This window comes from Gavia stellata, chromosome 20 (assembly GCF_030936135.1).
Source record: "Gavia stellata isolate bGavSte3 chromosome 20, bGavSte3.hap2, whole genome shotgun sequence".
In the NCBI taxonomy this organism is placed as follows: domain Eukaryota; kingdom Metazoa; phylum Chordata; class Aves; order Gaviiformes; family Gaviidae; genus Gavia; species Gavia stellata.
Genome location: NC_082613.1, coordinates 12,570,800 through 12,642,888, shown reverse-complemented (window position 1 = coordinate 12,642,888; position 72,089 = coordinate 12,570,800).

The window sequence follows — 72,089 nt, the reverse complement described above, 5'->3', positions numbered from 1 at the left end:
TTTATACCACAACGAAGCAGCATGTTTGGAGCAAGGCTCTTCTCTCCTTTGTCTTGGGGAATGCAATTTTTTTACTCACTGGAGAGTTTTTTCTTCTTTCTCACCTTTATGGAGAGCCATGGAAGAAGGACAATGTGATTGTGGTGTGTAATACAGAGAAAAGGTCCTATATTGAGTGTGTGGTCTCTGCAGTCTTTTCTTAGGGGTTGCCCTGCACAGATCTCAAGGATATGGAGTTGGACAGAACAATGATGTTATGCTATAGCCTGGTCTTGTTCTGAGGTCAAAGGGATCTGTCTTCCTTTTTTAAGTGTAAGGACATAAGATGCCATAAATTTATTACAGAAGAGTCCTAAAATGTTTTTGTTACTGTGTTTGTGATTAGACGAGTTTGAAATTTACTGTCACGTCTGCAGTCTGGGATCTGTGTCCCTTCTCTGAGTTGTGGGCTTGTCCTGAAGGCCATGGGAGTCATGTGCAGTTTTTCTGCTGAATTTGGTGGGCCCTGATTAAGATTTTACTTCTTTCTTTATATTTTGTCTTCACAGTCCCCATCTCTCTCTTTCTGAGGTTTTAGTGCTTCCAGGATCTCAGCTGAGGGATCTCCACAGATGCCAAGAGCTGGGGCATTTCCTTTTCCTTTCCTTTCTCGGTCTAAACCAGAAACTGGTCTTCAAGGAGGCAAAGACCATCAAAGAGCATAAGAATAAATAGTAATTCATAACAGTCTTTGCTAATACGCTTAATTTAGAGCTCTGGAGTCCAAGTCCTAGCCACATCTCCGCTGTATTCCACTTTTCATGAAGCACTTGACCTATTTACTCACTTTTTGACCTAGCAGACTAAGAAATATAAGATGGAAAAGACATGACCAAAATGAGAGGTTTAAATAAACAGCTTTTAGTGTGGGAGAAGGCCAAATTCATGGTAACTGTAAACATGTTTTTTTGACATAAGCCAAATCAGAGCACCCTTATACTTTGGGCAAATTTGAGTCAATCTGAGCTTCACATCTAGTCTGTGTCTCAGTCCTGTGCCAAATGAAAACTTGAACTGGAACTTGGAAAGCCGATATTTTAGCTCAATTGGTTCAGATAATCATCCTCCGAACTAAACCTCCCAAGCTTGCCCTATTGGGAGTTATAGTTAATTAAATTAAGATTTCAGTCTTCTTCACCGATATCTTCATCTCTGGGTAGCAGCCTTGGGCGAGGTTGAAAGTGAAACTTGCTTCCTTTGCTTCAAGGCAGCTTTGTCTAAAATCGACTCCAGAATCAAAAGCACCATGTGCAGCTATTAAAACACTCGCACTACAAGCTGCTCTGCCAGCATTTCTGAACACCCGGTTCCTACAGGTAACCCGGCACGCTTTCATCTTGTGTGAATTGTAAAAGAAGGCATCAGGGTTTATTAAAAAGTTTGTGTTGCTAGTGTGTCATACATCATGCCATTAATTAAGAGAAATTCCGTTTTCCCCAGTTGGGTGGCTACATAATGCTGCCAGCATGTATATATTATCCGTGTCTCCCCACCCTGGCCTAACCCAAATGCTGCCTGACTGATTGTACCTCAGAGAAGCTCCAGCCTCTTCAGGTAATTCGATTGCTGAGTCTCCAAAACCAAGGAATTAAAGAAACCTCTGCACTGGGCTCTGCTCCCCTTGTAATTAGTACCAGAGCGAGCAGAGCGAAGTGGGGTGCGGCATATACATGTGTTCCCAATCACAGCCCACACAATGAAAATGTTTTCTTTCTGGGACAATCTGAAGAAACCTCACAGGGATCTGGGGCTTTTATATATATATGTGTATGTAATAATAATAATTATCCTCATTAGAAAGTTAACTGCAAAGCTCTGCAACGTGCTTTAAAAATTGGTGGGAGAGCTTGGATGATGCGCCAAAGAATCCCAGCCCACGCATGACCTCTCGCATCGCCCCGGGCGTTCGGGGCAGCTGAGCAGCGGGGCAGTGCTCGGACCTGGGCCAGCCTGTGCCTCGGGCGCTGCTGTGTGCAGCACAAGGCTGACATTCGCCTGCTTTCAGCTGGGGCCGGACAGTTAAGATGGGTGAGTCCTTTGTCCGTCTGTTTTCCCACTGTGTGCAGCCCATGGAAACCGGCTGCTTTTGTAAGATTTTTCCACCCAGCTTTGATCCCCCAGCAGTCACGGAGGGTTTTATTTATCCAGGGTGGTCAAAAGAGCAGCACGCGCTCACCTAAGAGCCCCCAAATTTCTGTGCTTCTCACCAACACTCCCCCTCCAAGTTCCTGAGGATCAGGGCCACATAATGAGATGCTGGACGTTATTTTACAGAGGGTAACAAAATTCTCCCTCAGACTGAGCTGTAGGGTATAATTAGAGCTGTTCAGGAATTTTGTCATTAAAAGTCTTTTGGTTGGAAAATGCCAATTCTTTGAAACAAACTTTTTGGAGTAAAGGGGAAGGGTTTTTGTGTCAAAGAGGGACAAACTCTGGAATAACCACTAGCCCTGGGTAAAAGAGACCTGTGTTCAAGTCCCAGCTACAGTGAAAGTGCAAGTTACTTGTATAAAAAAAAAAGGCACTGTAAAATAGCAAGGCTTTCAAAAAGCTCTTCCCTGTCTGAGCAGGGATTCTTGATTATTTCCTATTTCTCAGGAAGCATAACCAAGTTTAAGGACTTGTGTGGCTCTCAAAAATGGGAGCATGCCTTTAAAAGGTAATATTGGTAACCTGGGCAGGGAGGGATAACCTTCAGAGGTAGTCTTGTTGAAGCGACCACACTGCTGGCGAGTGCAGGGTGGTTGTTAGGGGGAGACTTGAAGGTCTCCAGTCACAGACCTGGATACCAAAACCATCCTGCAAGCGATTAATTAACAGCTTGGCCCTATCATTGCATTACTAATTCAATTAGTAATGACATTAACACAAATCCCACTAACTAACACCACTAACTAACAATAACAATTCACTCCATCATGAAGATAAAACTGCTCTGTTGGAGGTGGGATGCCTGACCTAATAAGCCATTAGCCTACATCCCACAAATAATAGCTCGCGGGTGAGCATCACTTTGGTACCCAGCACGCATTGCAATTATCTAATCCTGCCTGAATAGGGCACTCCCAGAAGTAACTCCAGCATGCCGGTCAATCCCATTGCCAGGAACGGCAGAGCTGCAGATCTCCTACAGAAGTATTACTCTCTAGGTCACAATATGTCCCAGGCTGGATGGGGAAGGAAGGTGCTGGGAAAGCTGTTTGGAAGGCAAGTCAGGTTTCCAATCTCCGTGTGTTATAGGATGTAACAAATTAACCAGGGTAGACAACCATGCTACATACTTCATTACGTTTGCTAAGTTCACCTCCTGATCTGTATATGGAAAAAAAAGTCTTTTTTATAAAGAATTTTGCCTCTGCTCAAGGACTTTGGTTTATTACATGGCTGCTGCTTCAGTGAAAGCTACCCAATTCTGTGGGAAAGGCTGGTATGACAGAGACTCAGATTTGAAGGAATTCTCGAAGAAATTACCAAAGTGGGACTTTTCAAAATTTTCATAAAGAAATCTTTGTTTCTCATTTGAAAGTGATGTTATGACTTGAAATTTGAATAGTGGGGTTTTTTGGATAGGAAATAGTCAGATTCTGAAATAGCAATGTTCAGAATTTTTCAATATCTTTATTGACCTGATATCATTATGTTATGTGTCATTTACAGTCACTATAGCAAAAGGAAAATATTTGAGATAATTCCTTTTAAAAAAAAATTCTGTTGAGAGAAGTTATTCAGAAATTTCAAGAAGACTTAAATGCAGGAAAATCTTTTCCTTCCTCTTTCAAATACCATTTGCTTGAATGCCATTTAATGTTGGTTTTACATTTGGCTAAGTTTCCCCTGTTTTAAAGATTTTTAGTTTGCATTAAAAAAAAAAAAAAAAAGCTTGGAAATCCATGTGGTGGCCACTGAGGACTTGTGCTACTGGCAAACTTTGCTAGGAGCTGCAGATCCAAGAAATCAAACACAGGAAATCTGCTCCTAGAAATCCAGTTTCAAGGGAAATGCAGAAATTGGGAAAGAGTCACTACTGCTGGGGCCTGGGCACTTGGTGTCAAGGGGGATGGAAAATTAATGTCGGGGTTTAGGGGCACTGTAGCAGAGAAAGCAGCCACTAGGGATTAGAAGGATGAGTGTACCAGGACAGAGAGAAGAAAGAAACAACAAGAAGCGTGGTTCTTTTATTGATTTGAGTTTGTGTTGGTGCTGTATTTCCAAGGGGACTGGGAGGCTGGGCTAACCCACCATGACATCAAACAGCAATGCCTGCTTTAATGCTTTTTTTCCCCCAAAAGTCTGTTTATTAGGCACTCATTTAAAATAGTGAAATACGGGATGTCAGTTTTTTCAGGCTAAATTTTAGCATAGACTTCTGTGTATGGGGAGCATTGCTTCTGAGCTAAAATCACGTATGAACTCCGCAAACCCTTTGGCTCTCTTTGTAAACTTTCCTCGATAAAAATGGTTTCATTTTTAGGAACGGCCTCTTCTTTCTCTGTTTCATTTTCAGGTACTCTTTGCGATCTGTTGCCAGACCATCAGTTCATTAGTGTGGAAGTTTCCTTATGATGTTTAGGAAGCAGAGGACAGAAAAGACGCCAATAAGCACCCCAATTCCCCACACTTCAGCTTTTAGGAAAGTTTTCACACTAAGCCTCTTTTGACTCACGTAGATTTTTGCTTTAGATTTTAGTCAGAAACAGAACTCAGTAAACTTGAGTTTAGCCTGAAATGAACATCTGAAGCAACAGACAGGTTCTGACTCTGAATCTCAGTCTGCAGCTGATACTTGCGGCTGTGTCCACCATATCTCAAGACCAAATTGTAATTCATACCTGAATACCCTCTTAGTGTGCACAGAGCTAGTATGAACTTTTTGCAATAAACCCTCAATGCTTGGTTTAGTCTGATATTTTTAAACTTGGAAACAAAATCATCTGAGTTGCATTTTCACAGACATAAAAAAAATGAGGCATTTCATACATGCAACTATATTTTCTGAAGCGTTTGTGTATTTGACCACCCTATTTTGTGAGGACTTTTGCAGGGAGGACTGTGCAGATGGCCAGGTCTGCAATGCATAGACACTTTGAGAACGTATTAACTGCTATTGAGCATGTGGATTAGGTGCACTTTTTGTGTGCGCAATTAACCACTCCAAAATTTTGACGACAAAGGAATCATTATGTTCCCGAAAATGTTTATTATATAAATATTGTCCTTTCTGGTTCAGTAGTGTATTATTCTCATTCCTTTTGTACAGCCATAAAACTATCCCTGCTCTTGCTTTTCCGAACTGGTGTAACTGGCATGTGGAATGCAACAGCTGGTTAACTCTGCAATGATCCAAGAGCAGCAGAAGACAAGGAGTGCAGAGGGGGCTGCCTTCTTCTGCCAAGTGTAGAACTAAGCAGCTGCTTTGTATTTTCACATGAACAAAAATATTTTGTTAACTGCTTCGCTGCCGAGGTACAAGGTATGTATAACAGGGTATGGTTGCTGACCTGCAGGGTTACTCAGCTTCAAGAGGCTTAGTGATTCTCCTTTTATTCCAAGTAGTGGCTGAGAGCATCTAGGACAAATGAACCCGTCACAGGAGGAATGGTTGTAGGACAGTATTCAAACAACTTTATTTTCTTTATTTTATTGCATTAAGCATGCACATATGTGCAAAAATCTCCCCTTAAAATAACATTCTTAAGATTGCAAATGCTTAAAAGCTGGGAAATGCCAATGAAGAAATACGCTTTTTGATCATCTTTAATTGTATCAAATTATAGACTTATAAAAGGATGGGGTGGAAGAGACCTTCAGATGTCATCTAGTTCTCCCTGACTCAAGGCAGGATTGGCTCAATCATCTAACATTTGTCAAACCTGTTCCTTAATGTCTCAGGTTCTCCTGATTTTTTCAAAAGAAGTGTGGCTTTTTGGGATCCTAGGGAGGTTGCATTAAACCTGTCCAGAACTGAAGATCTGCATCTTATTATGAAGATGGGAAGGCGAATGAGGAAACTACTGTTAATTAAAAGAAAAGAGAGATTCCTCTGTTTAGAGTAAGAATATCAGAAGTGATACTGAGAAGAGAGAATTTTGCTCTTCAAAGGAAATACAGCCTGGAGAAACTGAGATAAGAATTACAAGGGCAGAAGTTGAACCCTATGTAGTATATTTGCATCCAATGTTGCTCCTGCTTTGCTGGTGCATGGATGCTGTGGCAAGGGTAATTAGGAAGAGGCTAATCAAGAGTCTTAAGATGTTGTGTCTGATGTGTACTCATGTACAAATAAGAGACAGTGTAGGGGAGGTGTAGTTGCAATCTCAAAAAAAGGGTCTGGAGGAAGTGGAAAAGATGCACTGCAAATATTCATGCTCCAGGCTCCAACTAGAAAAGGAACAAAGTTCATGAGACTGTGGTGTGCCAGAAACCAGCCCACGGGTAAGGTGCCGGAGAGCCAGCCTGTGTGGCCTGTGGGTGTGGTAGAAATGCTGACCTATTGGCAACTCTCCTCAGCAGCTGGGAAAGCTGGGACATGAGTCCCTGATGGGACACAGCACTGAAGCCTTGAATAGTGTGGAGCACAAGCCCATGGTCACTGTACTCATGAAAATGAATGGTAAATTAAATGGGTCTAACTGGGCTGTGAAATATGCTGTGTGTACCTTAGGGTGTCTGTGAGGTTGGGTGCTGACAGCAAGCTCTACAAAGTCAGAAGACTGCAGATGGGAAGGAAACATTTGCTTACAACATGAAGTGAGGAAATGGGACAGCCTTCACCCCCATGGGCATGCAGGGAATCCTGAAACACCGGGTTTCAAGCTGAGCATTTGCATTTATCTCCCAAACTTTGCCGTGTGTACTCTGATATGCAAGGCAAGACCTGCTAGATTCTAGACAAAGACGAGGCAATTAGAGAGTGATCCAATTGCAATGCTGAATGCCTGTGCTTTGTCTTCTGCTTATTCATAACCTTCTGTTTAAAGTCATCTTTGAGTTTAACTTGCTAAACAAACCTTTCTCATTCATAAATCTTGCTGTTTTGAAGGATGGAGGGGGATTGAAACAAGGTGAGACTGACAAACAGGGTGAACTGTTTTTGGGAAGACAGTGACTCTTTACAGAGATAGCAGCTTCTTGAGGGATATGGACCCAGGAATATGTTTAGGGAAACCAGGGAATGGAGAACATTTGCAGCCAGACTGGAATGGGTCAGCTAGCACGACCAAGTGCCAAATATGGGAAATGTTACCTTCCATTAGGCACACACCAGAAGAAAAGAAAGCAGATAGTAGGAATGTTCTGAGTGGACCAAAGCTTCACATCAGTGCCCAGTGAGTAGACTGCAGGTAAAAGCATTGCCAAGAGCAGCAGGGAGGACAAAGCTGTGGGACCCCAGGCTCCCCTGCTTTGTTAAGGTTGCAAAGCAATTAGTAAATGAAGCCTTGAACTGCAGGAGGTGGGAAGTGGGTCTCCAGGGGGAGGTAGTGGGATGCACTCCTGGACCTGCTCCTGCCATGGGGCAGGGCTGGTCACAGCTTTCCCATGGCATCAGGCACTGTGGACTCCTAGTCTTCTGCAGGTCTAATGGGTTTGCTATGGTCTGTGTCACAGGGATGCTGGGCCCTCACCTGCCTGGAGGTGTTGGAGCAGGGCCTTGAACCTAAGAACCGCCACATAACTTCAGCTCTGAAAACAATTCGTCTCCATTACCTCGTCTCGGCCACACCAAACTCATGGTGACTTATCCTAGTCTTCATGCCTCAGGACCTCATCTTTTCCGATCCTCATCAGACTGCTCTGAAGAAACATCCACGGGTATTTGAGAAGCGCTTGGATGCTGTCATGATGAGCCTATTGAAAAATCCATAAGGAGAGCAATAATTCTGTACTTGATGAAGGTTTTGAAAGGTGTGCCGTATATAGTGCATGGGGCCCTCTGTTTAGGCATGGAAAACATAGAATATGGAGTAGATGCTCCTTCAGAGAGCAGCGTCTGACCTATATCCTGGAAAAGTTGAGAGGGCTTTGGAGAAAACCAGCATGTGACCAGCTAATGAAGGCTGTGTGACAGCATGCGTCCACCAGTGGCACAGGGTGCTGCTTTCCCCCGATCTGCTGTGGTCAGCCAGAACCACTCCTCTGCCTCCTCTTTACCTGTGACACCAAGGATTTAGAGACAGGAGCAGCCTGTGTCTAGTCAAAGGGATTACTGGCAGAGTAAAAGCTGAGACAACCTTGCCTTGATCAGGAAAAAGAAAATTCAGAAGGAAGTAATTTTATTTTCATAACATTAAGTAAAACATCCTAGTGGAGGGTCTGCTTGCTCTCTCATATTCTTTTCTTGCTCTGTCTTAGATGTAGAGATGTAACTCCAGAAGAGCCTGATCTTACAAACATTCAGAAATCCTGGGTAATGTGATTTCCAGAAGGTGGTGTGAGGGTTTGAAAACTGCAAGAGCTGCGTGTTCAAACATACCAGTTCTGGATCATTCAGTTCTCACAGCTCCGTTATGCTCTGAGGAACAAAAATCTTTGGTTTTATAGAATGCTGAGAAGTTGAACTGCTTTCTCATCTCCTGACACACCAAAATTGCTGTCGAAGTAGTACTCAGAGTGTCACCATTTTCAGAAAAATGGTAAAGTATGTGGTTAGCTTTACGTATACTGAGAAGCTTCTCTGAGGAGTTCACTGCCATGTGCTTAAGGTTAAGCGCAAACTGAGCATCGCCAAACAAGGGGAGTCAACATGGGTTTAGGTGAACTTAAACAATTAGCTTTGAAGCTTTGGTGAATCTTCAGATGTCTGTTTGTTAGAACTTGGCCCTCAAATTAAATGGCAGCTCCAAGCATCCCCCACACTAGGGAGGTCTTACCACATCCAGATCAGGTCCTGACTCAAAGATGGTATAGAGCATATATTTTCAAAATCTGATGGGTGGATGAACTAGCGTTTTAGACAGAGTTTTGGATACTCAGTGCAAATGAGTCTCAGTTACATATCACTAACTTATATTATGACATGGCTTCAGGAAAAAGAGGGGGGAAAATGTACTTGAAACATCATACGTTTTTTAAAACAAATTTTAGTTTTAAGAAAACCTAGATAAATTATGAGTCGATTCTCCTTCAGCCATTATTTACTAGACATTTTTAGAGATTATCTATTTATTTATTGCCCTCTGAGACCACTAGAGAGGAAGGAAAATGCAGTTAGTCCATCACTTCCCCGGATAAAGAGAGATGCAAGCTCTTAATAAAGTATCGATGGCACCCCAAGGGGACAAAAAGAGATTTGCATCCCAGTGGCCCAGCTGACAGACCACATAAGTTACTGCAGCAGCAGCGAGGTCCTGTCAGAGAAAGGAGGATGATGAGAGAAGAGGGAGCAAAACGTGATTTGTACTGGCATGCAGTGAACAAGCTAAGCTGTGTAAAAATGAATACATGAAATTAAAAGGATTAACGGGACAAGTTAGTGCAGGGTAGCAGGGAAAGTCCCCTGCCTAGGCACTTCTGCCAGGTTCCACCCAGACAGGTTATTTTTTTTAAACCTTCTTTCTTTTGTAAGTGAAATTTCATCTGGAGAGTGCCTCATGAACAAAATTCAATTCCTCCCCCGCCCCCCCCCCCCCCCCCCCCCCCGATCCACCTGGATAAGCCCTTTGAGCTTTTAAAATTTGCTTTTATTTAAAAAAAATCATGGTGGATTTCACAAAAGCCTGAAATGTTGGCTTGGTATGAGGAAGGCTAATGGCATGTTAGCCATCAGAAATCATCCGGTGAGTTCATTTGCATCGAATGCTCCTCTTAACCTCATGTTGTAAATCACTTCTAAATAGCCGTGCCGCTCCACCCCAGGGCTGGCCGCAGTTCAGGACTGAGCAGAATAGTTTCTGCTTGTGCTGTGAAGGCCTTTGAAATCGTTTGTGATAAAGATGTATAGATGTAAGTTTTTTGCTATTTAAATCACAAAGCAGGGCCTAAATATTTTTCTACAGTAACATTTTGCTATGGAGCACAGCCTGTTCTTTCCGAGCCTACCCACTACCACCTCTGAAGTTAATCAAAGCTATGTGTATATATGCAGCATTTGCCCCATTAGGTGGTTGGGGTTTGGTTTTTTTTTTAGTACTATACCTGGTTTTCATCTTGCAAAAGGCAATTACAATATTCACAAGATGACAGTCATTTCATGCAACAGAAGGCTGGCTAATTGAGGGAAAGGGATGATATTTGGGAATGAAAAACAAAGCTGTGACATGTAAAATTACATATAAAGTGATCTCCCCCCCCCCCCCCCCCCCCCATAAAATTCTCAACAAGTGAACTCCAGATGTCAGCATTTAAACACTGACAGGTATTGCTTGTATTAGTGTAGCATCTATAGACCCACAGGGAAATCACAGGTGTTGCACACTTCTAACCTGAGGGGCACGGTGTGCATTGGAGAGCTTATGGCTTTAGGTAGACAAGTCAGAAGAAGTGAAGACCAGGAAATGTTGGCACCATTTTGGTTCAGTTTCTTTCTCCTTTAAAAATAACTGCAACAAGTTGCAGCTGGCTTCTTAGATAAATCAGAATTTAAGATGATGTAGATTTTGGTGCCATGGGAAAAAAAAAAGAAAACTGAAAATGACAAAAAAGAAACCTTGAAGCTTACAGGTACAGCGTCAATCCACTCATATTGACCCAGGCTTTCTATTGAGTAGGTAGATAGAGTCCAGAATAAGCCTCGGCAGCTACAGTGGTCAGCTGTTGTCATTGCTTCTTGGTAGACTGAAGCTACGTGGCGAGGTCTGCACCTCGGTACTGCTGCTCTCAAACTGGTGGCTTCTTGCAGGAGAAACACCATTGTCCTCCAGGTCACTTCGTCAATCATATCAGCCGTATTCGGTCCTCAATGAGTTGTTGCTGACTGTGTGTAATACTTGAGGTTACATCTCCTTGAAAGGTGAAGTGGCTCCTCTGCTTGTCTGGGGAAGAGGTGGGAAGAGGCAGTTTGAAGGTGTTGCTGCTATGTCAGTGCTGAGAGCATGTTTGATTTTTTTGTGGAATTTTTTTGCATCTGTTTTCCCTGGCTTATCATTTTCCTTGATCTAGAAGAAAACTTAAGTCAGGTTTGGAGGTTTTACTGCTCCTTGTGTCTTCAAAACAGACCAGTTTGTATCTGTTGAAGGAGATTTATTGAACAGCTGGAGGATTTGTAAGTCATTCCCCATATTCCTGGAGTCTCATCCCAGGAGGCATTAGCACGAAACCTTGGATGGATCCACTGGGAATGGTAGCTTTTTTCTACTTGATCTAACAAGGTTTTATTCAGTAATGCAAGGCCTTCCTCCCCTGCTCACCACTGCCCTTCTCCATGCCCATATGTCCTGGCAGGAGCACATACGAGCAAGGCCCTACACGTCACCACTGGAAAACAGCCAGCGCTAACCCCTCACATTTGTCAGAAGAGAACGCTTTGTCTGAATGCAAAAACATACCTGTAAGACCAGCAAGTTACCAAGCGCAGCAAATGCTAACACAAGAGCCTTGCTGGTAAGGAGAATTAAAGCTAAGTTGGACTTGGCCAAAAGGGTAATGAGAGTCAGAGCTGGAAGAAAAAAAGAAGTATACTTAAAAAATAATGTTTTGCTTAGATTGTTGAATTGTGGTCAAGGGTATGAAAAAGGGGACAGGGCTGTTGCTAGGCGTTTCGCTGCGACAGGGAATGTACGTCTAAGAACATCTGGTATGTTCGGTCCTAACACTCCAGGTCTTTTACCATATCCTGCCCAGCACTGCTGAAGTAAACCAGGTGTAAGTGGTTTCCATAGAACAGCCAAAACCACATCTTACTCTGGGAAATCGTGTCTTGAACATGAAGGCTTTGTTCTCTAGGGCCAGAGCTCCTCTATCCCCACTGGTAGTCCATGAAAGTGTTTACAGAGGCCAGCAGCCCAAAGGAATTGAATTCAGGATCTTGAAAGCTTCGGCCTTCGCAAAATAAACCTTCAAAGGAGATTCAGAACTATCAGCAACAAAATACTTTCTATTCTCATCCACGGCAGCCCCCTCCATTCCTGTCTCATGTTTATTTAACATTTTAAAAAATAAATCCATTGCTTTGAGCTCAGGGGATTGATATTTTTAAGGTCTGTGGGGTTTTTTTTTCCATGTACACTTCCCATAGTATTCTATATTTTCTTTTTCCTTTTGTTATTTTACTTTAGCCATCATTTGCTCTTGTTGGCAATTACAGCTCTTGCTTTTTCCTTATGTTGGTAACATGATAGGTGAGGTGAGGAAATGCTGATGACAAAAGCTCCTGTACTCTAACTTTACCTGAGTGGTACAAATTGATGCCTCTTTTCCACATGGGAGGTTTGGCTTAAAATAGATCCAAAAGGCCATATTTTCAAATATCAGCACTTAAGCTGTTTCTGCAGTATCTGCTCCCTGTGCCGTTAGCGCTGAATTCATGTGAGCCTCACAAAGAGCATAGTCAGGAGGATGTTTAAGTTTCATTAAAAAATAAATAAAACCCAGATCCCTGGGATCTACCTAATTGCCCCCAAAACTGGACAAACACCAGAGCTAATTTGAACTATTTGCTCCAAATTACTCTTGTGACTTTAGCTTCTTGCTTGCTTACTGGGTAGTTCAGAAATCAAACCAAATATATGGAGCAGACCTACAATTCTGGAAAAAATCAGGAGGATTTTTTGCTACATCCAAGCAGTTGGATTTGATTATTATTGTCTGATGAGACTGATTGCCAATATCACATTATGTTGTTTCTATTCCCTCCTTGGGTGGCTGAAGCATTTCAAATGGGGGGAAAAAATCAAAACCCAAAAGCAATTAAAAACAAACAAAAAATCCATAATGACCTTCTTACACATTAAAAAAATTAAAGGGAATTCAAGCCTGCTTTTCTGACTGTATCTCCTGTCTAACAAACTATATTATTTCTGCTATAGGCATTTTCTCTTTTTTTTAATGAATACATAATAGAAAGACTCTTGTCTCACTTGGGTTTTCTTCCATTCCCATGAACGCTTACAGTCAGTCATAAGCACCAGACTAGAGCACCTTAAAAGTGCAAGCCAAGAGAAAAAAAAAAAAGGCATTCATATATTATCTAACTGTTCAGATGCCAGTCAGGCCACACTAGAGAGGGTTCTCAGTAGCTTCCCAGCTACACGTAAATGGAGAATGAAGCTTTTGGCCATCATATCTTCAGGACTTTTCTCATTCAACAACAACTAGCTGATGATAGTGTGTTAATAATCCAGCTCCATGCAGGAGCTATGCACGTTTTCAATCTGTAACAGTCCCAGCAGGAAAAGCCTCTCTAATTGAGAGCATCTTCTCTAACTGGGATCATCTTCTCCGGCCATTTCTCAGTGCAGATGCTGGCATCTTCACCAAGACAGCAGGTTTCACAGGAAGGCAAGGCAATGGTGAAAGACCACATCTCACCAACTACTTCTATTGGATGAGGACACAAAGGTCTCCAGCGGAGAATTAGCAAATCCCCAACAGCCAGAGGCAGATGATTATTTGAGGGAGATGATGTCCATTGGGTCAGCTGAGAAGAGACTAGTAAGACTTGAAGCACTAATGAGCAAGGAGACATGGGGAGACATCAAGAGACTAACCAACATCCCCGTGCACAAGGCAGTGCTGTAGTCTGAACACATGCCTGGCACACACACACACATTCAAAAGGCTGGTGGCTCCTGCAGGACCGAGCACCACACACCTGAACTGTAGCAGAATTTATCCCTGCTGACCAGCCAGGAGAGGAAGCCCATGCCACAGAGGTCCTATTTTCAGAGTTCCCTCCATTTTTAATGGTCTGACAGTAGGAGGACCCACACAGAACAAAAACCTCTGTGGCTTAACTTTCCTTTTCTCAGCACAACCGCTTTATCAGGACTGCAAGACAAGACAAGACTACCTGACAAGAAAAAAATGTGTTAGAAACACGTGAAGGGAAAAAAAGAGAAAGATGCTCTGCTCATTGATGAGACGCTCTACTCATTGACGCTGTTCTTATTGCTTCTCCAATGCCTTGAAACTAACTTTACATGGAAACTGTGCAGGTTTGCCCCGTGAGGAGGAGACATCATGAACCTTGCGGCTGAACGTGTGGTTAGGAGGCTCCTCGCCGCAGAACGTCTGTGGGTGTCCTGCAGGGGTAAATGTATCACACAGGGCAACCAATTTTTGAACCAGTTCAGCATGCCATTGCTTGTGCAAAACACGTGTCCAGCCACCAGGCTTGCATAAATTGGCTGTAAATAGTTAATTAAATGCATTTGTACCCCACCACCTGATTTGCATGCAGAATTGTCAAAACAGCGTGCTAAGATTAGACACAATGTACTCCCCAAACACAATTGTACCACTGAAACAGTCTGAAAATCTGGCGCATTGAGTTAAATTTTCACATTGTGCCTTCTTGTGTAATAACAATAATCTCCTCTGCCTTGGAGTATAATCGCAATAAAGAGCTTTTTGTGATTCATTCAGTGTTTATTCACTCAGTAAACAGCCCTTTATTGCTTTTTATACTACAAAGCAAATGAGATTATTGCTTAAATTGTCCGGTAGCAACTAGCTTCTGTCCTCTGGCTTGCTTGTTCAGTTTGTTTTTGTGTTGTGGTTTTGGAAAAGAAAACTTGTTTAAAATTAGCTCCCCAATAAATCACAGTAACAATGAAGTGAGAGTTTCTGCAGTGTGACAGATTTGTAGCTTTTTATGTTTGTAATGATGATGATATGTTTTCTAGCTTATTTATTCCCTTCTGCCTTTATTCTCCCAAACTCTGAAGTCTGCTGCAGTGAAGAAAACCCTAAGATGCTGGAGTTTGGGAAGGGGAGCTTGCAGACCTTGGACTGCACAGCTGCTTCTGCTGTATTCCCAGGACGAAAAGGTGCAGGAAAGAAGCAAAGAAAGTAAACAGGCTGGAGTCTGACGCTCAGAGTCAAGAGACATCAACCCCAGTTCCCATCCTACACTGTGCCTAAAAGCTTGAGCGATTTCCTTCACTCATCCATGCCTATACAATAAGGTTGGAAATTTCCAATTGCCTTTGGAAAGTGCCCCAAGATCTTTGGATGGTAAGCAATAAACATTTTTGTTATTCAGCGCCTCTCCAAGTGGTTCCCAAGAGCAGCTGTTCTTAACACACCATCGCCCCATGAAGATGTATGGTGAAGCAGCTCTGCAAGCCTCAAAATAGAAGGATTGGGAATATTGTAGTGTTCATCATGGAGAAGAGCAAGTGAGTTGTAGCCAATGTTTGTTCATTCACTCCTTTCCGGAGTGTGCAAATGAAGTGGCCCATAATTATTCCTCATCAAGAGGCTACGTTGTGTATTCACCAAGAGAATGGGAAAGACTATTTCTCTCTTTCAGGCAGCAACACGTAAATGGCATTTCTTATTTCAGTCCTGCCAACTTTCAGACGTTAGCAAAGCATTTCACTGATAATTATCGATCTTCTGTATTTATAGAAAGCTAGGACCTAGTACAATTCAATATTCAGAAGATGCCAATTTTCTATGAATACCTGAGAATGACTTGGTCATTTTCCATTTCTGTAATTGCTTCTGTATTGCTGGGGCGTGAATTGCATTCTTTAAAATCCACCTAGGAGTGGAACATGGGTGAGGAAGCTATGCCTGAATTTATTTCTTCTTGCTGAAGCCAGGCATGTTGTTTTCAATTTGGGCACTTCAAGCATTGATGTCCAACTTTGTTTACTCACAGCTAATGTCAGCTTCCACACTCAAACAGATACTCTAAATTAATTGATCAAGAATTGCAAACTGGGGCTCTCAACCTGTTAAATACACAATGGGGGTCTGTATTTTCTCTAATGGACTTTATATTTTCTACATGAGTCTTTGCATTTAGCTAGTCTTGACAGCTGTTGAGTGACCATATTTCTCCTTTGGGTAATAGTGTTTCCTAGATTTAGCTCTTTTTCCTCTTCTGTGTTGTTACATTTAGTTGTCTTTTTAGTTTATAGCACCTATTTTTACCCTAACCTAGGCAGTGACACGGTTCTTGAACGGAGCAGGTCAAGTCCCAGCTCCACTGAAGTTCCGAGCAAAACCTCAGCCCGTTAGCACCAGAAATGAGGTGGTACATCCCCATTGCCTTGAGCTTGCAATACTGTTCGACATCTCAGAGCCAAAGGACCTGATCTAGTAGCTCCCAGTATAAATCTGACATGTGAGCTAGTACCTACCATGTGCCCAACCTTGCTCACTCTGCTAACTGGGTAGCTTACGTGCTGCAGAGGTTGAGCCCACAGATCGTATGGATATCTCCCAGTACTTGGAAGTGAGAGCAAGGCCTGGAGTACCATGACAGCAAAATCTCCGAAGGTTCCTCTTTGGGATGCTACTGTATAAAAGCTATCCTGACCCTCGGCAAAAAATATTAAACAAGCCATATTTCTTTGATGCTAAATTAATCATTAATTGTCTACCACGGCGTATCATCATCTGCATGTATATTAAAGGGGAGATTTCAGAGTCAGTACTGACAACAAAACAGTGTCCTCCCTTTGGGAGCAAGAGGCAGGTAGACATCAAATTGTCGGGGAGGCCGTTGAACATCTCCTCTCAGTTCATCTCATGCCAGTGGCACTTGCAGAGGTGATGGCTCAGAGCAATGCTCTGTGCTTTCCAGGTCTGCATTGAAAGTGCACAGGAAATCACGCACTCCCTTGTAGGCGGTGTGTGCATCGTCCCCGCCCCCGGGGCCTGCATCAAGACATTTCCCTACGAGACCTCTGCCAGTTCTGGCACTGGCTCCTGTTTGGTTTCACTGGGTAGGAATACACCCTGCTTCATGGTTGCCGTGCATAAGAAACTTGCTAAGTGTATGGCCTCATCTATGATTAGATTTTCATTTCACAGGACAACAGTGATTTATGATGCATATTTTCATGTGGTAACCAGAAAATGTTTCCATTTAATGATTGGACAGTGTACTTTCCTTTATCAAACCTGCTTGAAAACCTTTCATTGTTTTAAGAATATATTCTCACAGGAGATTTGTTGCTTTAACCACATTTCATTTTAAAGGGGCTCTGCTCTGCTTTGCTAAAGTTTTCAGGTTGCTGGATGAAGCGTGTGGTTTGTTGGAACAAGGTGAGGAAATGTGAGTCGACGGTCAACGTGCCAAGCAGGAACTTGCAAGTGTTTCTTCAATTACCAGCCCTGACACCGGGTTTTTGGGTGCCCTTGAGCCAGTCATGGAGCCCTTTGCCTCCATGAGTGTCAGCTCCCCATCCAAAAAAGGAGAACGATCCTATTAATTTTCCTTTGCAGTCCCTCAGCCTGTTCATCTCTTCTGACTGCAGACCCTTCATCGGAGGCTCTGGTTCTCACTGGGGCTTGCTGGGTGCCTGGCATGGTGAGGGTGTGCAGTCCCGGCTGTCACAAAATATTAATTAATCATTCAAGTAAATCTTGTCAAAGAAATATTAATTAATCATTGCTCCAGAAAAGAGCTTGCCACAGACGGTCTCTGTGGGCCCTCGGTACAGCCTTGGAGCTGCTGGAAATGCACTGTCTTTTCCAGCACGGCCCATGGACATGATTAAAAGAACCGCCTCAAATCATCCCAACTTTCTCACTATTAAACAGCAGCTAGAGCTCCTTCTCTTTTTGATTTTTCTTTTCTTTTTTTTTTTTTCTTTTTTGAACCTGGCAGCCTTAGTCAATAAGCCATAAGCGCCTAGCTAAGAAGAACTGCTGTCATCAGACAAAAAGGCCTCCAAGTCCACATCCCTAACAACCTATTTTAATAACAAGAGCAATAACGGGATTTATTATGCATGCGGCTTTCTGCAATCATTTCTGAAGAGAAAATTAGTTTGAAGCCTCAGGCGACAGTTGAACTCTCAGAGGCGCCTAAAATAAAATAAGGAGTGGGGGGAAGGGAGGGGGCTGAAAAAATAATAACTGGGGAAAAAAAGTGTGATGGGAAAAGTTATTGGAGCGAGCATGCCGGTAAACTTTATCTGTGACTTGCTCTTGTCCTCCGGAGGGAAAGCACGGCGGCTGGGAGCCGTGCGGGTTTGCTGGGCTGCATGGCGGGGCTGCTGGTGCTGCAGGCACCGCAGGAGCTGGCAGAATATGGTCCCGCATCGGCTGCCGGCCACACGGCCCCGGCGCCTCGATTTACTGCAGGGGTGGAGCGGCGATAAATTCCAGAGGGCCTCTGTGCTGGGGAGTAAATCTCAACTCAGCCAGGGGTTTAAAAGGGAAAAAAACCCAGGAAAAACAAAAAAAAGAACAGGAGGGCAAGGGCTAGGTATGCTGCTGGAAGCAGGGGGTATAAGAGCTGCTGGCTGCAGGGTGGGGGCAGGAGCAAATCCAGCACTCGGGTAATATCCTGAGTTGTGGTGTCTGCCCCAGGGACCACTGCCACTGCATCCACACCTGCCCCTTCACAACCACCAAATATTGTCTCTCTTCCCAACTAGCTTCAGGTCCACCTTGAAACAGAGGTTTAGGTACTGGCACCAGCCTGCCCTGAGAGACCAGCAGCATCCTCCGCTGAATGCTGGGAGAGGGGATGAAGTTTGGGAAGGGGAGAAGGATACCATTCCAGTTCACACCAACAACCCCGTGCTTTTCTCTAACCACGGCGATGACAAGCTATAACCTGGTTCCTCGCAGACAGGCTGCATTTCTCCCCATGTTGGCACCTGCAGAACCTGTCCCCAGACCTCTCCTCCCTCCTTGGCCTGTCCCCGTGGCACACGAAGGGATTTGAAGGGCCGGGGGCAGATGGTGTTTGGTAGCTGAGATAGGCTTAGGTACAGCCTGAAGCCCAGAAATGACTTCATCAGCATGGTGCTGGGAGCTGCCTCCCAAGGGGTGCCCCATGCAGCCCAGCGCTGCGCAGGATGGTGTCCGTCTCCAGCAGGGATCCAGGGAAAAACACAGCATTTTAGGGACAAGGCTGGCTTCTCACCTGCCCTGGAGATGACTTCCCTGTTGTAGGGTGAACCAACACTGCTGGACTCAGGTGCTGCAGCTGACCCCAGGGCCAGGTGCCACGTTACCAAACCATCCCACCTCCCTCCTAACACCCGGACTAGGTTTGCTTTCCCCTGCTCCTTGCTCTGCATTCCCATTCCAGACAAGCCCTTGGTGGAGGAGCGAGACTTGAGGCCGATCAGCACACAATTGTTCCTTCTGAAATAAAAGCAACATCAAGGGAAAAAGAGTGTGTTCGTATATGTGTGTGTCCCCATCCGAGAAAGACAAAGCCAATTACTTCATGTACCATAGGACTGAGTGCTGACTTTTTTTTAATTCTTGGGGATTCTTTTTTTTATCTCCTTCCTGAGGCAATGCATGAACTTAAGTGCTGGAAATAGTGTGGACCCAGCTGACTGAGACCAATAATCTCAAACCTGCTATTAGATGCTCCTTGCTTTTTGGGCTCTGGTTTGAGGATACATTAGTTCACTTCAACTCTGGAGTTTGAGGCCGCCCCTTTTGAACTGTAAGGGGTGGCCAAAGAAAATAATGTGTGGTTATTGTTTAAAAAGTCATCGTACCAGAAAAGTATATGATCACTTAAAGGCAACATCAGAAAGCAGGGTCTTCTGCTGGCTTCATCCAGGGCCTTGGCTAACCAAATCATTCCATAGTGATATTTATGGCTTGTATATAAAAAAGAAAATGGTCTGAAATCCTGTGGCTATTTGGTACCCGCGTCTTTAATGTCTAACTGCTTATTCATTCTAAAAAGTGGGATTTAATAAGACAGTTATTGTATGTTATTTAAATACCAATTGATTATTAAAAACATATTTATTTATAACTACAAATTATAAAGTACTTCGGGAAGTGCAGCCAATCAAATCAGTGGACTGCCTGATGAATATCCTTTTCTAACCCCATCTTTTTATATATAGAAAAGAGGTTGACTTATGCAGTGGGAATAAAACTAACTCAACTGCCTTTATGGGTCATTTCTTTCTTTGATGAATACTTGTAACTCCCTTTAACGGTAATAGGACCTTTGCTTTCCAACTGAGCAGAAAATAAACAGACTTCACTGTAGGGGCTCTACTGCCTTTTGGGGGGCTCTGAGCAAGGTTAAGCAGAGGCAGATGAAATGTTCTCTGCTTTAATAAAGCATGCCTAAAATATTCCTGAATAAGATCCTCTTTCCCTATTTCCTGACAAATGCTGCCCAGAGGGTCCTGCCACTTGCACTGATGCCTGCCAGCAAAGCAAAACGTCGTACCGGCGAGTCAAACCCCACTTTGCAGTGGCAGAGTCCCACCCCTTGGTACTCACACCAGAAGGCTAGACTGATAACGAATAGATCTTCTCTAGACTTTTTTCACAGCAGCCTTTTAAGGTTTTTCTCTCTTTCTCTCACACGTACATTCCTGGTCCTCTTTTGCATCTGAGAGAATAAAGACATGTTGAAAGCCAGAAGGAATGAGAAGTGCTCATCCCATCTTTCCCTTCTTTTTTGGTTTGTTGTTCCACCCCCCCCCCCCCCCCCCCCCCCCAGTTTGTTTTACCTTTTTTTTTTCCTGGTTAAATTATATGATTAATGAAGGCTTGGGGGGGGGGGGGGGGAAGGTAGCTCTTTCCTGACTCCTTTTCCAAATGCAAAGTGCAGCTGCCGTTGCAGATACAGGTTCTGCGACTCCAAAAAGCTTTCACAGCACAGCAGGCCTGACTCGCAGCCAAAAAAGAGAAAATCTGATATGGTATTTATGTCTCTGTTTAGGGAAATTAACCCAAAACAAGGTGGTAGCTGAAAAAGAAGACAATGAGAGAGGGGAGAGGAAACTTGTTCTTTAAGAAAAAAAGAAAAAGGAAGCCTATTAAGGTAGGTTCCCAAATAAATGACAAACACTTTGAAGTCCTGTATCCTGGTGGCTTTATGAATTAACTTTGCAAAGCAAATGGCTTGTTCTTCCTTTGTGAGTCTCGTTAACGTCTGAGGGTTACCCACTGAGGTGTCATTATCACCAGTAGGTATCAATCAGCACGACTGCCCTGAAATCAATGTAACTACATCCACTTGCACGAGATCCAGGTCCAGGAAAAACAGGCACATCCCAGGGTGATGTGCTAAAGCCAGGGAAAGCACCAGACCCTGCTCCACCAACGTGTTTTTCTTTCCACAGGTCTCCCTTTTTACCTTATGTGTTCTTCTAACTAATTGATGTTATTTTCTAAAGCGTATTTTGGTTCACTATTACAAATTATTTGCAATTAGCAGATGTGTTGATTCAATCGCTGTTTTATTGTATCTTTTCCCTTTTTAGTGTAGCAAAAAAATCCATTCCTAAACAAGACAAGGTCTTTGAAAAGATCTTCATTATATTTCAATAGCAATCTTGCTTTGGTTGAAAGAAAATACTTCTGTTTATTAATTAAGAGGAATTTGCTTAAGTTAGTTCCACTGAACAAACACTTTGTTTTGCCACATGAGGCCAAATACTTTGAATTTTCATTTGCTATGGGGTGAAGCCCTGTTGTTACTGGACTGAATGCTGTATAACTGACTCAGTGCAAAAGCAATAGTGGGCCAAGTTTTGCAGTTTTTACGGATGCCTCTGTAACCCTCCCAGTATTTCTAAGATAGCCATTCACACCAGCAGCTGAGCTCCAGATGAATCATTTATTATGAATACATGGCCTGTTAAACTTCCTCTTCTCTGCCCATAGTTAGTGAAAAAAAAATCTGTTATCTTCTTGCGGTTTGCTCAAAATTTCAAGGTAACAAATTCCAGTCTGCCAAAAAAACCCATTTTTTTTCCCAAGTTGTTGGTGTTTGTAAAGCATGATATGAAGTTGGTAGTATAGATCATGAATGTCGTTTCCCACCTGTGCCACTGCACTGAAGTGCTACAAGGAAGGCTCTGAAGGGCGCTCTGCAAAGGTCTCGCTGCAGGTCTAAACTTTTTTGGAGTGAGATGAGCCAGAGTATCTCAGCCCAAAAACTAATCCAAATACCAGCTCAGGATTTGCCCCTGCAATGAAGAAAAAGCAGTTTCTGCCCAAGTCCACAATGATTTGATCAGTTTTGTCCTCATTTTGCTGAGAGAGGTTGGTGCAGGAATGGGCTGGACCAGAGGCTAGCTGCTCATCGTGCTAGGAATGTGGAAGCTTTAACAGATTCCCAGGAAAAAAAACAGTTCACCTTGTGGCAGGAAGCAGAGCCTTAGTTTCAGCAGGGTTGTTGCTCTTGAAAGTCAAGGTCCCAGTTTGAACGGGATTTGGACCTTGACCCAGCCCCATGCATCTAGCCGGGCTGAACTTCAGCACTGTTGGAGGAGGGAAGGATTTAGAGCTGGATCTGGATTAACTTCAGGCTTGCCTGTTAAAAAGGGTCTGGACTGATTTATATTGTACCCCTGAGAGTCTCAGCATTGTGCTGTGGGGGGCTCTGCACAGGCACCTCATGCACAGGCAGTTGATGCTCCAGCCGGTTTGTGGTCCATGGAAAACCACCTGACTGCCGGGGTAGACAGTCAGAGGTGCACTTTTGGACAACTAACCCGCACTTAAATACCATTTACAGTTATTAATGGCATCGCAGTGACATCCAGTACAGTAGCTCTGGAGGATTATGTGAAGTGAAGGGTGAAATAACTTCACCAAAAGGCAAACGCTGAAGCATTCCCTTTTGTGTATTGAACATTCCTGTAGGCTCTCTACTTGCTCTTTTCAGACAATGCTTTCTTGGCTGGTTGGATTATTGTATATCACCTCTCTAACCTGCTGTATTAATTTCCATTGACTGTGAAAAGAACTTGTCAAATAAGGAGGGAAAAGGCGGGGGGAGTCTTTTAATCCATAAGGCACAGTTCTTAAAAGCACCTTGTTGTGTAGTAGCTGCACACAAGTGAAGAATTTGTCAAGAGTACAGGGCTGCTGCTAATTGTCTGAATAAATTACAGCTTTGGAGCCTGGAAGCCACAAATCATGTCATTGTAGCACTAAGCCGTTCCTTTATGGAATTGGTCTTTTACAACCCGGAAAAAAAATTTTTAGAAGACTGCCCTGCGGGAAAAATTAGAGAGAGAGAGAGAGAGAGTGTGTGTGTGTGTGTGTGTGTGTGTGTACATACATACATGGGGATGTGAACAGGGTAGCTCTGTGGGCTCCCAGCAGGCTCTCAATCTGCTTGCCTTTTACGCTGATACGAGCCAAGTCATCTGAAGCAGCAAGACCACAGGTGAAGCCCTTTGAAGTGCTGGAGAAATGAGCAGGATTAAGAGACATTTTTTGGCTGAGGGAATGTGGCTGGTGGTCACTTCTGCACTATGGATGTCAGCTCAGTCCTCTTTGGGCCATTAGGGCAAGCCAGCCTCAAAAGAAAATAGTAAATGTATAACAAAGCACATACTGCAGAGCCATGTGACATTTGCTTTGCTGCAGAGGACTTGCACAAAACACCATCAATTATTTTACACTTTAAAATATAATTTTTTTCACAAGCGTGGAGCAACAGGTACATGTCACCCATGTAGTGCAGGCACGTGTACATTCTGATTTTTCCCACCAACTTTAGCTATGGTAAAAGAAAAAGGAATACAGGATTTTTTTTTTCATTTTCTTCTGAAGTATCTGGTGTCAGACTGTGGGCTGAGTCCTGCTCTCACTGTTGTCATTTGAAAGACTCCTACTGAGTTCAGCAGTCTTTGGATGGAGGCAAGTCCATGTGCAGTAATCCAGTGTGGCACAATCTTTAAAGGGGAGTTTAGCTCTGTGTAGAGAATGACTCTTCGAGATAATTCCCAGTTCATACTGTGAACTAGACAATAAAGTGGAAAGTGCTCACTGGAATTTCCTTAAGGCAACCTGAAGCTGTGCTCAGGCTCTTTCCCAGTTTATTAGCAGTGTTTGGCAAAGTACTTCAGGCTTCTTTGCAAACCACAGTAATTGGTTACCAGACACTAGAGGACAAGCTGCCTGATAAAATTCAGAGTCTGTAATGAGGCAGACAAGCATGATAACACAGCAATAAATCACAGCCGTTAGGGTATATTCCTGGGACGGCTGGCAGAGAGGTTTCAATCAGAAATCGAGAAGAACCTGTAGCTCCATGTCATACTCCCCTTCGTGGTCAACTCTCACCCTGGATCGTCTCCAGGTGTCAGGTCAAATGCAGCAGTGAGTCCCACGCTAAAGAGAAGGTAACTACAGATGAAATGCCAGACAGGAGATGCGCTCAGACTTGTTCTTCAGAGGTTGCACTAGAAAAAATAATTATTATTATACACCTCAGGAAGTTTAGTTCCTAGACCAAGTGTCCATTAGTGCATTATATGAATAATTAATTGCAAGTCCTGCTAGCTGCCTGGGATCATTCTCTGCACAACCCACAAGTGACATGGGATAAACACACACCACTGATTCAATAAGTTGGTTAAAAGCTCAGCAAAGCTGATGAAAAATTCTCAATATCATCAGTGGCTCCAAATCTTGCAACATCTGCTTGGGACGAGCAGCATGGGGACAGGCGTGCTTTGCACCAAGAGGGGAAACAGCTGCTTTCCCCCCCTCCACACACACCCTTCTTCCCTTTTTCAGTAATCCCTGTGGGCAGACTAGTCCATGTGCCAAAGGTAGTTAATGAGAAGAAAGCCTTTCTTCCACCAAAACTACAGCGAATCGTTAGTTTTAATGCATAACTACTTGTTTAATCATTTATCTTTTAACTTGGACATGTCCTGTTCTTTAGGACATGCCCTGCCCTGCCCAAACTCTTTCTAAAACATTAGCCCTGTCCCCAAATCTGTCAAATCACAGCAGATTACTCCATCACTGCTTGTTTACAAAGTTTCTTCCACCTTCCTTAGAAGAATTGGGTAGGCAAAATGCTGACATAGATGAACTAGCATTATGAGAAAGTGTGACTGCTTCAACAGAGAGAGGCAGATGGCTGGATCCGAAAGTACCAACCTCATATACAGGGGTCACAAATTGAAGCGCCGTATTTGGGTTCTGTGGCTTGTCTTTCAAAGTGTGGAAAATTCTCTGTTTGATAATGATCTGCAGGCACTTACAGGCGCTTTAGGATGTGCAGTACAGAGCAGTCCCTGGAGAGCCCAGGTGCCAATAGACTGGTTCACTTTTATCGCTGAAATTACAGGATGAGTTGAGCCCAGCCTCTGATGATGCTAATATTTTTTAATGTTCTGTATTATGGGTTTACCTGAAGGTGAATGATAGTCTGTTCAATTTTCTGTGTGTTTTCTTTGGTATTCAACATTTTCTTGATGCTTATCATCACAGTTGTAACACAAAGTATGGTAGAATAGGTATAACCATGAATTTGAAGAAAAATATACTGAGGGCTACATTTCTTTACAATAGCATAAATAAGAAAACTTTTTTTTTTTTTAATTTCCACAGCTGAAGTTGAAGGAAGTCATGACAGAGCCCAAATAAAGCTCTTAAGATTCAGAGATTAAAATGTATATTTGTAATTTCATAGAATGTTATTGTTATTTAGCTCTGACCCTACATTTTGGTGCATTCTGTTGTTCCGTTGTGTCCATAGTGCTGCAGGAGTTACTAGATGTAACGAAGGTACAAAATAGCTATTGTGATTTCTCTCAAAGAGAGCTAAATCCTGAGAGATCTGGTGCAGGACTTGAGAAGCGGGGCTTTATCACAGGCCATCCCTAAGGGCTGCTCCTCCTGGGTTAGTTTCACGTGCACCCAGCCCTGGTGTGGGGGATGCAGAAGACAGCTGCAGTTTGGCTCTGTGAGAAAGGAGCGCAACGGGGGCTATCTGCACCAAAGATTTGCCTCTGTGAGCCAGACAGCATAGTTTCAAGCGCCCTATGCAACCCCACAATGAATTCAGGACTCTTCATACTCTGTGCACCAAAGTGAGTTGCTCTGATGCCATGAAGGGACGTTGCTGCAGCCCTGAACCTGCACAACACACCTGCACCTTTGTGCACGTGGATCCCAGATGCACAACTCTCCAGTGTAAAGGCACAGGCCCTGCACTGCCATGTGGCTAGATGACCATGTCTCTACCTTCATTCCTCCCCCAGATTGCCACTGGAGCTGGACTTGCTGCTTCTGCATGGAATTTTTGCTGTTGTATGTAACCATACCTTTATCTCTGGTTTCAGTTTGGTGCAGAGCAAATTAATTCTTTTGGCAGATTTTTCCACTGTCAGTGGGGGTTCTTATGGTACATTATCAATGCTCCTTACCCTGATGATGCATACCACTAATCCATCATTGGAGCAAGAGTGTGCTCTGATGATGGATTAAAACAATTTATCATAAGAACAAGGGGCTATAATGTAACACCGTCAAAAGATGGCACCATGCAGAGACAAACAGATCAACGAGGAAATTCAGTAATGCTCATCGAATCAAGCGGATCTGCTGCCAAGAGGCTCTTCTGCAGCAGAAGTTTGGCAACCTGCAAAAATATCATTATTCTCCTTGCTGAAACAACTCCTGCAGTAATGGCAGTGATTTAAGGAATTTTCTTTTTTGAACAACAAAGGGAGCCTCCTATTGCTAGCCACCCCCTTTTCGGGACTAAGTATTCCAGGTACAATTACAGATCTCTTTTGCCCTATGCAAGTCTTAATTTTTAAGGCCATTCACATAATGAAATGCAAATATAACAGCTATTTAAACCATCAGTCCAAACTAGGTTTGCTGCAGCATGGTTAAGTGACTGAGAAAGAGGATTTAAAACTCAGGAGACGTGGTTATAGTCTTAGCTTGCTTTTGGAAGCACTACATCTGTAATTCAGCACTTCATTCCTGTCTACTGCACATTTGCTTAACTGTAGCCATATGCTTACGTGGATTCTTCAGAACTCTGTTAAAATAAGGATTAACTGAAACACCTATTTAAATGTCTTCCTGGACATAAGTTTATGAAATCTGGACTAAAAGCAAACATTGTACACAATGTTTAAGAAAAACTCAAAAGTTTATATTTCACTGCCTGTGGACAACAATATTTTGAGTTGCCTCTAAGAAATGGATTGTCAAAGATCCTCTGTCAGGTAAAATGCAATAGAAAATGGATCTGCTGAAAGAACAGATCTGATAATTCACAGAATCATAGAATAAATCAGGTTGGAAGGGGCCTCAGGATGTCGTTCACTGTATTTCTGTCTGGAAACCAAACAGTATATGGATAAATGTAAAAAAAAAAAATACAGACTGAAGTTAAATTTTCCCTATGATTCCAGAGTACGTGCATCTAACGAAGGAGGCACTTCATAGGATGAAAAAAAGTACCTCGGTGCAACATTGATTTTCCACAGTCTAAATGACAGTGGTTGCCAGTCTTCCTATTACTGTAATTGCTGGCTAAATGAACTATAATTGTATTAAGTGGTAACTCTGAAATATGTATGTACTGTATAAAGGAGCTGAGGCATTGCAGGCATAAAAATTCGATTTGCAATATTTAGAGTAAGTTTGGGGGGGGGGTTGGTTGTACAGAAACTGGTGCAAGACAGTGCGGTAGCTCGCTGGGGGTCCGGTTTTGTGAGGGGCTATGTGGAAGGGGAACGCCTCGCCGCAAGCATTACAGCCCTTGGGATTTGAGTGCCCGCTGTGCCCAGCACCGTAAGTCTGGCGCCTGCATCACTGTTATGAACCCACCGATGCCAGCAGGCACCAATTTAAGTGAGCCCACACTTCGTCTCCTGTTTAATAAATAGAGGAGAAGGCTGCTCTGCAGGTCCAGCCCGGCAGGCTCAGCAAAGCAGTTTCACCTGCAAATACCATAGCACAGCGTATGGTGTGCGACTTGCCCTGGGTTTCATAAATAAAAATTACTGGCAGTATGTCTTTAAGAAAACAGAGGAACCATCCATGGCAGTTTGTGTTACAGAAGCACATCTTGGTGCCCATCAAGAACACTGTGTGGGCAGTGAAAGGAGGTACCGCAAGCAAGGCGGCTTCGATAGGAAGTTCTTTGGGTCAATGCCGTTATTGCATACTATTTGCACAAAGCCCACGCTTTCTGGCCTCAGTTCACCCTTTCACTCACTAAAAATTGTTCCTTCCTTATGTAATATCGAACAAAATAATGGTGCATTACATGGTGCTTAAGACTTTGCTGCCTTTTTGTGTTTCCTTTGACTGTTAGTTGTCACTCTTCTTAATAATGAAAGAATTACAGTAGTTTCAATATGACTTTTCATCTTGATATGAAAACTAATGATAGTAATATTTTTAAAAGTCAGACTGAACTGTTTTCACTTATCCAAACCAATTGCTGCACCCTTTTGGTTTGTTAAAAGTTGACATTTCAGAATCATATTTTGTTCTAATTTCAGATAGGAAAATTGTTTCCTTCCTGGGCAATTTAGGATATATTTGGGAATATTTGTGGATGCTGTGCTTTGGAATGTGACTGAAAAGAGTATTAGTGAGGCTGAAAACATAACAGAAAACGATCAAAATGCTGCCCATGAAAATTCTGCTGTGAAACCCCATAAAGTAGAAATAATATTATCATGAAAAGTTTTCTGAGTAAAACCCCATAAAATGTCATCTCTCCTTTCTGTTAGCCTGATGCAATAGCGGGTAACCACATTCTTACCCAGGAGGATTTGCTGCCAGTTTTTGCAACAATACTGCAACAATACATTTTATTTCCAGGGTGGAAAGACAAATGGACCTTTGTGGAGAAATGCAGCAGAATTCCAGCAACCGCTGAAACGAAGGGCAGGCTTGCCATTGTTTTCAGTGCTCTTGGCTGAGTCCTTAACACAGTTGCTGAAAATGTTACGGTAACGTTATTGTAAGTAGCAGGGAAATAATCTGCCCTCAAAATCTTGCACGCAGTTCCTATTTAACCAGCAGCAAATTGATTGCTTGGCAGGGGAAATATACCCCCCTCTTTCCCTGACTGGGGAAACTGGGAGGAGCGCTCTGCACCACTGAGTGCATGAGGGTTCACCAGGTCTGCACTGCCTGGGCAGGAGCATCCAGGGCAGGGACTGACCCAAGGCTGAGGCATGCTCGCTTTGCAGCCAAAGCATTCTTAAGACATGGCAGTTTTGTGCCTGGGAAACAGCCCATTATGACCACTGAAGCAAAGATGCCAATTAAAGCAGTCCTCGGGGCGACCTCAGCCTCCCTGGCAAATGTCAGCCCAGCGCCAGGAACTGCTGGGCTAATGGAGAGAAAAATGGACCAGCCTGCTGACTTCGGTGTGAAATGCACCTGGGTATTTGAAGGGTTTACAGGAGCTGAGACTATCCCCAGAGGCTGCTGTAATAAAGACAATTCCTCATTGTCTTAAAAACTCTGCTTTACCTGAATGTGGTAGAAAATTCATTTCACCGTGCTTGTCTGCAGGGATGTTAAAACGACTTTGCTAATCCACCACGGGGCTTGTGCAGGATCTAACGCTAATCCCTCAGCAGGAGAGAGGCTGGACCTGCTTTCCCATTTGTACATTAATATTGAGTTTGTTTATCCAAACTTCCTGCCCAGGCAATGCTACACATGCAACTTGCTTGGATGGATGGATGGATGGATGGATGAAAGGATGGATGGATGGAAGGATTTTCAAGAGGAACAAAATTCTCAAAATGAACTATAAGCAAGGATTTTAAGTGCTGTCCCTCCCTTCCCCCTACCTCCTCTTAGTGTTTAATTGAGTCATCTGTAAGCATTTTGGTAGGTCAGGAATGCAATTAAATAGCCTGTCTATCGTAAAATATTTGAGCAGTAATACCTGATAAAATCATCATTATCTTGGAGTAATTGACCACATCAGATAATTAAGGTTCCTGAGGCAAAGCTTCACCCCAAAGGAAGTTCAGTGATATTAGAGCAGGGCTGCAGTAGTCAAGACTGTGTTAGTGTTTCCATTATAAGCCTTATATTTTAGAGCTGTGTAATTCTATCAGTAAAATGGCTGTAGTCTGAGAGTGTATTCATGATTTGATCTCCTTTTTTTTAATAACAGAGTAAGGAAAATACAAAGTATTTTGGTCTAAGAGACTGAAAAAATCCTGCTGAAAAATGAAGTTTGAATAAGACTTCACTTAAAAATAGAAAAAAAACCCAGAATGACAAGATTACATTCTAACTACAGCCTGGTGAATTTGCAGCCTGAGAAGGGTATAACAATTAGCTCAGCAGCTCTCCAGTGCTGTGAATGCTTTCATAGTTCGAAAGTGAAGATAATTCTGCCCTTGATTTCTTCGTTGTTCTAAGTATATACCTTTAAGATATAGTTTGCTCAAGCACAATCAGAAGAAGCTGTAAGAAGTAAAGCATAACAGCACAGAAGCCCCTGGTCTCAGCTGTAGAAGTGGGACAAGTATTTCCCTCTCTCTCAGACATGATGTAAGCAATAGCTTTGTCGCAGAATTAGTGACAAATGAGACGTATCCTAACCTTCACTTTAAATACAGGAGTGCCACGGTGGATCAAAGCAAGGTCCATCCACCCTAGCGTTTGTGTCTGACAGTGGTTGATACTGGATGTTTGTGGAATGAGAACTTCTCAGCATCTGGTAATCAACAGTTTAGGGTTTTCTTCTGCTATATGATGCCTTTGGGTCAGAAGGTTTCTTATAAATAACCACCACTTGTGTCTCAGTCTCCACTTTCAAACTCAAAAAGGTGGAAAAGCACAAAGTGCTGGAATTTGAAGACTGTCACCTCCTCTCCTTTGTACATGTCTACTGCTAAGTAAAAGCATCAAGCAAGGAGTGAGCTCAAAGCCTGGGTCATCATAATCCTCATAAGTTAGTTGCTATCTCGCAGCCTGGCTTGCATTTGGCCCACTGCAAGACAAATAAGCTCTAACCTTCAGCATGGGTACAAGCCACGCTGTGCCCCTTGGCCTCAGGATTAGGACTTTTTGCTCCCTGGCTCTTTCCTATTTAGCAGGATAGTTAGAGCAGCCATGACCTCATTACCATAACAGCTGAGCTCTTCACTTTTTTTCATTGCATCTATTCTTTGAACCACTCTTAGAGGGTAAGGAAGGAATTTGTACTTCATTTAAAGGGAGGCAAGAGTGATGCAGATACCGACATCTTCGAAATATGTAGGGAGTTTGCCATTTAGCATTGCAGACCCTAGCTGACTTAGGCACTCAAGCTCTGATCAAATCAAGATCAGATTTAACTTTCTAAAAGACTTAAGAAGAATAGTGCCCAACTATACCGAAAAGATGAGAGGTGGGAGTAAGTAGCCTGTCTCAGGTCTTGCAGAGGGTTTGCTCAGATCAGGGACCAAAGAGAAATCCCATTGACCTCTGCGCTTTTTTCATTCCCAGGACTCATCTCTGTTTGTGCAAACAAAGGGCGAAGCCATTCCCCTGTGATTTAAAAAAGTTTTCTCTCACTAAGTGTTGGGAGTTCAGAGCAGGGTGTTGTGTATATTGAAGCCTTTACATTTTCGTGCAATCATTGGTGGTGTTGCTATTTTGTGCTTCGGACAGTTTCTTTTCTCTGGAGTCACTCTCAAAACTCTTTGATTTTTTTTATCTCAGTACCCTATAGGATTTTTTTTTTGCTGCATTTGCATTCTGATTTTTTTTCTGAAAAGCGTCTTAATGAAAAATTCGTACCAGAAAGCTCCATGTGAGTAGCCTCCAATGCTGAAGATCAATAACAGTTTATTTGACCACTGACAGCAAATGCTCTTTCAATTAAGCAGGTCACATAAATAACATTCTGGTTCCAAAGTTATTTGGAAAGGTTGAGTATGAAATAAATGTGATTGGGTTTGTGGTAGAAGTTCCTCAAAAGGATTGGAGTAGATAGGCAGCTAAGTACTTGGATGCTGATCCTTGCTTTATCAGGATGGCCCAAGACAGCCAAACTCAGTTTAGAAATCTCCATAGAGTACACTTTTGTACAGATTTTCAGTACTTTGCTGTTTTTAAGAAGGATGGAGGTTTCTTAAGAAAAACTTTTTATTTGGCATTTTTATTGGTTGTTCCAGCTAGGAACACAATATAACACACCCCAAAATTAAAACATGTGTGTGTGAATGTCTTTGCCCCCATTTCTTTACATAACTCCAAAAATGTCCCGTTCTGCCTCTGGGCGTTGTTTCATCCCTACAGGCTTCTGTTACAGGCCACACTCGTCTGTGTCTCCCAGCCTGGGAAAGGGTTTATACTCACAGCAACAGAACCTCTCTGCATATAACTACAGACACAGGCTGACATTAAAAATGCCAGGCCAGGTCCAGGCACGGTATAGTCACAGTTCATGAAAATCAAACTGTCTTGTCACAAGTGAGGGTAGCATCCTTATAACAAAAAGATGCAGAACAACACATGGAAAATACACTGAAAAAAAGTGGAAAGCTACAAATGACACTTCATCGTTGAGAGCTTGGAAAAATAAAGTCTGCACACAAGAAATAACAAGAAATCTGTATTTCACAGTGGGGACCTGAACCAAACAGTGGGGATTAATGATCTTTAGGAGCGTTCAATATTCAAATCAAAATCTAGAGTAAACTTTTGCCGTTATCCTTAATTCACAGATATTATAAACCCAAAACTTGATCAAAGCCCTTTTAGATATTTGATTGTTCACACAGCAATAGGAACGGTCCCTGTTTCATTTGAGGTTGGCTCTGCAAATGGTGCTGCTGTCCTTTCCCCTTTAATTTTTCCAATACCTGGTTTCTGTGGCACAAGTTGTGGGGGGAGAAACAGATTTTGCAGCTGCTGAGAAAAAGATCAGAGGCACCAACCTTGTTTAAAAATTCCACAATCAATTTAGGAAAAAAACAGTAAAACCCCAGGAAACTCCCCCACTTCACTAAGAAGTCCTCAGTTCAAAGATAGCTGTACTAGGAGGAATCCACAGGATCTGCCTGTCAATAGGTTTCTTAGAGGAAGAAATGTTGGGTTGGTTTTTTTTTTTTTCTTTCTCTGCCATTGAGAAACAACTTTATAACTGCAGAACAAGGTGAAACTGGTAACAGGGGCTGGTGGGAGAGGAGGATCAAGGAGGAAGGGAGTTCACGTCCTGAGGATGACTTGCCTCTGTGAACTGCTGCTGTTGATCTCTCAGCTGCTGAAGGTTGGGTGAAAATAACAGTCTTACATATCTTAGAGTCCATATCTGCAGGATCTGAGCAACCCCAGGCTGCACGAAGCAGTTTGCTGTGCTTTGGACCCTGAATTCTTGGTTGTTGTAATATGACTTTAACGTCATCCCAAGAAGTGTTAAATGGGCTTAACTCTTCAAAGTCAATACCCAGGTACAGAGCAGCAGGTTTCCAAAGCAGGCCCTGAAAAAGCTCCATAAGATAGCCAAGCTGATATACTCATATGACTTGTTTATATTTTCTTCCTTCTTAAAAAAAAATACCCCTCAATATTAGAGCATCTACAGATTCAAATTTCCTTAATCACTATGGTGGGACACTGGGGCAAACTCCAGTCTGCGCGCCCTTATTCAGCCACACTAGGGTGAAGCGAAGGTCCAGCGTGCCCAATGCTCGTTTACACATTGTGGAGGAAAGACTGCAAGAACAAGGCAATCAGTGAGTGTTCATCTCCTCAGCATAACCTCCCCTCTTCTAGTCATCTGCAGCTAGTGACAATAATGTTTAATAGTCCTTGCTGTGTTTGTCCTCCGGGATTTAAATCACTTTCTGAACGAACTGGTACTTTTGGCCTCTGCAGTGGCATGTGGACGTGAGTTCCACCCGCTAATTATACACTGCATGAACCAAAACTTTTTTTTTTCATTTTAGCACTTTCATTATGAGTAACAGTGAGTAATCCAGCTATGACTACGATTCATTACTATCTCAGGATTGCTTGGAATATGAGGAAACCAGCTTTGAATCCTCTTTGAGTGCCACTTATCCCAAAAGGCTTTTATTGTTCACGAAAAACCAATGCTGAATGGCAATGCACAGAGACAACACTTAACGTTCCGGCCCAGGAGTGTGATCTTCTTTGCACAAATGCATGTGGGATGAGTGCTGAATAGAAGCAAAATGAGCATGCAAATAACCCCATGCACCAACTGGTGTTTCAATGCCTGCAGAGCTGGGTGTTCACACAGGATCTTACTTGCATGCTTGTCTCCGGGTAGTTTGAATGCTGAAACTGGCTCGGTGCCAAAGTACATATTCACTTTTGCACATGCACTTCAAAAAAAAAAAAAAACAAACCTTCGCCAGGATCAGCCTGATGTGTTGAATAGCGCACCTGGCCGTGAGTCAAGAGGCATGAGATTGACTCCAAGCTCAGTTACTTTTGGAAGCTCTGTTCACCTCAGTTTCCCTTCTTTCTCTCAGCTCCTTTTTTCTAGTTCAACTGTAAATTGTTTTGAGCTGCTCTTTTATGTGTTCAGCATTACAGGGATGAGATCTCAGCGGGGAACAGGACACACTACCCTAATCCAAATCATAATAATGACAATTGTATGAAATTGATGGGCTTTTCTGAAATGTCCGTATCACTAACTTTTATACTACCCATCACAGCTGCAAATTCCTTAAGTGACAGCACCTATTGCCCTGCCATTATTATGCATAATAATAATTTAACTAAAATAGCAACAGAAAATGTGCATTACACAAAATGAATTTAAATTGATTTTTTCTTCTTTCTCAAAGCTTATTACTAATTGGTATTTTTAGAGCAGAGATTCATTTTCATACACTAAAATTAATGGGCCATATCAGTGGGTGTGAATCAGGATAGCTCCACTGAATTCAATGGGCCTTATATCATTTACTCCAGCAGAGAATCTCACCTACTATTCCAAAGAGCATTTTCTTTTTTGTAACTCACAAAGTAATTGCATTTTCAGTCTTATGTCCTGATCCTGCAAATAATTGTGCAAGACATTAACTTTATGTAGATAAGAAGCACTGCTGATGCCATTGCAGCTACTTATATGAAGGAAGTTACAGCTTTTGCAGGATCAGACCTTAAAATGCAAATGAAACCATTGCAAAAGCTAATGTGTTCACAGTAATATTTTACAAATGGCAACACCTAGTATGTAGTCTGTCCTAATACGTGAAATTTCTGCAAATTATGTTGTACAATAAAATGGCAGAAACGAGATTATTTCGGTTGCTTAATATTTTTTATTTATTATAAAAGATCTGCATTTTTTGCCTCTGAAAGCTCTGTCTCCCACATTGTCTGCAGCAAGTCTTTGAAATTCAGCAGGGGGATAACCTTTGGATTAAATATGTGCTTTCTTCCTTAGCCCCCAAAAAATTTCAACTATAGTTTTGCTGAGCCAAAGTGTTTTGAAATAGCCAGTTCACATCTTGTTAGAAAATTTGGTAGTGACTACTGATTGAAATAAGAATTTAGAAGCCTTGCTCTTTTCTTCCCGCCTTTCCAAGAAAAAAATACTTTGCTGCTGGGTGTCCAGGATCTCAAATGCAATGTGTTTTAGCTGATGTACTAACAGTCCGAGGTTAAATGCTGCTGATGGTGCACAAAGAATGGGGTTACCACATGTTCTTTACACAACAGAAAAACAACCCTTTTAAGGAGTGAAAAGGAAAAATTTTATTTTGCAAAATTAAGCAACCAAAATTGAAGAATTATTAGATCTCCAGGATCCTACGTTACCTGGCCAGCTTAACAACAATCCTACACACAGTCTTTGATACCAGGATCATGCACCCTCCTTCTTACCACTGATGAAATACTGAGTGTGTACGATGGGCACAATTAACATTGTATGGGCTTGAGTTTACCATGGAGATAACACTTTTTTTTCCCCAGTTTTTGTAAGTAATATATACATTACCATGTACTTTGAGTTTTTTTCTGCTTTGAGGCAAATTGAGTTTGACATTTATACAAGAAGCAATAAAACCAATGCAGTCAAAGTATATTCCTAAAACAAGTTCAGTAATGTCTCTTCCAAACTACGTTTGAGTTAGTGGAATAAATGCCTTTTCATGTTTGCAGTTGAAGTACCGGCCAATTCTGCCAAATGGTTTTTGGAAAATTGCCTTCAGAATTGACTTTCCCTGGGGAAGATTTGCTTCTATGGAAAGCAGAGATACTGGGAGAATTTGAAAGAGAGAGAAAGCAAAAGAGAAGGCAGAGGGAATAGGTTAAAGGCTAACTTTAAACAGGTGGCTTTCATTTCTCTTTGCCCAAATTGTTCTGTAATTTCTTACCCTAAAACTTTCTGGTTAACTACAGCAAATTTCATTTTAGTGAGAGCAGTTCCATGCTAATCCACCTTTGCTATTACCTCAGCTCAGGCTGAGTGTTTCTCTCGCTGGGCTTCCCATTTCCCAAGAGCAAATGCAAGTTTGGGAGTCTTGTAATTCCAATTCGTCTTATCCATCTGGGAGTCCTGAATAATTTTGGATCCCATGGATTTGCTTCATCTCAGTTAAGAAGGGGAAAGGTGTGGGCTTCTTTCACCAAGCAGTTAGTGTTAGCTGACTTGAATAGGGATGGCAGTTTGGACTCTCATTAGTCACCCTATTTCCCGCCCTTGTCTAAAAATGTGCAGAGTGGGTGCCCTTTTCTTCAGTTTGCTTAATCTATTTTGCTACCTGAAGAAGAATATCTACATCCGACAATGCAATAGCTAGTGAAATACAGTATAGTTCATACATAGCCCTTCTGGGCTACTTTACAAGTTGGCAAGCTTTGGGAATCAGTGAGCAGTCACCATACAGGGAAGGAATCTGCTCCATTCTGTATGGTATTTCCTAGTCCATCTATGGATGACCTGATAGAAGGAAACATATTGCAAATGTATTTGTCATATATGATCAACCCCAATAAGTATTTTTTGTAATACATAGCATTTTCCATCTTGCATTTTGGAGGTGACACATAAGCGGAATAATTTTGCGCATACTGCAACTTTCCAATGCTCCAGTTTGGCTCTCTGAGGCGCAGATCTACAGCAACACGATGTCTTCAACTCAACAGGCAGAGCTACACCAAAAAGGTTGCAGTGAGGATTCTTAATGTCAGTGTTTGCACCATAATTTCTGCTCTGTTGGGACCATCCCTGAACAGGCACGTTCATAGTGCCCAGCTGCGTTTGCTCTGTATCATTTGCCACTTGCAGTTCCTGAACACCCAGAGGCTGCTGTGACTTTAGTCCCAAACTCCTTGAGATTTTCTCCAGGGTGTTGAGGTACAGCTCCCTTTTGACCCTCAGACCACATGAAGGGGACTGTGCCTGCCCTTGAGACTCTGACCCATTACACTTGACATCTTGGGTTTACAATGGCACCCATGAAACTGATACAAGCAGCTAGGAAAGGAGGAGGGAGGTTATTTTTAGGTTACACCAGGAAAACAGCTGCAGCACTTTCTCAGTGGCAGAAGAGCTCTCACAGGACAGAGGGAGGCCTGTCTTATTGCCTCAAAATTTTCCCCTCTGAAGAGTTTCAACCTTTCAAGACTCCCCCTGTGCAAACCTCCAGCTCATGTGTGCTGATGAACGTAACTCTAGAGCGTCGTGGAGGAAACCAGAACTATTTTTATTTTTGGTTGAGTAAACCTTTAGCATTTAACAGTCAGGTGTTTATTTCACTTCCCAAACTGCCTCCAGCTCCAGTAATGCTTAGCATGATCCTTTTCTCAGGGAGGGGGAGAAAAAAGGGGATTGAGTTAAATGCTTTCAAAATGGAGAGGCCTGAGGAATCACAAACTCGTATCCACTGCCACACATCCCACCTCAGCCCCCCTCCTTCCTCGCTTCGGCCCTCCTTGGAAGGAACCTGACAGGAAATATTTTAGAGGTAGAGAATTTTCAATGAAAATATTATTTCTCCATCTGCCCACATTTCCGCCCTCGCAGGTTGTATGGCTAAGTGACATTTAGGAATGTGTATCCTGCAGGCCGCTCAGTCGCCTGTCTTCTCACATGTTGCTTTCCCATCAGAAGCATAGCAAGGCACAAGGTCCTCCTGCCTCTTGAGTGTCACAGGAGACACTTGACCTTTGGGAGCATGTCTGGGCTTTTTGCAGTCATTTCTAACCTCAGCGGCTCCTGTAAACAAAGGAGGCTGACCCCCTTTCAATGAGCTTCCCTGCAGCCTTCCTGGGAGGCACAGGGAGGGTGGGGTCCACCAGTACTCCAGAGCTCTGGGATAAAAAACCAACAACCATGAAACCTACAGAAAGTTGGCTGATACTGCATGCACAGAGCTATTCAAACCAGATGCTCGCATGCCTTCCTGCCCACGCTACCTTACCCACACTGATCCATTCCTAGCCTAACAGGAAGCTTCAGTTTTTTTGTACCTTGAGCCATTTTCAACAAAAGCCATACCAGGAGAGGGACATACATGTGCTGCGATGACCTACAAGAGGCTGCAGTCAGCAAGAGACATGCTTGCTCCTTCATCCAAGGGCTGCCATGTTTCACTTTGTCCTTGGGTGGACTAAATTTATCCCAGCTGGTTAGGAAGTGTTAAGGCAACATGCCTTGACAAATAGTGTGTGTCTAGGAAGAGGAAAATGACTGAGGTTAATTTGTGTTGGGGATTAATTGGGGGGAAAAATGAGTAATAGCTGGACACATTTCAGCTGTCCCAGCATCCCCTTTTTGAACTGTGTTTTTTAAAAAAAATCTCTAGCTTGTGTCTAATTATGTCTTGCTTTTCAGCCATGTTTCTCTTCTCAGAAGAACTCTATGTTCTGCCCCAAATCTCCTGTGTCTAAACCCCCCGTTCCTACATCTTGGTTGTAAAACTGCATTCTTATCACTATTTCCAACTCTGTCCCAGCCAAATATTAAGCATTTGTTTTAACTGGCACATTGTAATTTTAACTCATCCTACCTATGACAACATAGGCTTCTTGGAGCAGCCATCACATGCAAAGCTGTAGCAGGTGTGGGAGGAACTCCTTGCCCAGAACCCAATTGAATCTGTCTAGCCTCAACAAGAGGAAGGTCAGGTCCAGAAAAAGTATTTTTTGCTTTGGTGTTATTGGAATAAGGATGAAAGTCAAGGTCAGAGGTTTAAAGAGGGCTTCACTGCAGCAACAAGGGGTGTTTTTTTTGAAGCTGAACATCTCAACCCATACATCAGCAAGTGGGTTGATTTCTGAAGAGTTCTGAATGTGTCCTGAAATTAGTGAGATCTGCAGCCCAGGGGCCAGCAAGCCAAGCATGCCAAAGGATGCTAATGAGACAAAATCTGGGCTACCATTTTGATAGGCTCCAGGAAAGCAGGAAGTATTCAGCCCAGACCTGCTAAACAGTAATCACTTCGCCAATGTTTCTGTTTATTTTTACTTTAACTGCTGATTGCACTTCTTAGCCACTTATTCCCACTTCTCCCCAAGTCCCTGGGCAATTGCTCTCTTACAGAGATAGAGCTTGGCCACACTCACACTTGACAAAATAAAGTAGTGTGAGAACTGCTAATAGAGGAGGTTGCAAAACATTTTAAAAATTCCTACTCCACAAATTACCAATTAATTATATATAAGCTCAAATCCACAGTCTTATATTAGCATAATTCCATGGGTTTTCACTGGTGAGATAAACCAGTGAGATCAGAGTCAGTGTTTCATACCCAGAGTTTATGTGTCCATGATACTTTTTCATCAGCAGTGAATCCAATGCTTCTTGTGCCTGTCCTGGCAGTGTGATACAGCTGCTGTGCTTGACACTGGACCACTGAAATGATTTTGGCTAGAAAGAACCAAGGAAATGTTTGTTTGCACTCTGCAGGCTAATGCAGCAACACAAGGAAGCAGAAAGAGCTCTGGCAGTGGGGTGGGACCAAAATGGGATGTCCCTGGGTGGGGCTTCTGACCCCACATCAGCCACATCTGTGCCATGGTGTTTTGCCATTGTGCCTGGCTCTTCCACACCCAGACTACATTAGGCAGTGCAAAAGATATAGGGAAGAAACATGTTAATTTTTTTACTGCAAACTTACCAGGTTTTTATGTAATACTTTTTACTCCCTGTGAAATGTAATTACTCACTGGCAAAAGTTTGAAGCTTGGTAGCTTTTTATAGTGAGTAAGGAGGAGAAAAATCCCTTTGGTTTGTTACACAAGTTCATCAGAAAGGTGATCGACCACATAAACGCATACACCCCCACCCCTTCCCATACCCATGCATTAGCTCACAGCTGTGTGGATACAGGCTTTGAGAGCTGAATAACCCATTAATCTCCATGTGGAAAATCAATAAATTGAAAATAATTAGCTGGGTATGAGAAGAAGCAAAGAATCAGACAGCTGTTATTTAAAGCATGACTTAGGCATGTAGAAACAAGGTATAACAAGACATACAGGGAACAGAGAAGGGAGGGGGAGAAGGACAAGGAGGATATGAAAGAAAGAATATAGAGTGGTAAATCCAAAAGTGCTGAAATGTGTACTTATATATAGCCCATTCTAAGTAACTCCATACAAGCAGTACTTTGCAGCAAAGACTGTGGAAGGATCAGAAGGGCTTTTGGGAAGTGCAACTCAGTGGATGAAACTGCTCACTACCAAAGCTGGAAGGGCTCCAATAGTCACCAGCAATGGAAAAAGGGAACAAAATTCCAGCCACTGCCAACAGGCATTGTCCAGATGACATTCATCTCCAAGTAGGCAGACATCAGGGTCTGCAACAAGGGTCAGAGAAGAAGCAGCAGCAGGGTGGACACAAGAATCAGCCATAGTTATCCTGCATAGCCACAGCAATGGAGACACTGAATGCATCAAGCAGAATATGGCCCTCTCTTCCCTCCTGTTTCATGTCACATTGACTTGGTGACAACTGCTGAATAAAAACACTCTGAGAGAAACAAATTAAGTGAAGGAGAAGAATGTGCCTCACCAGTGGGGAGACAAAAACAACTTAACAGCACGCTGAGACAGATCAGCAATGTATCAAACTGTTCATAGCTCAGACATGACAGATGGTCTTATGAAGGGATATTCCAGCTGAGCTCTTGAGTGCATTATTTTTAGGCTAAGATTTAACACCCATGTATGTTCCTGTCCAAACCAAGGATTCTAGGTTCAGTTTTCAGCTCTGGAGCACCAGAAACTTTGCAAGTTATTTTGCATTGTTTATGGTGGAAGCTTCATGCAATCCATTATCACAAGAAATACGCAGAACCTGGACTAGAAAAGTGCTAGACAAGCTGCAGATCCTAGATGAAATTCACACTGAGAAAAGTCCTTGTGGAGATAGAGACTGTTTACAGAGAGAAATTAAAGCAGAAGCACTACTGGCCATACCTAGGGTTATTGTTCTGGGAAGGCTGTATGTTAACCAAAATAAAACATTTCATTTGTTCAGAAGAAAAGGTATCTCCTTACCTGCAAGCTGCTGATCAAAGCATGAAGCATGTGCTCAAGTCTGCCAAGAGCCTGAAGCAAGATCTTTGAGGGGCACAAAGTACTTTCTGTGCCACATTAGCATTTAATCCAGAATTACCTTCTTCAGAAAAGCCTACCAAGACCCCTACCAGTCCACCTGAGGTAATGTAGTAGTGATGAAGTTCTGCCTCTCTCTAAGGAGAGTACAGTCACCCACCACTTCTCTGTGTGGAAGGACACAGCATGCAAGGGAATTTCTCACTTCTATATACAACTAAACAGTGACTTTGACGACTAACATAAAACTGTAAGAGCAGGAAGGATGGAAAAGGCACCTACCTACAAGGCTGCCTAAGACCCCCGGTGCTCCTGGCTAGAGGCTGGATACAAATAGGCCTGATAGCTTTCCCTGTCTTTGTAGCTTCAAGCACTGATTAGCAAGTGCTATCACATGCAGTCTCATTAACTTGATTAGATTAAGGTCAGAGAAAGACCCTCCCAGCTTCGAGATGACTTTGGAGCCGAGCTTGAGGACAACCTCTAGAAGCAGTTGTCTAAAAGCTAGCGACTGTGGCCCAAACAATGAAAGGAACCAAGTTTTCATGTCCTGGTATTGACATATCCCTTATCTATAAAAAAGTTTGGACTTTAATGCAACTTTTTTTGTTAGATGGGAGTTGCTTTATTCATCTACATGCTCTGCTTTCTCAGGGTAACACTGTTTTTCTCTTCTCTTCATCTTACTTTCACTGATTGTTCAAAGCTTGGAGTTTTTCTTCCGCATCGCTTCAGGCCTCTGAACATCACAGTCCTAGTCCTTGTAGACCTCTACAAGCATCATAATGGCTAGGGCCATGAGGCAAATACAGAGGAGCTTAATTCCTTCTATTCAATCTAATGAAAAGCTTTCTAAATACAATTAGTATGTTCTTGTTACTCTACGCTATCAACTTCTCTTTCAAGATTTAATGACATATCTATGCCATTTCTCCTGATTTACAGGAATATTCTTGGGGCCTTATCAAAATGCATTCACTCCAGGGCAAAAGTCAGTTTTACAACTCTTCAAGTGCAAAATTTGTATCTTTAGATGTAGCCTAATGATGGGGGAGAGAGAGGCTGCAATGGCATAGTTCAGATCCAATTTCAAATTCAGGGATACTGGGATGTTTGTTTTCAACCACTGCAGCCACCCAGACAAGGAAAGGGCTTATATACCAGGTTGTGGGTTAATGATTATTCTGGGGCTGTTTTAGATAGATAGCAGAGAGGAAAGAGAGGTGTTTAATCTTCTCCACTTTCTAAATACAGTGTTTCCCAGGATTTTTCATTTTATTAGGTAGGATGACAATTCTTTCTGCCTTTCTTTTGATATCCAAAGCTAATATATTTGCCCTTCTCACTTACTCAAAAGTCTGTATGCCTGCACTTCTGTTAAAGGAAGAGATAAAAAGTTGAATACTTCTACTCTGAAAAGGCTGCTTTTAATAGTTTGGATGGATCTATTTGACTAACTACAAAGAACAGGACAAAAAATTGGGTTACAATAGGAAATAAAAGGACTTGTCAGGGAAGAAGAGGATAAAGAGGCCAGCTGAATTATAAGGATGAAGGCTACGCTAGTTCTCAGCTTGGACTCCATGCTGTAGGAAACCAGTGAAAACGTGAAAAGAAATCCAATAGGCTCCAGAGAGTAAATAAACCAGACTGTGATATGTGAACCTCATCAAACACAAAAAAACAAGGACTAAGAAAGGGGGGTTGCAATAACGACTAGAATGACTCAGGCAAGTCTAAGAATGTCAGCAAAGGCTGTATCAGGTTGAGGAGGAATTCTGGCCAACTCCAATCAACTAAAAAATTGTCACTCAGCCCTCCTCCCCACCTGAAGAGAGGCTGCTCTGGGGGCCAAAGCAAATCTGGGGTTGGGAAGGCTCCGATGCCTCTGCCTGGAGCAATAACTACATTCAGGATTATCCTTTTATTGTGTTTCTACTTCACTGTCACTTCAAGCCACTTAGCAAAAATAAAATAGAATTAGATTACATGAAAAAAAGCCTGGGTAGGAACAAAGCACCAGACTTCTGCTTCTGAAAAGCAGCAAACTCCCCCAATGCAGTTCTATGTGGGTGACAAAACCCAGGACATGCTGAAAAGCAGTCCTTGGGAGTGCAAGTCTGGACAGCTTTGCCAAGCCTGGGGAGCATCAACCACTCTCCCTGAACAAGCCAAAGCCCAGCAGTTTCTCAAACAGCAGCCGGTGTCAGGCTGTTACTGAACGTACACTGCTCCTGCGCTCCAGCCCCTGGGCAGCAGCACGGCTGCATGTAGAGTCTTGTGGTGGAGGGAAGAGCGAGACGAGAGAGCTCCCAGACTGACAAGCAGGTTCTGCGGTTTTGTTTAAGATGCTGAATCAGAGTTTCACCTGGAGGGGAGGCAGAAGGGGATGGATCACGGTTGGCAGGTGTCTGCAGGAATACTCCGATTCGCCTATCTCTGAGGCTGGCAGACAGCACTGCTTGGCTGGTGCAGTTGTTTCTGCCGCTCCAAAGGCGGTTAACGTCATTGTCAGATGTGAACATGCTGGTTCTTGTCGTGTGGCCCTACCGACAAGAGAAAGCTCCTTTGAACAAATCTGCAGCAATTTGAAGGGATAATGAAATTCAGCATCCACCCAGGTTGCTAAGCATACTGAATTGCGAAAGGTTCAGAGCTCAATTTTGTCCTGCCAGACTGTCCTCTCTGCCCCCAAGAGCAGCTTCTCGCATTGACTGCACTTATTGCACAGTGTAGGCCCTAGCAATCCCTTCAGGAGGTGAATGGTTGTTCTGTATAACCACAAATGGTACAAACACAAGCAGCAGGTCTTGATCATTGAACATGCGATGGAGGAGTATCACTCAAGCCTGCTACCAGCTCAGAAACAGCTGTGCCATAATCGCAGAAAATACTAAACATCCAAAACAGGGGTGGGCCAGGTTTTCATCAGGAGTACATTAGTATTCTCTCCACTGCCGTGAGCACCAGCAAACTTCTCAACATTTGGCAGCGCTTCGATTATTGACTCCAGTGAGCTGTTCTGTAATTTTCTGCCTTTGCCACACATCATTCTCGTCTGTCCGGTCTCGTTGCACAGATGGACAGACGTACCTGTGCTTCCCGAGCTGCGCTGCTGTGCCAGGTCACTAGATGGTGTGCAACTGTGCTGGTGCAGAGGGAGTCAAACCAGGAACAGGCTGAGAAGAGGAAGGGGAAATAAGATGGTTTAGCTCAAGCATGAGAAGGTTATAGCAGTAGCAGTGCCTTCAGGTCAAGATTAGGTGCATGAGCAGAGCTGGTTGGGGAAAGCTTTCATAGCTCCCAGTGACCGTATTATGCCAAGATTAAACCAATCTTTTTGTGCCCTCACTTCCCCGTGTATTAAAATTCACCAGGAAGATAAATAGTTACTCCATTGCCATCTGTTTTTATTCTACTAGATAATGTAATCAAGACTATTCTATACACAAGAAGTATTGCTTAACTAAATAGCATCCAAAACACAACCTACGGATTTTTGAAAGTCACCGGTATTTGTTAACATTTGAGACTGAAGCAGCTGAATCAAGACAGGGCAGGTTACAAACCAGGCATTTCTCTGCCCCTTCACTAGTGATGAAAACTTCCATGAAAGGTTTTAAAAAGAAAAAAAAAAATGGTTGCTGAAATAGAAGTTTCTTTTCTGGATTTTCTTTGAGAAACTGCAGTTCTTGGTTTAAGGATGATTTATTTTCCATGTTTGGTTTCAGGAAACTAAAAAAGAAGAAAGGAAGAAAAGAAATGTTTGTGTGTGGGAGAAGGCTTTTTTTTTATGTAATGTCTCCTCCCTTCAAAAAAAAAAAGCATAAAAAGATTGCTGCAGATAGTTTTTGCATTGGCTGAAATTTTCATTAGAAACTAACAGGCACATAAATAAACACACTATCAATCAAGTTCAGTGACTTGCCCAAAGCCACAAGGACAAAACAACAAAGAGAAGCACAAAGTACTTAGATCCAAGCCCCACACTCTGCTCCGGCCACTGGGTCTTGCAGATTGCAATTAGCAACAAGAAGACGAGATCCACCAAAGATAAGTGGGCCCAGCTCAGTCTCTGACTCTGCTAAGTTTGCCTCAAAGTGGTTATGTGGGTGGTGCAGAATTTGTCAAACAAGATGTTCACAAAGATCTCCCTAAGCGCAGCCGAGAAAAAAATAAAGACAACCCTACCATAAAGTGACACATAACTCAGCTGAAGTGAAACATACTGATGCAACAGCGGAGAATAACTCATTCCCCTTAGGCAAAATTCATCCAAAAAGCTAATAATGAAAACTGGAGGACTCTAAACCATTATTTTTACTTTCCAGGCCAGCAGCAGGGATAGCTTATGTGGTTAGCAGCTGACTCCTGAGTTTTGTTCTTGTTTCCACCGCTAACTCACTGTGTGATCTTGCAGCGTCACTGTTCTGGGCCTCAGTTTACTTATTGGTGCGATGTGGATAGAGGTTGATTACAGAATATTGAACTGATATGTGCAAAATACTCTGAATGGATACGGATGGGGCTGGATGTTGAGGCAGACGCTAGTGACCTTTTTGGAGCCTGCTTTCTCTCTGTGGTTTAGAAGAGGGTAAAAGAGGGAAACATCCAACACGTGCATATTTAGACTGGGAGGAAAGTAAAGGCAGAAAAGGAAGGAAAGAGGAGTGATTTATACTGCCATTCCTATTCTAGATGCTGTGACAGCTATCAGGACCACGTCGCTGGCTGAGCAGGAGCCAGCTTTCCTCGTGCCTGGTGGCTGCAGCTCCTGGAGGATAGCTTTCAGCAACACAAAGGCTTGTCCCAGCACCAGTCAGGGAACTGGGTAGGTCTGGGGTGGAGGCTGTTTGAACTTACACGGCTGCCAAAAAATGGTGCTAAAACTACAAATGCAGCATCGTTACATTCTCTGGCCAGGCCTCTATGGATGTTAATCACTCAGTCCTGGGAAGTCAGGGCAATTTATACCCTGTCAGAGTGCATCCCTGGATCACACGTAAACGACCCTTCAAGGTAGTCCCTCAAGGACTGCATCTTGGCATCTGTTTGTTCTCAGCTGATGGCTTCCAGTTCAAATTTGCTTATCTAATCAGTAAAAACTTAAGAGCTCCCTCCATTCATTATAGGGGAATTGAACTGAACCCATGCTTCTGCATCTGTTGTCCAGGCAGATTCTTGAAATCATAAGGTATCACACATGCTTCAAGTTTCTGCAAGAAAAAAAAGAGAATACACCTGCAGATATATAGGATGCAGAGCTCAAATTCGCTGGTGTCAGTGATTATGACTCAGAAATCATGCAAAAGAGGTCAATGCCTTAACAATGGCCCATTTTTACATGCACGCTGGTCTGTAGTTTGGGAATGCAACTCTTTCTTGGACAGTCATTGAATTGAGCTGAACTGACCCAACCAGTTACTATTGGCTCGTAGAAACACCATGGACAACAATATTTATGATGATTATCCTGACAGGCTGAGTAACTGCTTTGCAGCTAAAATGCTAAAAGAAATGGAGCTAGATTTTCAAAAGAAGTATTTCATCAGAGCTTCCTAAATAAAATAATCATGGGAAGTAACTGGAAAATGGAGCTGGTGGCTGGATTTAAGTTAATATATATGTGTGTGTATATATGTTCACAGATATTTCTGTATACATGTATAAAGTAGTGTAGATAGGAAAGGGAAGAAAGTAATCTCTTTAGACTGAAGGATTCCACAAATCTTCCTGAGTGTGTCTATTGCTACTAATGTCACTAGGATAGTTATTTCATTGGTAGTACTCATATACATATTTTCAGGGACCTGATATGTAAAAATCAGAAGAGTTATGCATGGTATAGAGTACTCAGTGTAATCTATAGCTGGAACCTACAGCTTTGAATACTTACTTTTAGAGTTACATTAATAAGGAAAATGAAGCCATTTGTTTCCTCAAATGTTTGGGTCGAAAGTAAGAATCCGTACTTTTCAATCAATTGCCTTATTGGGTATGCCACACACAATATTACTGCACTTTTTATCCTGAAAAGGATTCTCACATCCAGTCTACTTCTACAAGTTACTAAAAGTTTGCATTGTGGAATTAAACAGGTGAACTACTGGAGCGGATTATCTCAGTATCTTCTAAACACTTGTGGTGTGAAGACAAGACTTTGAAAAGACCATGTTTACACGCTTGTGTTGTATATGAATCCCTACTTACAAGTTACCAGGTTGTCTTTGCTTCAGCTGCTGAGCAAGATTCAGATCTGCTTGGTTGTCAAATGAGCTGAGACATTCAAAAAATAGAGAATGTAGGGCAAAGGTTGATTTGAAACCAGCTCGTGAAGTTGAATTCTATGGTTAATAGATCTTCAACATATTTAGATGTTGAAGTTCCTAAATTGGCATGATCAGATAGACACCACAACTGCATGTGCAATAGTGGAAAATGTATGTGTAAGCGCTAAGATGTGGAAACTACTTTTATGGCAGGTGCGTGGCCAATGCACATACATGTTCACATGAAGGCTTTCATGAAAATGTGATCCTCAAGGCCCAGCCAGTTTGAATAATCAATAGCCATCTTCATACTCAGGTACCTCTTTAATGCAATGCCTAGGAATTTACCACATGCTGTTATTAATGCAAACCCATAGCTAAATCATGTCCGATCATACTCCACTGGAAATGGCCCTCCAAGGAGCACTTCTTTTTCATAAAGGGATTTCCTTCAGTGCTGGTTCACAGACCACTCTTTGCTGTGCTTTAGAGTCACCATACCCCCCCTTCTCAGCAGCTACAGCAGCATATATATAATCACTGCACAGGAAATAAACCATTGTCTAAGCTTCAGGACAAGCACTACTTTTGTCTATTCATGAATACCACAAAACCACTAAGTAGGCAAGTTAAACATAGATACTCTGGACACACAAATGTGAGCTGGATTATATGTGTTTTTGGGGTTATTTTGGCAGGTTTTGGATGTGAGAGTAACCTAGGCTACTAAATCCTGCTATGCCAAATTCTGCTCTGGTCCCTGGCTTTGAATGTCATGCCCAGCTTCCTGGGCACTTAAAGGATACAGGGGAGAAACATGCCTCCAATCGATTTGGCAGGAGCCTGTTTTATCAAAGCCAACAAAGGTGGGGGAGAAGGTAGATCTTTCCAAATGTGGGTCTAGAGGGACCTGGCAAATTTACCGCACTCTCAGAGATGCAAATATAGAAGCTTCCTTGGGTGGTGAGTAAATGGGACAAGAGCTCAGGATGACTTCATCCTTTTTTCCCATTATTACCAGGTATTCTGTAATAGCACTTGCAGGCTATAACCAAGACTGGGACCTGCTGTGCTAGCACTTGTATGGACAAGAAAATAGACACCATTCTTGCCCCGAAAGGTTTAGACTGAGATCTTGAAAGCAAGATGATTTCGGCCTTGAGGATGATATGACAGACAAAGAGCAGCAAAAGAGGGAAGTGAAGTGACTTGCTCAATGTCAGGAATACTTTGAAAGTCTTCTGCTGCCTATTCTGCCAGTTTAGACTATCATGGTCGAACCCAGATAAACACCACTGCAAAGTGGAAGTCACTTAGAAGCTGCTGTGTTCACTCATAGCCCACAGAGTTCCTAGATATCAGCTACAGTTCTTTATCATTCAAAATGTTAGCTCTCTGGGGATTGATTTTACTTAGCGTATCTCTGTTTTCCCACCACACCCCTTGTGAAAAAATCAGACATTTGGAAAATTGTAATCTAAGTAGCAATAGTTGCTCCATATCCTGGAAGTGATTTTTGATGTATCTGCATATTTTTCAGTTTCTCTCTCTGTCTCTATCATGATATCTGGGAGCATTTGCTCCCAGTTAAAAACATCATACCATATCAGATATGAATAACTATGTTTCTTCTCACCCATCCCCATCCATGCTCCAGGCTTCCACTTCCCTAGGCAGATTTCTCAGGAGGATTCTGAGTGAAGAGCTAGCCTTGCTGGGTGCTTTGAAGGGCAATACAGATCCACTTTGCCAAACCATTAGGGAGAGCATGGTGTTGCTTAAGCTGAAGGTCCTGATTAGTAAATGTCTTCATCCACAAAGGTATATGACAACCCCACCCGCACACACAGAAAGTTCAGATCCCTTAGATGCAAGATTGCAGTTGATCTCAACATCTGTAGAGATGAAAGGAGCTGCAGCATCCAAACCATGCTGGGCTTCATTTAGAGAGATCCAAACCGGGAATTTGGATTCCATTGCAACTGGAAACAATCTGGTAACCAGTTCAGCCTGCCAAGCAATGCAGCTCCCATAACCTCCCTGCTAGCAGCACAGTTTCCTCTATGTTTAGTTTGCTAGGGTTTCTTTCTGGAAATTTAAATAACATCAGCTTGATGCAGCCCCAATCCAGAGACCTGGGGAAAGTAAATTACACCACTGAGCTACCACTAACAGGTAATACTTCCTGAGTTGCAAACACCAACTTAATGTGTTTCAGCCAGAAAAAACTTCAGATGCTGGAGAGTAGAGGGAGACACAGAAGCAGCCTTGGAAAGTCATCCATTAATACATGGCCATTTTCTGTTATGTAGGACATCCTTTCTCTCCTTCCCTTGGCAAGAAACTGAAACCCAAGTGTCTCATGGTGGATAGAAGGGGCATCCCCAGACTTACTCAGATGAAAGCTGAGACAGAAACAGGCCTTGGCCCTTTCTGCTCTTGCCACTGGATCCTGGCAGAGCACCTGCTCTGTCAGGGAGCTCTTCTTTGCCTGGAGCTCCCAGGCTGAGCTGGGAGTCACTCTTTTCTGCCATCACCACCACCAGACTTCCTACATGTCATTTATGCATCCAGAGCAAGTGGGATTCTCAACTTCCCATTGACTGAACTCCCAAATGGTCTACAGTGATTATGTCACTTAAAGTACACTAAGGTTAAACTCCATCTTGTAACATTCTTTGTCCTTTTAATGCCCAGTCCACTTCTTGAATGAACACACTGGCTGGCCACCACGACATAATCTCTGGACTTTTCATGCCTTGACATCCTTTGACACTCCCTTTAACATGTGACTCACATATATGCATCTTACTTACAGACTGTAGGACATTGTGTTCTTTCTAATTCTGAAGTTAGCAGCTAATTCTGGTTCCCATTTCTGAGGGACACTGAGAAATGAAGAGCCAAAATACTGCAGCAGACCAAGGGGGTTCCCCGACCGTAAATTTCTTAACAGAAAAATGTCTGTTGTTCTGGGCAGGCCATCAGGAAAGGAAAAGAAAAAACACCCCTTCCTCTTCTCAACCCACTCACTTCTGTGAAGGGATTTGGTCTGTATTTTTTGAAGTCCTGAAGGATTTAGAAACCTTTTTCTTTATTATAGTTTTGGACTGAGAATTTCCCTTGATTCCTCTCTATTTGTTTCAACAGAATCCTTCTTGTTGACATAAATTAAGGATCTCGCCCCTGCTTTCCAACCCAACCAAGGAGGACTCAAGTACAATGAGACAGATTGTCCTCGCAGGATTTCTAGCTGCATAGAGAATCCAAAGTGCCAGAAATCTTGTGGGAAGGACTGTTTTCACGGAAATTCCACCCCATAGTTTCCATACATGTTGTGTACGTAATGTCACCCCAGACTATAAACCTTCTGAAATCAGCCTGCTGCATTCAACACTTCTGGCTATATAATAATATTATATAATTATTTATTTTTTTTTCCCTTCTGCTTTAAACTACCTCACTTAAAATTAAATTGTGACACCAGCATTTGTCATTCCCTCTGGAAGTGTGGAAGGACAGGATTCATCTGGAGGGTGCCATCCTCAGCTGGTGAAAAAAGTGCCACTGAAACCAGCTGTAGCTGTGGCATGTGGTGTAGGTATAACCAAGTGACACGTTAGGTGCTTAGAGGGCATCCTTTGGAGCTAACCCTCTGACCCATTAACTGATGTGGAGGGGCAGGAAGCTGAAGACTGAGGTTCATTTCTCAATCTGTCCTTGCTGCAAACTCTGAGCAGTCGGTGGTAATTTTGATCAGATGAATTCCTCCTATCAGGAAGAAAGGCAACATATGCCGGTACTTTAAGTTCATTTCAATTTGCTTTAGCAGAGATTTATAATTATTATAAGGAATGATTTTATAATGTAATTCTGTGTTGTCAGAGTAGGTTAGCTTTATGACCTGCTTTAAAAAATAAATGCGGCTTTAATTAAAACAAAACCAAAGAGAGAAGTACAGTCTTGTACCAACATGTTGCTGTCAGCACCCTGCTAACTGTCTGAATTGAACTGTAAGCCTCCGCTCAAAGATACCAGTGCCAAAAACAAAGCTCATGGCACATTTAAAGGTAACGCTGGCTTATTTTTAATTTGTATCTCAACTTAGTATTGCTGGAGGTTTTCTAATAACAGTTATGATGACTGTCAAAATTCTGACACTAATGAATAGCAACCTTTAGTAGGCTGTCAACTTTTACAGAAGCATAGCTGGACGCATTAATAAACCCGACTCCCTTTTTGCTTAGCAGCAGTGCATTTCCATTACCTGAAATGGAGTCACTTTTGGTTTAACTTAGTACGAGATCAGAATCAGACTCATTAAATTTAGCCTTCAAGCTGCCATCTTTCATGAGGTAAGATGATTTTGCTTCTACATAATGGATGTCATAGAGCTCATCTTCAGTACATGCTCACACTACTTGTAATTTTCTGTATTTGCATTACCTGACATGTGAGACAATATTAATGCTATATCACACTGAAGTCTCTCTGACATCAGCAAATAGAGCCACCACACAAACCAGAGACTTTCTAGCATACATGCACTGCACATAGCCCCATTTTTGCCTTTGTGTCTCCTTCACAAGGTCACTGATATTAAGCTGACATATTAAACCTTTTTAGTATCACTTAATCAGAATTCTTCGTGGCTTAGTGTTCATCATGCATCAAGATCTGAAGAGCTGTTTCATGGCTGATGCTACATGGCTTGGTTAGGTCGATATGTAATATTCTTGGGGGGTAAAATCTGACTCCCTAGAAGTCAAGGGAGATTTTGATTTTGATTTCATTAATGTTAGTTTTAATATTAATAATTCTATTGATTTCCGGCTCATTAACTTCAGAGTTAGAGAATTAACTAGTCCATAAACTACATTTTGGTATAGGTGTTAATTTTTTAACTATTTTTACTCTGTCTTGTTAAAATGATTTGGTAAGTGGCAACGATAGAATTAATTCTGGGTCCCTAGTAAATGGTATAGCCCTGGCACAAAGAGCTAGCAGTTTCTAGGTGAATAGTAAGATGCGGAAACAAACAGGTGAGGGGCAGATTGCATCCTTTGTCTCCAACGCCTCTGTGCAATATGTTTACCTGGGTGCTGAGACCCATACAAGAGTCCACTACCACTGAGTTTCCCAGTGGGGGAACTCAAGGAAGGAGTCTGCAGCAGCTGTCAATATTAAAGAATCGAGGCCATGTGTGGGAAAGTATTGACAAATATTTGAGGGTTGATATATAGAAAATGCAACCTCCTCTCTAGCATACGTTAAAAAAAAAATCTCCAGAACACATGGGTGTAAAGAGTAAAAAAGAGCTAACAATTTAGGATTTAATTCTGAAGTAGCTATCTTGGGAAAAATTGTACTTTTCAGAAAAGGTATTTTTCCAGCTAAAGTTGTCTAGTCTGGCATTAAGACAAACAGCTTCAGATATTATAATACTTCCTTTAAAATTGCTATACTTTGAAAAGTCTCATGTCCTAAATGTTTTCTTCCATTAGAGAGCTGGTAAATCAGTCCTTCTAAACATCTTAATACATTTCCAGTCTTGGCAATTTATGAGACGTCACAGTGGTGAATACCCTAAGAACCTTTTCAGAAAATACGTAGTCATTTATAAAATGTATTTGTTACCATCTCTCTCTCCGATTAGTGCATACCTGGTCATAGGGCCAGGTTTAGAAAAGTGTTCCTTTTTTTTAAAGGCCAAATTTTCGAGAGAGGTCAGTGTACAGTGTTTGACTCTCTTGTGCTGCTCGTGGCTTTGGACACCTCTTGGGCAGGGGCCATCTTTCTGTTCTGTGTTATTCTGTCAAGCACTGATTCACAACTATATTTCAGGCAGTACCATGCAGTAAATAATAACAAACATTAGCAACTGTACATATCACATGAGGCACTAAAACTAGTCAGGAGAGATACAAAGTTAGTTCTAACAACTCCTGAAATGTTTCTCAAACACTTCTTTTAATGCTACATGCCTATGATAGGTTTGTAGTTGTGAAATCCTATCAGGATCCATTTGGGATGGCTTTGTGCTGCAACTAGGGAGAAGTGTATCTGGGAGTACATGCTTGCATGGAGCACACGTCATATCTGCCACAGCAGCGTGCCCGGTGTTCCTCTCACTCTCATTAGTTTATTAAAACACACAAAAATAAAAAGACACAGTTTATCACAGGAGTCATTGTCTGGCAATAAGCTTTGCTCTGGAAGACATGACAAGTGTCTAAGCCATAAGACATTAAACTGCATCATGCACTGTGCTTGTTAATGTTACCTTGGGCTAGAAGGACTATTGTTTATAGTCATGGATGAGGGGGAAGGGTCCTGATCCCGCTGTTTGAGTAGCAATTGAGACATAGTTCCCCAGATAAGACTATACTCCTTTTTGTCACCACATACAAACACGTTTTCCCTTCCTCCCTTCTCAGGTTTTAGTGTCTGTAAGAGCTCAGTGGAACTATTATGCTGGATTGGCCTTAATACAACTGCATGCGTTAATAGGTGAATAACTATTTTCTCACTTTGTTCCTCTGGCAGAATAGCTTAATAGCAATACAGTGGGTTATCTTGGTCTCGCCCAGTTCCTTGGAAACTGTGGTCAGATGTTCAATTCTGCAGCTTCAAGTGATGTTTTTACTCTTGGGTCACAGTCCTGTACAATTGTCCCAGTGGTTCTGAGATCAGACAGTAAAGAACAAAATAAACTCCATTTTATTCTAGTCCTTGTGGAAATATCTGACACATATACAATTAAAAAGAATCCCTAGACCCCATGTTAGAAGAAGTGCAAAAAAGCAGTTTGAAGCTCAGTCTCCATGTTGATTCACACTGGATTCAATTTTCTGTAAACATACTGAAAAAAGGTGGCATTATTTCCACGGGAGCGGGGAGTCTTCCTCTCATTGCAGTCAGTCAGAGCTACTTTGGCTCGGCAGTGAACAGGGTTGGGAGTGGTGTTGGGAGAAGGAGGAGAAAAAAGCCTTTTGGTGTCCTATAAACATTGTTCCTCCATTTTGGGTTTTTGGAATTTTTTTTTAAAAGTGAAAGTAGTAGAAATGTCCACATTTAAAAATCTCAGCCAGCTGAACTCCTTTCAGTTAAATAAAAGCACTCTAATGATCTCTTTGCATTTGGAAAGATAAAAGGAAGAAAACAAAGTACTTATATTTTCCCTGTTCAACTTTAAGCGAAACAAAATTTCTTCCTATTATCCCATTGGACAAATCTAACCCGAGGTATTGAAGAAATTCCCCCCCAGAGCTCAATGCCTCTGTCTATAATGAAATACAAAGGAAAACAACTGCTAACACAAGTAGACTTTGTACTGCGTGAACGACTTTTCCTGTATTAGCAAAGCAGACTACTAATATGATATGATGGGACATTACTAATGCAACAGAGTGTAGCTAATGCAAACAAAATATGTTGGAGTGCCTAGTTGAACTGAATAGAGAATTTGTTTGTCTGGGACCCAAATTCTGAAAATCAAAGTAAATCCCACAGAAATAAATCTTACAGATGATTCAATAAACAAGCCAAGTCCAACAGGTACACCAAGCCGTTTGTGGGCACTGGAGGTACAGATAGATCCAGGAACCTAATTCCCTCACTGACATTTGAAGGGAGTTGGGTGCTTGGCTGTCCTTGGCACTTTGGAAAAATATCTTCTTGTATAAATAATAAATGATGATAATTTGCGTTGACATAATAACTAAGTGTACGTGATTATCAGTAAAGGCTGTAAAATTGCTATTCAAGTCTTCGAGAGCGTTGCTGTCATTGAATTCAAGGCTGTGTGTTCATAGCAAGTTCATCTCTGAGAAACAGCTAGCTATAATGCACTCTTAAAAGAGTAGCAGTGGGGGTTTTTTGCCTCCTTCCCCCTCCTCCTGCTCTCGGCTCTTAATGACGATATTGTCTGCTGTAAATGGATAGGCTTGAGCAAATTAGAGAATCCTATCCCTAGTTTCAGCTGAGGGTAATATCACCTACAGCAAAGGGTCTGCTTAGGCTTTGATGCATTTCACTCAAAAGACCGTCTATTAAATTGAATACTTGTGTACTCTCCCGCAACCTCGAGGGCTGTGTGCTTCAGTAGGAGCTGCTTTGCAGCCAGTAGCAACTAGTCGCAATTTGTTATTAAAACTGCAGCTCCCCACTGCTTGCTGCTGCTGACTACCATGAGGCTGGAGTCTGCTCAAGAAACGCAGAGAAAGCAGAAATTGAGAATATTCCCAAGCTCACCTTTTAATGAAGGCATATGGCATTCAGGATATTGTTATTCATGTAGTAATTGGCAACGGCGTACACATATTTATGGTACCACTCATCATGCTTAGGAAATTTTGGAATTGCTCCATTTTAATGGGCCATAAACACTTACCTGAAGTAAAAGTATATAGCAAATACAAAGAAACACGAATAATTCTTTATAATTACACACATATATTTATGTACACACATACATAGCCATTAGGCAAGGCAAATTTTTTTTCATAATTATTACTGAACTAGAGACCAAACTGCGCCTAAATCATTCTAAATCCAGATTAGTAAATTTGATTTGTAACTGTCAAGTGAAAAAATCAAATGCAAGGTCCTGAGACTTTTCCTAGGTATTTGGGGCTGCATGTGAACTGGAAAGAAACAAGATGAATTAGACTGTCTGCAATTAGCTGCAGAACTTGATTCAAACATTTGCAGTAAAATTGGGGCTTGACAAAAAACATCAACTCAGGGAGATAGGAAAAAACCACTACTTTATAGCCCTCTTTCTATTGAGATATTAGAAAGTGGGGTTTTGTGGGGTTTTTTTAGTGCAATGAGTACCTGGAGTTTTATCTGTCTACTGATCCTTACAGACACATGTGAGTGCATGGTTTATATCCTTACTAAGGAAAATTTCTGTTCTAATCTGTAATTGTAGAATTAAACTTCTGCTGCTATAGCTGTAGAGCTATCCATATAGATATTCTAGTTCCATTTTTATTTCAGAATATTTTTTTTTAAATTCAGTTGACTTATTTAAGCTGGAAATAAGAGCTCTTAGACCAAAGTAAAAGTTTCACATGGAAAGATAAGGAACAAGAGTGGTTTAAACTCACAGATTTAGATGTCTGCTACTGAGAAGTTTCATCAGCTTGAGAGTAGACTTGCTGAAAAGAAAGGGCCTGCTTAGAGGAGGGCATAAAACAAAATTGTATGTGCCAGCATTGGAGCCTGTGTCTGTACGGACTGAAAGGGTACATATTTCAAACCATTCAAATAAAAAAGTATATTTCTGTTCATTCCAAATTCATCAAAACTCACCTAATTATTCATGCACAGACATTTAGGATGTATTTTCAGGAGGGTGCTCAGCTGAGTACTCAGCAGTACCCATGTTCTGTATATAGGAGTTGAAGACCTCAATACTGATTTTGATAATGATCTGCAGATGCAGACCTTGTAATTCTCATATTTAGTTTTTAAAAATGGGTGTCTGAGACTCTTCTCCCTCTTCTCCCACAAACAGAAATTGCAGTACTTTTGTCCCAGCTTAATATTTGAAATATAATGCTTGCGAAGACCACCCCGGTGAGGCTGGATTTTGTATTTCTCTGTTAGAACCACAGCTCCCCTTTATCTTTCTACTTCAACATCTGGTGTTGCAGGTAGGATACTCTGGCTCACAGCATCTGGGCTGAGAAATGTTTTCTCTCCTTGGAGTCCCATGTACTTCAGAAAAATCCTTCAGAAACCATTATTCAGAATCAACGCTGAAATATTCAGTAAAATTTACAGTGAACCGCCTTCTTTCCCTTCCTGCACAGTTGCCCCAGACTCACTCCAGCAGAGCAGTTGTTAACAAATTGGTTAATTGCCGGTGCTTTGCTGATGTTTGCTATTCTGCATCAGGGATAGTCAACTCCATTCGTACCAAATTGGAAATTACCTTAACCATTGTTCAAAACTAAAATGGGGTTCGTTTTGAAGCTTAAAAATCTCTCAGGCAATTATTTCTTCTGGTAACTGACTCTCAGCATCCATACTTGTGCTTCTTCACTGGCAAAAAGAGAAAATGAAGAGTTTTATCAATAATGTGCTGGCTGGCAGCTCAGAAGATCTGCTTCAGTCCCTGGCTCTGTCACGAATCTCAGTCATGATCTTAGGCACGTTCTGTCATCTCCCCACAAGACTGGAGTGATGCTACTTCATTTCCTGCTTTTTAAGATGTTGTATTCATCTAGACTGGAAGCTGTTTTCAAGAAGTGTTGTGTTTGTAGAACTGGATAAAAACTGCTGCAGTGTAGCCTCATTAACATCATGGAATTCTCAGATGACACAATAATATTCATAAAAGTAAGTAACGGAGGTAACAAAGAGATATCAAGCAAAGGGGTGATTTTGCAACATTTCTCTCCTCAGACTGAAACCAGAAATTTCAGAAATCTTGTGAAACAGCTTGCTTTCCAGTGTTTACTACTAGAAGTTTTTGAAACAGTAGTATTTCAATTGTTTGGCTAAAGCTGGAGAAATAGCCAAACTTTTGGGTGCTGACTGGAAACCTCCAAACTTTCTGAGGTTTCTCTATCATTGACATAAACCATGGTCTGTGGCTTTCAACAATAACATTTGTGCTGATTTTAGCAATTCAAATCCAGATGCAGCGACTGAGCTTGGCAAAACAGATGAGCCACAGACCACTTCTATCTATCTGAATGTGCAGTTGTTTTTGGTAACCGATTATCTACACCATCATAGACAAACAAATTCTCATATGGCTTCTCTGATGCGCAGGAGCAACGTCAGTACCGTGACACTCTACAATGGATATAAACAATCTGGAAGTTTTTGCTTTGGACTACCTTACTTGCATATCTAGCTGGGCTGACTTCAACATGTAGCTGAGTGTGCTTTTGCAGGTTTTATGGGCATAAATTCTCTGCTAGGAAAGGAGGCCTCACTTAAAAATTAAACCTTCCAGAAGAAATTAGGATCTTCCAGGAATACGTGTGGGAAAGCAATTCATAAAGTGATGGCAAATGCAATGTTTTAAAGGTATGCAAGTATGTAGCCTCACCTAGATATAACAGGCTTCTTCAAGGTGCATGTAGACCACTGTCAGCCTCTATTGGCAGGTACCAGAGTTGCCCAACAAAGCGGCAAAGCCCTAATCCTCCTCTTGTCCAAGTGTCAGGAATCAGCCAGAAGCCTGTTTGGAAGGGCCAAATAGACAGTACGTCTCACTGGCAGATCTGTGATTGCCTACAGTCTTCGGATGTGAGATGATATTGAGGCCTGCAAGGGAAAGTATAATAATAATAGACTTAACTGAAGCTTTGATTCAACTTTATGAACAGGAGAGAGGCAATTCACACTGCTTACCCAGAAGCCATGCTCACGCCGGGGAGTTGGAGGGAGATATTCAATTAGAAGTATCACTTCACAAGGGAAAATTCTACCCGGAGTGTAGATATGAAATGTGAAATTTCAGTGGGAGCTGCATTTTCTTTGGGGGAGTTCAATGGAGAGTTTGTTTTGGTAGCCAAGCTCCTAATGGAAGGATAACTTCATCCTTAAATCTCAAGTGATTTCTGCCTATTCATAACAATTTACACCTACAGGGCATCAGCAAATTAAGTCCAACTACATCACTGTCATGTGAAGAAGTATTGGGTACACTGGAGCATGGAAAGACTGGCTTACAGAATGACATATGTTAAGGAAAAGAAATAAAATTCAAAAGTCCCAACTCCCAGTCGCCTGCTGTAATCACTGTACCTTGTTTTTTAATACTCTTCCACTGCTGGAAATAAATGAATTATTTAGGTTCTGCCTGACCATTTTTCTCTTTCCTTTTTTAGCATTTTATGCCTCGGCTTTAATTCATTCCCAGTATTTTTTCCATTTTAGTTTCTAGCAATAACATTATTAAATTTCATGTCTGCTTCCGTTTTTATTTCCATCTTTCACCAAAAAGATATAAAGTGAAATTAATCCAAATGAGAGAGCTTTTCTCTTCAAACTGCTCTCGGTATCATCGTTTCCTTAATTAAGTAATTGAAGCTCTCCCAACACACACAACGTCATTCAATCTACTGCGGTCTCTCTCATACGCTGGCACTTAGATTTGTTCCTATAGGGGACTGTTTTTCCAGTTCATCAGTCTCTTCTGCATCTTTCTTGTAATAACCTCTCAGGCCTGGTTCTCCAGGTACCCCTTGGCACACATGCAACACGGCTTTAAAACAAGGAAACAACATAAAGACAAGATTACTTTAGTATTATTCATAAGGCTCTCTATCCTGGGGCTCATATGGGACCAATCTTGATAGATCTGACTTCCTTCCTCGCATTTCTGGCTGAACCGTTATATTCCTTGCTTTAGTTTTGTGTTTGTGCCCTTAGTTTCTTCCTTTGAAGTGAAGGTTTTTACATTATTAATTACTAAGTTCCTCCTCTGACATCTTAGGCTGTCCAAACCTCTTTTGCCACCCCTTTGCTGAGCAGTTGCTGTTTTCCCTGGATTCTGGGATGACATATTTCTATGCTGGCAATCCTGGCCAGAAGAGTTTCCAGACCAGAAATACATTTTCAAAGGATAAACAACACGTAGCCAATGCTAAAATTTGGCAAATTCTCATCCTCATGACAAAATGTCCAGGAAAACCTCGTAACAGCTGTAGGTTCCACTAGTTTAGATAGATACTCAACGCATCCAGTGTAACATAGCAATGGCTGTAGCTGTTGGGAGTTACAGAACAATTTTTTTCCATTGAAAGTTTCTTGATGGAAAACTGAGATGCTGTTTCACTATATTTTTAAGGAAAAGAATCCCTTCAGGAGCCTAGATGATATTTTGCCTGGGTTTAGAAGGGAAGGAAGGGCAGCTAATGCTCTACGTTCCTTCTCTTCTATGGACACTGGATCAATCTCTTCCCTTCTCACTCCACTCCCATCCTTGCAATGCCCAATATATTGAGGGGTGAGGGAGTTGATGTCAGTAATTGCTGTCTTCCCCGTGAATTTAGGATGATAAAGAAGGAGATCCTATTGCAACTGTGTTTCAAGCTTGGGAAGAGGTGTAAAGAATCCCTGGAGAAGGCAGAGAATGGGGCTATACTGTGGACATGGTGGTGGTGGAGCTAAGCGATGGCTAGAACTGATCTGAATTAGAGTTAACTGCATAGGTGGGAGGGTAGGAAATAAAATGAGTGAACTCAAACTTGAGGTTTGAGGAGAAACAGCTAGTAAGAGTTGTATTTATATGGAGGAGATGCTATATGCAAAAGCACTAAACAGGCTTTCAGGCTTAAAATCTCATGACACACCAAATGGCGTAATATCATTTTTCAGATCCCTTAATCTCAGGGCCTTAGCATGAACATCCTGAAGTCTAACATCCAAACTCATTTTTCTGTGAGCATCCTTACTACTTCTTACAGAAGTCTTCATTCTCCTGAATAGACCTAGCTCTGACTCTCTATCTGAATTATTTCTGTGCCATGATTTTATCAGATTATAGTTGTGACAATCTGATGGTGAGGAGAGAATCCAGATTCACTTGTAATTAATGAGTGTGGGGTTGTAACATTAGCAGGAATTCACTCCACTCTTCTCTTGCTGAGGGTTTCACAGAATGGATCTGTGTGACATCATTTGTAGGCTGAGCATCCATAAGCCCAACCTGTGACAGTTCAGCTCATCACACATCTGGTGAATGAGTGGCCTCCCAGCTTACGGCCACTAAAGCAGAGGAATTTCACCATTGATCTGGAGAAGCACTTGAGACAATGGGAGTAACAGGGCAATAAAGATTGCAATATATCATCAGACTCAGCTGCTAGCTTGTATAGATCAGAGCTGCATTAAGATCATTACAGCCTGCCTGTGACTGAACTAAAGAGTAAACCAGCTCTAGGAAGGGAAAGAGCTGCTGATAAAGAAAGAAAACCAAACTAATGAAAAAAAAAAAAGTATATCAACATGACAAAATTTCTTTTGCCAGCCTGGACAAATGCCTTTGAAACCCCACTCTGCTGTAAGCGGCTGTCAGTGAAACACATGCACTAGTTAAAGCAAATTATTAACCCCCCCTTCCCCCCCCCGAAACATCCAGCTTCTGAAATCATGACTTACACTTAAAAGAAAGGGAAAGGCAACCAGAAAATAGGAAAGAAACAAAACCAAGGAATCCACCTCCTACGTAAGTCCATACATCAGCACGATGCTTAAGCTGGCCTCTTACTGGAAGCACAAAAGCAAGTGTCAGTGTCTCCACCAGGCTCTCTTTTGCTGAGAGCTGGGGAGGTGCTTTCCCATCCTGTTCGCTCAGTACAACCCGGTGAGAGTGTGGCTTACGTCCCAGGCTGGTTGGACCCTGTGGCAAGGCGTGCATAACTGCTGTCCTCGCCACGTGTGCTTCAGCCAGAAGCCTGCCCAGGTGCATGTTAAGTGCCCCACAGGATCACAGCGCTGTGATCAGGGGTTTGGGATCGAGCCCCTGACGCATGGTCAGAGAAAGAAGAGCTCTGATGCACTCTGAACTGAAGAAAATTCGTAGAGGAGTGAATCCCACCAGCCTAAATCTGCCTACAATTACTGCTCTGGAAATACAACCATTTCTACCAGCTGAGGATTGGCCCAGCAGGTATTCAGCTTTTCAGGGCACATGTTCGTCCCCTGGGCATTTTCTTCTTTCCATGTCCCTGTAGATCACCTGGATTGTCTGAAGCTTGTCCTTCGTAGCAGATGACCTGTAAAGGAGCCAAACTTGGACCAAGAGAGATTGCAAAAATCCAATCACACATGGTGACTCCTTGTCACTTCAGACAAATTTAAGAATAAATTCCCTTTTCTGGCCCCTGACCTTTCATTGCCTGTAAAGAAATTTGCTGTAATTGTCACCTTCTTATGGAAGAAAGAGGTGGAATTTGACACTTTGTGGAGAAAGAAAAAAATCTCCATTAATAGAGGAGGAAAAAGAAGATGGACTTTCATTCACGTGTCCCCATGCTCCCCCAAGTCACTTCCATTTGCTATGGGTTTGCCAGCACCCATAGGCTGCTTTTAACGTGCATACTCTTAAGCAGCTACTTACAGTGCATTGAGCCAGGTGTGCTAAGCTATTGAAATGCTCTTTTTATCAGCAGGCAAGGGCTTCTAGTCAAACTGGAGAAGCCTTAATCCTCCTAAATGGAGCGAAACCTCCCTGCAGATAAAAGACTTGTCTGGCTTGTTCCAGAGGGAGTTGGTGACATGGCTGCGCCCTCACCTCCTTCTCCCTTAGGAAAATATGGCCCTGCGGGAAGAGTGGAGAGGGATGATCAAAGGGAGCTGCAGTTTAGCTGCCTGCTTCCAGCAACAGAAAGGCTAACCCGTCATTACCAGGGAGCAGCAGCTATTAGAGGAAGGGATGCACACTTAGGATCTTTGGCAGATGGAGGAATTGGGGCTATGCCACTGCGTAGGAGAGATTTGGGCTTGGGAGGGGACATTGTTTCTTCCCACTCCTTTGGCAAGGTAAAACCCAGGTGTGTCCCTGGGAATCCCTACCTTTTTAACTCATTTAGGAGTATTAATGGTGGTTTTCACCTGCACAACTCATAGGTAACTCTGGACTGGATTTCCCACTGCATTTTACCTCTACAAAACCTCTCACTCTCTCTTTATCTCCCCCAGAAAACAAAAAGCAAGTGTCCTTTTTGAGAGCTGCTGTCTTTTTTTTTCATCTGGCTTTGGAGTATAGGGAGGGAGGAGGGCAAAAGGGCAAACTTCCTCGAAGTTTTAAAGCCGGCCTAGGAAAGCAAAATTATTTTCTGAAAAATGCATGTAACAGTGCTGGAGTGGGAGCAGGCTGGGCAAGTTCTGCACTTTCTCCTCTGACTAAGTGTTGGCTGCCTTGGGACGGGGTCCAGCTAATTATCAACTTGCATGAGTTTTGGAGGTTGAGTAAATAGTCTTAGTGAGACATTGGAGGGTGTTGGTAAAAGTGTATTTTTCAGGTGGCTTTCTAAGAAAAGCTAAATGGAGATTTATCTGTTCAACAGCTCTCCTGCATGAGCTTGAAACTTTAGCTTCAACGTATGCATGTTACCTGTTGTCTTACTGCAGAGTTGGCACCTTACAGGTTTCCAGCACAGATTTGTCTTGTCAGTCCCAAGTATTGAACACAGGGAGCCAAAGACAAGCTGTGGAGCAAACAAGGATTAATTAATTAGTGATTCTGCAGCCCATTACGATGGGGACGGCTCGATGGATGTGGAGAGGGTGCAGGGAGGGCGTTTACGTTCACCCTGGGGATGAATCTGCCTCTGGGATACATATATTGAGGGTGTCCAGGGATTGAAAAGGTTGGATAAAGGCCATGAATAGCCCTCAGTGGCACTACTGTTCCCTTCAGAAAAGGGGCAGAGCCAGTGCCACTACCAAGTCCAATTGCTCCAGCAGCTACATGGAGCAGACAAGCCCCTGCCATCCCCCGGAACAGGTTGTGTCATGCATTTCCCAAGGGGAAATCCAGTTCTTCCGGGTGCAACCAAGCAGGACGTGGGGCCATGGTTTCTCTGACTCCTTTGGGTAGCGCAGCATTCCTGTTGCGTCCAGCCTGGAGCCAGTCTTGCATGTGACTACAAGGAATGGGGTTGAGTAATGGCCTTTTGGGAAGCTTTCTGGTGTCTCTGGCCCTCCAGACCACAGTCAGAAACAACCAGGTTTTTGCTTTGCAAAAATTCATCATTGGCCCATTAGCGTTTTATCCATCCCATGGTTTGACTGACTTTTATCCACCTTGCTACACAGGAAACTGTATAATTTTTGAATTTTAATTCCTCAGACTGGAAGATCCAAACAGGGAATTTCCAAGCACGCAAGTGGTTATTAATAATAAATAAAAACAACCTCTTACATGGATGGAGCACCTCTCATAGAAAGAAATAGATCCCAAGTTATTATACAGACATGTTTCTGCTTTTAGGAATCACCCTCATATAGATTTACAGCACAGAGACATTTTGTCCTCTACCAAAGCAAAATCATGTTATAGGTTGTTGAAAGCAGCTGTCTCAGGGGTAGAATGAAAGCGATATTTGCCAAAATTAGCAGCTAGTAGTGACTATGACTTGTTTTGCATATTTTTATGAATATGCTTTAATCTCACCTAATACTTAGAGACTCTGCTTTTCTGTTTGTTGTGATGAGCTCTGTGCCTAAAACTTGGTTTGAGCCCAGATTCCACTTTTATTGAAGCACTCCGACACGTACAACCTTTTAGCCTTCCCCAGTGAGAACAATATTTGCTTTCTGATAGGCTGAATTTACATACTACTTCTTTTTATGTGTATGTGTGTGTGTTAGGATGAGAAGTTTTAAAACAAACGGAGTTATCCCCAGCTGCTAAGTTCTGACATGCATTTTAAATAAGTAAACCCAGGGACATGGCAGGCTAGGAAGGAAGGGAGAGCAAAATTGGCTTACGTGTTGCACTGATCACAGAATTATCATCTGCTATCACACAGTTTACCATTAGACCCAGCTGCTGCCAACCTGACCAGTGCATTTCTTCAAGCTAAGCTAACAAAGCACTTATTTGTTATCCAGGGAACTACCTCTAATAGACTTCCAGTGAAATAATATTTGCTTTCCAACCCTACTTTGAATCCCACTCACTTTGTTAAAAAGATTGCCTCTGGCTGTCTCCGCTGGTCTAATCTAATAGTTTCTAGTTTGTACAAGCAAAGCGCTTTCAGCCAACTATATAAATAACTTAAAGAGAAGAAGACACTTTTACAGCACTCTGTGCCGGGTGCTATAGAACATGACAGATTAGTAAATGACGCCTCAGTGGAGCTCATCTGGGAACCTCTGTCAGTTGAATATGAGCAATTACAATATTGTATTTGGGCTGAAAGGGTTGTCTGTCTTCTTACAAAAAGGCTAACAAGAAAAATAATTCCTGTCTTACTTCTCCTGTGCATGAAACTGATCTAAGTGGCTCTAGCCCCTTTTCTCTTCCCCTCCCATTGCCGTCACAGCAGCAGGAGGGGAGAGGGGGGGGAAAGCAAGCAAGGAAAGAAAAGAGAGTTATTTTCTTTCTGTTTTCACTTTTGGTTTGAATTGAAAATGAAGAAAGAATAATATTAGGAGACGGGGCTCCCTGAGGTTTGAGAGGGGACATTATATCATTATATCAAAGAGTAGTTTCTGCCACCCGCCTCTTCTACTCCAGCAGTCCAGTGTGCTTCTTAAAGAGCAAGTGCCCCATGCCTGTTGGAGCACCTCAATTTATCTCAGCTCACCTGCTAAGATCACCAAGGGCCTAGAGGTTCAAAGAGTTGCCCAAGGTTTACCCATGCTATTCCCAATGTTGTTGGGTTTTTTTTAATAGAAATGCTGAGCATCATGCGACAGAAAATATACCATACAAGCTGAGATTTCCAAAGAAAAAATTTTCACATCCCATTGTAATTTCCTTGAGGCTCTTTTGAAACTGCCTGTAGGACTAGAGGGCTGATACTACATGTGGTCCTCTAGGATCAGTGAAGTTACACCAGGGGATCTGCCTTCGTGATAGTTTGATGTGGGATTTTGCAAACATCTACAGCCAAAGCCATTTCTTTTTTTTTTCCTTTTCTCTTTTTTCTTTTCTTTTCTTTTTTTTTTCCTGAAGAACCACCCCAGTACCAGGAATTTCTTTGTTTTCATCTCTCTTTTTCTCACCACAGCCAGTTACTGTGGCTCATTTCAGGCCTGTAAGTAACTGCATGCAACTGCAAGCACATGAATGTACACCAGCACAAAACTACGCTCCTATTAAACGAGGTCCTCCTGCTACAGAGAGGAAAACAGGGAGGTTTGGAACAAGATGAAGCCACAAAGGTCTGAGCATGGACAGGCTGGATTGATGGATCAATTGCGGTTCAACAAGGCCAAGTGCTGGGTCCTGCACTTGGGTAACAACAACCCCATGCAACGCTACAGGCTTGGGGACGAGTGGCTGGAAAGCTCTCCTGCAGAAAAGGACCTGGGGGTGTTGGTCGACAGCCGGCTGAAGATGAGCCCGCAGTGTGCCCAGGTGGCCAAGAAGGCCAACGGCATCCTGGCCTGTATCAGAAACAGTGTGGCCAGCAGGAGCAGGGAGGTGATCGTGCCCCTGTACTTGGCGCTGGTGAGGCCGCACCTCGAATGCTGTGTTCAGTTTTGGGCCCCTCACTACCAGAAGGACATGGAGGTGCTGGAGCGTGTCCAGAGAAGGGTGACGAAGCTGCTGAGGGGTCTGAAGCACAAGTCTGATGAGGAGCAGCTGAGGGAACTGGGGTTGTTCAGTCTGAGGGGAGACCTCATCGCTCTCTACAACTACCTGAAAGGGGGTTGTGGTGAGGTGGGTGTTGGTCTCTTCTCCCAAGTGACAAGGGAAAGGACAAGAGGAAATGGCCTCAAGTTACACCAGGGGAGGTTTAGGCTGGATATTAGGAAAAATTTCTTTACTGAGAGAGTGGTGAAGCATTGGAAGAGGCTGCCCAGGGAGGTGGAGGAGTCACCATCCCTGGAGGTGTTCCAAAAACGTGTGGACATGGCACTGCAGGACATGGTTTAGTGGGCATGGTGGTGTTGGGTTGATGGTGGGGCTTGATGATCTTACAGGTCTTTTCCAACTGTAATGATTCTGTGATTCTGTGATTAACCTGCCCACTGCTATGCCAAACAGGCCCTGGCATTCCTTGGGTGCAAATTACTTCCTGAGGCCCAATAGCTACTCTAGAGGAACACAGAGCCATGATGAGAAGTGACAGAGAAACTGCCATTCACTGAAAGTAAGTCATGAACCTGGGGGCAAAATAGGGTCAAAACATGACATTTCAGTTGGGATAATCGCCAGGAATAATATCATCTAAATACTGGACAAAAATCTCCATCTAGAACAAAACCAATACAAGCCTAATTCTGCCATTCAGATCTAAAATCTGCCTTTGGTCATGCTCATGCTGCTGCACCTGATGACGGTGTGGACTGTGTGCTGGCAGCACTCGGCAGAATTTGACTCACAGATTTCTCCCACACTAGACAACCATGCTGTACTAATGCTGAAAATATATCTGAAAACAGATATGTGAAACTGAGATCATTCAAGCAAATCAACCATTTTTCATCCTGAAACGTATATGATGCCACAAGCCTTGTTCACGGCTCATGGCAGGGATTGCAGCCCCTGTGAGATCAGAGGTGCTGCGATCAGTTACAAATTGTCAGCTCTTGGTGCTTGGGAGGTGTTTAACAGGATTTTGATATCTGATTTCGTCCTCGCTTTGCTTTGTTTGATCCCAGTTGATTTAATCACAGATTATCTTTTGCCAGACAAAAAGTACCCGTGCAATGAAACAGCGGTACCAAATGTAATGTTACCTCTTGAAAAATAAGGCTTGCATGGAAAATTAAAGAACATGTCAGGAGAGATGACTGGAATGAATAGGCCAGCAGTTCTGAATCAAAGGGCCTGGGCTCCATTCACCAATTTGGCCACCAAGTTAGTGTTTGATCTTGGACACGATATGTCATCGCTCTTTAGTCTACTTAAACTGTGAGCTTCGTGGGGCAGGGCTCATCACTCTGTGGCTGTGCAGTATGCAGAATATGGAAAACATTTGTATTTCAGATTGCATCTGGCTTTGCATTTAGAAAAAGGAGTTCAACCTCCTCTTTTATACGAAAAAGTATGAAATGTCTTCCCCAGGTTTTCAAAACATGGTCACTCACATCTTCAGTTCTAAAAACCAGAGCTGGGAGGTCTTTGTGTTTTCAAAATGCTGATTTCAATCTCGACTACTTTTATTTCAGCCTTGGGCACTATTCTCAAACACAGGTGAATGCAGTTTTTTAAAACTCTGAAAAAGACATTTTAGAAAGGAAAGTTTGTGGGAAGTCTCCATGTTCCTGTAGGAGGTAAAAAAGGCAGAATTTGGCAGCCTAGGCAGATTTGGGATTGTGCTGAAGGGATCAGTCTGTTTCAGATTGGATGTCTTAGACACTCTGCAGTTACTGGAGTGGAGCACTGGTAGCAGGACCGGGACTGCCAGGGCTTAACACCACCACCACAATGTCCGAAGAGTTCATGAGCGTGGTGCCAGCAGTGCCACAAGCAAGGGCAGGGACAGCACCTGGGTATCCTGGACATAATTTTCCCATGAAGCCTTCATAAAATGAGTAGTTAGATCCACAAACTATTACAGGGTTGAGCAGAGCCAGATCTCATACTTATTATGCAGAGATTTTTTAGCTGTACCTAGTCGCAGAAATCCACAGAGATACATTGATGCCGGTGTCCCCTTGTTTTGGCTAGCATTATGCTCCTAAATGTATTTATGGATCTGGGCCTCTGACCATTGGCTTCTGTGCAATGACACAATATCTTTCCCCCATCTTCTCTTTTCCTAGACTACAAAAATTAAGGAAAAGTATTCCACCACCATCCCGCAATTTTCCCAGTTCTCAGCAGGGAGAGGTGACCCCTGAGCTTTCAACTGATTATCTCCCATTGAAGTCAAGGCCAGCCGCTTGCCCCCTGCAACTCAGCCCATGCACTGCTCCTTGGAGGACCAGCCGTGGAACAATTCAGCCTGTAAGACCTGTATTTCTCAAACTCAGGGTGGGATGAAAATCAGTGTCTATATATCTTTCATATCCTTAATTGTAAAGTTGTTAACCTTGCATTTAGTGCTTGAATACTCCTGTGATGGGCACTAGAGATAAACCTCTGAGAGCCAGACATTGAAATAACATTGTGAACATTTTTTTTAACCCAGAGAGCTATTATTGACAGGGTGTCAGCTGCTGATGAAGGGCCCTGAGATATTTTATGGGATGTGACAGCTAATAAAACAGGTTGTTGTTTTTAATTGTTTGGCAGGTAGCAGTGAATTGTGAACAGATGTGAACTGGGTGCAGAGGAGTCTGTAGGTTTCCCTGAATTTCCTTCATGTTTCACTGCCACCATCAACACTGAACATTAAAAATATTAGTCCCCTAATTTTCACCCTGTGCCTTGCTGCTTTGGTTATATTTGAAAATTGCACCATGCAACTAAAAGTGCTCTGCAAAATTCCTAGGTCCCAATCAGCCAAGTCAGGGGAGGTTGATTTCAGTACAGGGGGTTCTTTATGAAACAGGTCATATTTTTCCACATAAAGTTTTGCAAATGATCCTGTCACCGTTGATCTGCCAATTGCACAGATGGTGTGCCTCTGCTGCACTGAAGACCGCTCAAAAATGTCCTGAGACCTACGTCCTTATGAGCTGCCCAGGCTAAAAAGCATCTGTGTTGTACTGTGGAAGTGCACGCATGCTGCATGGCAAGAAGGGAAATCTGGGTCTTTACATCCTGCTGTGCAAAGCTGTGCTTTCCAGAGCTGCTTTGGGTACAAAACTTATTCTCGGTTTCAGCCCGGTGCCTTGGCTCCTTCAGCCTGCTGCATAATTAGCTCCTAACACTTTCCATAGTGCAATGTACTTTTGGGAGGGTCCAAAGAACTTACTATATCTCTGTTTAAGAGACCCAGAGGGACTGTGCAGGACTTGCATTGTCTGAAATGAAAGATGTCTCATCAGGTTACACCTTTTAGCTCCTATCTGTATAAGCATGCCGATAAGTGGTGCTTTTTCATCCTCCATCCCCCCACTCCCTTTCTCTCTAATATAATCTTTGCCAGATCTAGTCAAAGCAGAATAGCTGCAGGCGATTCATTAATCCTAGTCTGGAGCTAACCACCACCACTACCACCAAATCATAAAAATAAAAATTTAAAGTGCCTCAGTTTATTATTCATGTACTCTCTGTCCAGCCTTTTCTTCCTGCTCCCAGAGTAGGTTCCCCCCATGCTGGGACCCCTCCAGTCGCTCCATCCTCTCTCTGATCTTCTGTTAAACAGTTATCAATTCCCGAGGGAGATTTGGGATAAAATGACACTCCTCCCATGTGCCGAAAGCTGCCAGGGTTGTGTACACTGGCACAAGTACAACAGAAACTAAGCCTTGGCCTCAAGCAATGTAACACCCAGATAAACAAGTCTGCCAGAAAGAGGCCGGGCTGAGGCTCTGCGCTCACAGCACTCCGGGAGAGGCTGATCCAAACACCCGTGAGCTGCAGATAGCTGCAAGACAGGGTGTATCCAGGAAACCCAGGCCGCTCCATGGTGTTACATCCCTCCTGGCAGCAGTCCAGCGCATCCCCCATGGCTGCCCTCCCCACACCACACTTGCCAGCCAAAGAGGTGTTCCCAAAAAATGCAGAGCAAAAGACACTAGCAGCGCCTCGGTGCAGACCCAGGCAGGGGAATCCTTCTGTTCTGTCGCCTCGATGCATTTGGCTGCAGGAATATGCTCAATGTGGGGAGAGGGGAATCGCTGGCTTGCTCAAAGCCTCAGCTGAAGGTTTGGCATGGCTGGGTGCACCCTGGGGATGGTGGAGGCAGACCCCAGCTGTGCCTACAGTTTGGGTGCAAGATTGAAAGAACTGCAAAAAATCTGTTCTGTCCTCTAAAACCTGAGAGTATTTCTGCCTTTCTTAGCGTTGGGCTCCAGCAACACTGCCTGCCTCCTGCCGCAAAGCCTTCCTCGCGCTCCCGAGCACTGACATCAGGCAGGAAAGCCGTTCTGCACGGGAGCAGGTGGAAGAGATCTGGGCTGGCAGAGCATCCTCTGGAGGAGGAACGGGCTCTTTGTGTTCAAACCAAGGAGATGGCCTGTCCGTGGGTGATTTAGATGCTCCCCCAGTCCTGTCTTCTGATTTATCTACTGTCAAACAAGTTGAGTTTGAGAAGAATAGTAATTTCTAAGATATCTGAGTGCTGAACCTCTTCCTGCATCTACTGGGAGGAGGCAGGGCCAGAAGAACATGCCCCCCAACTTCTCCCCATCCTTCAGTGAGGTGTTCAAGCTGCTATCTCTTTGTCTTTCCCTGGCCTTTGGAAAGATTCACAAGGATCCTGTTCCCAAGGAGTGAAGATCACAAGCCCTCCAGAAGGGATAGGCACCCTCCAACTCCCATCCCTGCCCTGAGCCTGCCTAGGGAGCCTGCAGCCACCCACTGAGGGCAGTTTTGCTTGTTTAGGCTGGGCTGATCTGCGCCACAATCCCACCTTCCACCTGCACAGAGAGCAGTTATCGCAACTCGGGCCACAGAGCTGCTTGCACGTTACACACAGCCCAAATGCGGCTGCTGCTGTCCACTGTCGGGTTGCAGTTCATTAGAGTTTAGATGGATTAGAGGTAGGTGTAAAGAGGACAAGCTGCTCTAGGCACCCACTCCTGGATTTCATGTGCTACAGAGAGCTGCAGAGAGTCAGGATGGACCACGAGCTTCAGCAATGCCATCATTTGCCCCTGTTCCACCAAAGGTGCCAACGGTGGGAAGTGGTGAAGATGATACCCTGGCGGGTGGCTCCCTTAGTA